At 42.1% G+C, this 72,089-nt stretch overlaps 2 protein-coding genes across 3 annotated transcripts; both read right to left on the bottom strand.

Moving 5' to 3' along the window:
- Positions 1–59,061: 59,061 nt before the first annotated feature.
- RPL22L1 (ribosomal protein L22 like 1) lies at positions 59,062–61,476 on the bottom strand. Its single transcript, XM_081328515.1, has 4 exons — positions 61,412–61,476; positions 60,607–60,696; positions 59,884–60,005; positions 59,062–59,378 (listed from the first exon to the last, which is right to left on the bottom strand). The coding sequence occupies exons 1-4, from the start codon at positions 61,418–61,420 to the stop codon at positions 59,234–59,236; spliced, it is 366 nt and encodes a 121-aa protein (XP_081184641.1). The 5' UTR covers positions 61,421–61,476; the 3' UTR covers positions 59,062–59,233.
- Positions 61,477–63,137: 1,661 nt separating this feature from the next.
- Positions 63,138–71,876, bottom strand: EIF5A2 (eukaryotic translation initiation factor 5A2). Of its 2 annotated transcripts, none has more exons than XM_081329062.1 (5): positions 71,655–71,876; positions 69,401–69,590; positions 68,177–68,281; positions 66,841–66,972; positions 63,138–66,091 (listed from the first exon to the last, which is right to left on the bottom strand). In XM_081329062.1, the coding sequence occupies exons 2-5, from the start codon at positions 69,563–69,565 to the stop codon at positions 66,032–66,034; spliced, it is 462 nt and encodes a 153-aa protein (XP_081185188.1). In that variant the 5' UTR covers positions 69,566–69,590; positions 71,655–71,876; the 3' UTR covers positions 63,138–66,031. The 2 variants fall into 2 exon arrangements, with proteins under 2 accessions (XP_081185188.1, XP_081185187.1); XM_081329061.1 differs by lacking the exon at positions 71,655–71,876 and adding an exon at positions 71,228–71,648.
- Between the last annotated feature and the right edge of the window lie 213 nt (positions 71,877–72,089).

Genomic DNA, 72,089 nt, shown 5'->3' with positions numbered 1-72,089 from the left:
CAGCCATGATTATGGTATAATCATGACTTAAATCAGACTAAATCTCATTGAAAGAGGGTAAAGCACCTTTAAACCTCTTGAAGAGAGCTTAGGAACAATTACACTTATCTATGGTATGTCTACCATGATCTTCAGGACAAATCCCATCCTCCCTCCACTTTGCTTGTAGGACGCTGATATAATATCAATATGCTGGCTCCATATATGGGAAAATTCAGCTTTACAGAATCACAAAATACCTAGAAAGGACAAAGATGAAAGGAAATCAGAAAGAAGGAAGCGATAAGAATAACCCTAGACTGTCAAATTCTATAATCATACTTTATACAATAGCCTAACTAACACTCCCCTGTCAGTCTTTTGCACATACTATTGAACAGTATTTTTACCTGCCCTGGTTTTATGTGGCTGACAAACAATTATTCATTATGTAAAAATCAAACACTGGCAGTTTTTTTTTTTGTTCCATGCCAGAGATCCTTGTTTCTCAGGTGGATTCAAGTGCTGTCTCTCCTCCCTCTGGAAATGTAAACAATACTGATCTTTTATATATTTTACATTTTTAATTAACTAGATGCTCTCATTTTAATCTGGTGAATCCCAGTAGGTGATAAAAGAGAATGTAGCTATGGAAACTAAATCTGAAAGAGAAGTTATCAGTTGCAGGAAAACAGAAAGTAGAATCTAGTTCAGGGGTGGTCAACTATGGCAACTTTATGACCTGTGGACCTTATTTTTTTATTTTTTTTATTTTAATTCCATTTATATCCCGCCCTTCTCCGAAGACTCAGGGCGGCTTACAAGCTTAGCCCTGAGCCTTGCTTAAGAATTCTGGGAATTGAAGTCCACGGGTTGTAAAGTTGCTATAGTTGCCCACCCCTGATCTAGTCTGAACATAGAGCATGATTTATCATTGACAATTTTGGCCCATGCAATGTCACGTGGTCGCACAGAGAGACGGACACTTGAGCTGGGTGTTGTTGTTAGTTGCGAAGTCGTGTCCGACCCATTGCGACCCTATGGACAATGTTCCTCCAGGCTTTCCTGTCCTCTACCATTTTCTGGAGTCCATTTAAGCTCACGCCTACTGCTTCAGTGACTCCATCCAGCCACCTCATTCTCTGTCGTCCCCTTCTTCTATTGCCCTCAATCTTTCCCAGCATTAGGCTCTTCTCCAGTGAGTCCTTCCTCCTCATTAGGTGGCCAAAGTATTTGAGTTTTAGCTTCAGGATCTGGCCTTCTAAAGAGCAGTCAGGGTTGATCTCCTCTAGGACTGACCGGTTTGATCGCCTTGCAGTCCAAGGGACTCGCAGGAGTCTTCTCCAGCACCAGAGTTCAAAGGCCTCAATTCTTTTGCGCTCAGCCTTTCTTATGGTCCAACTTTCACTGCCATACATTGCAACTGGGAAGACCATAGCCTTGACTATACGCACTTTTGTTGACAGGGTGAGCTGGGTAGTACTTCTTTATTTGATCAGGAATGAAGCTGAGGCAAAGGGGTTACCTGGTGTCTCTTTATACCTTCCCAGGTGAATCGCAGCCAATAGATTCAAACCTGGGCTTCCCGTCAGTGCAGGTGGCCAATGGATTTAAACCCTGGCTTCCCGCCAGAGCTGACCATGCCCTGGGGCTGTCAACGACTAGCTCTATTCAGGCTTTCCCGCCAAAAGCGGTTATAGCCTGGAGCTGTCCAGCCCCCTGCCTGTGCTGACATTCCGTGTATGCTTTAAGAGCATACACTACAGCCCACTCAACCAATCTTTCATCAGTCTGGTTTTTTGTTTCTTTAATAATAGATTTGCTTGTTTGTTTGCAGAGGAGCTCCAAATATCTTTGTCTAAAATAAGATATTTGGAGCTTATATTTGAACAAATTTGTCAAGCTCGTTTCATATATAGACTTGGGTAACAAAAGCTTTATTACATGCTAGTGTTAAGCAATGTCTAACTGGTTTAGAGAAATGGTCATCTTATTCAGGAAAAGGAGAAGAAGAAATGGATGGAGGAAGTTCAGTAAAAACCATGCATTTATGTCAGAATAAAAAGAAGGTATAACACATTTTCCCAGGAAAATACATTTTGCAAATTCTGTGTTTACACCTAACCTTAAATGGATTATAGAAATTGAAATATTCACATGTGAGTTAACTCTGCTATGGAAGGTTTATATGAGCTGCATAAAATGCATGCCTCTTCAGCTGTCTTATTTATAAGCTACTTGAATTTATCTGCAGATCTTGGCAACATATAACACAGGGAAGAAGTCATGTCAGAATTTGCCAAGTAGCGTAGACCAATTCACATTGATGTTTTCCTTCTCTTGGCTAAAGTGTGTATGTCTAAAGTGTGTGTGTCTCTCTGTGTGTTTGTGCCTGTGTATTTATTTTGCTATTTTGTGCCTTCAAGACTGTGGTCACTTTTGGCAACTGCCTGGACTAGTCCATGCAGTTTTTCTCAGCAAAGTTTTTCAGAAGTAGCTTGCCATTGCCTCCTTCCTAGAACTAAGAGCTAAGAACAGGCCAATGGTCTCCCAGTTTCTAGCCAGATGCTTCAAGCACATCAAACTGGTTCTCACATGTGTCTATATGAATATGGATAGTGAAGTCACATGACTGCCTGATACAGAAGATTCTGTATCTGGCAGCCATGTATTTGGCTTCATTATCTACATCCATGTCAATATAAACACTATATAGATACATATTGCTGAGCATATTGATTTGTGCTTTAGATTGTAAGCCGCCCTGAGTCTTCGGAGAAGGGCGGGATATAAATGGGATTAAAAAAAATATGAGAGCCAATAGGCTTCTTGCAAACCTTCTCCAAGATGTTGACCAACAGACTTGTTGGGTTTCAGCTCTCATCATTCCTATTCAATGTTGAGTTAAGGGAAATGTCATCTAAATTTTTGGAGGTCTCCAATTGTGGGGTGGATTATTTACTTGCACTATTCACACCTTATTCATATACACCTATTGGATATGTGGGGTATAACCATGGAGAAAAGGAGTCCATACAATGTGTCTGATGGTGCTATTTGAAGCAGTTTTCTAAGCAAGAGGATTCATGCAGATAAATTTTGTAAGCCACCGTCTGCTTCTTTTCTCCTAAAGCTCTTGTTCTGTTGTGAGCAAATCACACTTTCTGAATACTCAAGGCACAATATTTTGTCCTTTCAAACCTTCCCACAGATATGATGCTTACTTCCCACAGTACTTGTTATCTGTTTGTTGCTTGTTTATGATAGCTGCTCAACTCTTTTTGTTCCTTGACATCTCTCCTTTTAAAAAAACCACACACATATAATTAAAGCACAGGCAATTAGACAGATGTACAAAAAGACAATTATTACCGAACAGATTGAATTATACCAATCAATTGCAAATGTGAGATTTCTGCTTCTTTCACTGGTGACATTCTAGCTCCAAAACTGTTTCTGCTTATTTCCACTCAAGTTGATGCCAGGTGGAAGAGCTAGCAGGCACATCCATCAAAACCAAGAGTTTCTTCTGTCTACTAGTTGTCCTGCTGAGAAAAGATTTTTTGCTCTTACCAAGGCAAAAGACTAGATGAAATACATTTTCTTTTTTATGGTAGTTTCATTGCTCCATGTACACTTGGATCTCTGAATTTGGCAGGCTTGAGGATAGGAATCCTTGGCCATAGTTCCCCTTAAGCCTATTTTTTTTTCACCTGAAGTGCTCTGGTTGGTCTTTCATAGGCATAAAGCAGTTTGGGGTGATGCTCAACTGAGAGAAAGTGCTAAGGAAAAGATTCTGCTTCTTCTGATCAGGCTGGATTGAATCTCATTCCTTGTCCCAGCCTACTATTTAAAAGGAAAAGGAGCAGTTAGATCTCTGCCATGTTTAGCTTTGGGATAAAAGAGCTAAAGCAGAGTTACGACTTATTCTTATATTAGATGAAATGGTATAGGGTTTCCTGCCTGAGCAGTGGACTAGAAGACTTCCAAAGTCCCTTCCAATTCCATCACTATTATTATTATTTTCCCCCCTTATATCTGAATACCTGATGGATCTGTTCTCAAGACTTGTCAACATAAGAAATTATTTCTCAGTTCTGTTTCATAATACTATTTGTCTCACCCTGATTCTCCTTCTTTATCACTACCACCATCATTTTGGGGCTAATTCCTATTTTTTAAATGTATTTATATCTTGCCTTTATTATTTTTACAAATAATTCAAGGCAGTGAACATATCCAAAGACAATTTCTTCCTACTATTTTCTCCACAACAACCCTGTGAGGTGGATTGGGCTGAGAAGTCACCCAGTTGACTTTCATGGCTAAGGTGGGACTTGAACTCACAGTCTCCTGCTTTCTAGCCTCGTGTCTTAGCCACTACTAGACCAAACTAGTGCAGCTAGACCACAGGTCTGCAACCTGCGGCTCCGGAGCCGCATGTGGCTCTTTCAGCCGTCTCCTGCGGCTCCCAGTCCTCTGCCATGTGCAGTCCAAAAAAAAAAGTGGGACTAAAAAAGTTCAACCAATCAATTCAAATATGCAGGGTAGGTGCATATCTCGCTTTGGCTCCACTCTTCAGTCAAACCCTGTTCTGTGCATGCGCGCATGTACGCACATGCGCACACATTTTTTGCGGCTCCCAGTTTTTCCTTTTGTGAGGGAGCCGGTTCCGAGTGGCTCTTTCACTGTTTCAGGTTGCTGACCCCTGAGCTAGACCAAACAGACTCTACGTATAGTTTTAATATTCCCTGAGAACACAGATTTTATTTTGGAATCAGTAACATTTTTAGTTACAGCAACCACATTCAGCTTCTGCCTTAAATATTACTTTTTTCAGTTGGAAATGATGCTACCAGATTCCTGATTTTTTGTAAGCTTTCCAGATAAATAGTGAACCATAAGTAAAATGTCCCTTGTTTCTCTCCCTTAATAAAATGCACTGTTTAATGGGAAAATGCACTGCTTAACATTATAAGAAATATAATCTGTGATTAATGGATGAGCTTATTCATTGCAAGGAGTTCTACTGGTGCACTGCAAAGACAGAAAACCATTTGGGACAGTTTGCATTTGGGAAGCTTTGAAATGAAAGAAGGTAAAAAAGTAGGAAAAGAACAATAAAATGAATGTTAATGATATAAGTTAAATAATATCTCAAAGGAGCCATTGCCAAGGCCCTTGCTTAAGGAACCATTTTAGTCTATCCAACTACAGGCTAAAATCTAATATGCAGCATTTAGGCCAGCTGATAGAGAAGATGGAGTCGTTATAGCAAGTACTTTTAGATCTTTTCCAATCTGATACTAGATCAAAATTTTCTATTCTTTCGCAGGGATTGTCCAGCTGGGACCAATATATAAAGGGAACTCTTTAAATTATTTACAAATGACCTCAAAGCAGCAATCATACAGATCTCGGAGAAAGAGATCAGATTTTATACAGGAACAGTACAATGAAAGCTTGTCAATGGAAGGAAAAATAACCATCATTTAGGAAATAGCATTCAATGGGAAAAGTTAAATAATTTGAAGAAAGAGTATTGGAGCCTGAAAAAATTTATTTTTAACTCACCTCGCAGAGAATATTTCTCCAGAAATCTGGAAGGTCATCCAAATGCTTCTTGGCTGAATATTACTGTTCTTCTTCTTAAAGAAGCCAAATACTTCTTTACTCTTTTCCTACAAATCTCACTTTTACCTAATGTTTCTCTGATGGTTGCATCATAAACAATCAGATAAATCTGCAGTTTATTCCCCTGAGAACTTTAAATTTTTAACCTATTGTAATTGGGTTTTTAAATTAGAGTTAAGGGTTTTAGATTTCAGTTAAGGATAATTTATTTTATTTTAATTTGTTATTAACTTTTGTATTGTAATATTGTTTTAATCGCCTTGTGAACCGCCCTGGGGCCTACGGGAGAAGGGCGGTATATAAGTTTAATAAATAAATAAATAAATAAATAAATTTTAGCTAAAGTAGTAGAGATCTACAGATCCCTGGATGGGGGTTTTTTTGGTGTTCTGTGCAATTTCCTCCTTTTTCATGCTTGGACTGATTTTGACAGAGCAGACACTTTTGAAGAGATTCTCTATTAGCCCAAATTTTCTCTATAGATTTTGGGAAACCACACAACTTTAGCAAACAGCTTGTGAGCTTTTCCATAGTGGTAGAAATCAATGACTTTTTAAATAAAATTTCTTCTGAGTGAAACACGGTACATGTTTAGACTTTGTGTAGCAAAAACTTCACTGTGAGGAGAGGAGCCAGTGTTTGTGGGCGTATATGGAATATATGGAAGGGCTGTCCAAAATCAGCCATGATTGTTTAATGTACTAACACAACCGTCCCTAATTATCTCTCTGCCTGAATTGATTGAACTATGGGGTGATTTCTTTTTCACCCTGCCAAAATAGATTTAGATGACTTCATTCTGAAATAAACAAGCACCTAGTCTTGATTTTATTTGTTCACCGAGACCATATTAGTAAGTCCCGTGAGATGACATTTTGCTGAATTTGGAGAAGGTCTACTATTCTGGATCTTCTGATATGCCATGGTTCCATTAAGCTGGTACTTGTAGATGATGGCAATCAGCCCAACCTCATTTAATTTATATAAAATAAAAATAAGTGGCTTTTTTGGCAGCTATGCTGAGGCTGGCAGAGTCAAGCACATCATGAGAATATGTCTTTGCAGCAAGTACTGGAAAAGGATGTTTTTGATTTTCTGACCTCTAAAAGAAACTCTCCTAAGGGAACTTGTTGGGCATTGATGTGTGAGTTAAGGAATCCATTGTTCTATCACTGACAATGAAACAAAGCAGGGACTGAATAAGGAATCTGAAGAATTAAAAGCTAAAAGATTTTATGGTCTCCATGCATGCTGCATAACCCATATCAGGAATACAGAAGACATAGATTTCAACTATATTTTTACAAATACATATGCAGGACTACAATTGTGAATTTTAACTAAACCATTAAAAAGATTTGGTTTATTCTCTTTCTTTCTCTCTCTCTCTAATATCTTTGACTTCCTTACTAGCCCATTAAATAATTTTTCTCTTGGTATACCATGCCAAAATTTCTCTTATTTTCTCTGCGTCATTTTGACCCCAGCATTTCATTAAAGAGAGTGTTCTATTGATGTGACTTAATTAAAAGTGTCTCCTAGTGTGACTTGATTTCAGCTCCACCTATTACCTTTCCCAGGAAGGCGTTTTCTATGCAATTAGCTCCTTGCAGGGGGAGTTGTGGAAATGGGAAAAGCAGGTCAAAAGAGCAGAATGTACCTCTTCATCAGATTGGAAAGCCAGCTGTAGCCTAGACCATTTTACTGCTCTAATATTTATTCAGTCCTAGTGTTTAATGTGGTTTTTCATTCTGTAATGCAGCAGCTGAGAATGCAGAGGGACACATTAGCTAGAAATGAGCCAACAGGAAAATATGGATGCTATTGCTGTTTACTTTCTTTGAAAGTTCTTGAACAGTCTCTTTGATTCCTTCTTGAACAAGCAAGAGATATATCCATTTCAGATTTTTAATTCTGCTTTTTGCTGGTCCGTGACAGATTTACAAAAGTAGATCAAAATACTAGCTTGAGAAATGATATCTGGAGGAAGAAAGGAGAATGTGTGGAGATGAAAGTGATTTATATAGAATTGTTAGACTACAATATGCAGAACATCAATGGCAGGTAGGACCAAAACATGTAGTGACTACATCCAGAACCAAACATGTACTATTTGTCCTGCTTCTCTTCCAGACCTGGCTTGGGTGATTTTTGGCATGCTGGTAACTGGACTGATTGACCAATAGATTTATTGATTTGATATTTTCTTTTTCCATCATCAACAATTAGCATCATTTTACCAGGGTCTTTTCTGTCAAGTGATTGTGGAATAATTGCAATCTTAAGTCTAATAAAATGTTTAGGTACAATTATGCATTCAGGAGCAAATAATGCAAAAAACCCAAGAAGTACTCAAATAAAAATCTTAAGCACAATCAACAAATATGAACAATGAGTAAGTAGATGGCAACATTTAGAAGTCAAAGTTCTTTTAAATAGCTCTGTTGTTAATTATTTCCCAAAGTTTAACAAGATAAAAAGGTAAAGGTAAAGGTTCTCCCGCACATGCGTGCTAGTCGTTTCCAATTCTAGGGGCCGGTGCTCATCTCCGTTTCAAAGCCGAAGAGCCAGCGCTTGTCCGAGGACATCTATGTGGTCATGTGGCCGGCATGACTAGATACCAAAGGCGCACGGAACGCTGTTACCTTCCCACCGTAGTGGTCCCTATTTTTCTACTTGCATTTTTATGTGCTTTTGAACTGCTAGGTTGGCAGAAGCTGGGACAAGTAACAGGCGCTCACTCTGCTACGCGGCACTCGGGATTTGACCCGCCAAACTGCCGACCTTCTGTTTAACAAGCTCAGTGAACTATCTTGAGAGACGACAGCGAGACAGCAGGCAGGTTCAAACCAACAGCGTTTATTTGGGCAGAGGTCCCGGGCGACACAATGCCGGGAATCTCTCTTATTTATAGTAAACTGGGATGGCAACAATAACTCTCAAAACCAATAAACAGGCAAGAAACTCCCGCCAGAATAGGACGCCCAATAAGCAGGGGGCCGGCTGCGGCTGAGGCGGCTTGTTGCCGGGGCCAGCTGGCAGTTTTTGACAGCTCCGGCCGAACTGCGCATGCGTGGCTCTGTGGAGTTTGACAGCTGTCAGTGTACTGCGCATGCGCGGCAGTTTGACAGCTGTCAGAGTCGGCCGGTTTGACAGCTGTCATTGCACTGCGCATGCGCGGCAGTTTGACAGCTGTCAGAATCGGCTGCTCGCCGCGTGTGTGGGGGGGAATGCCGCGGCAGCCATTTGACGGCTGTCAAACGGCTGCCGGGGATTCCTTATGAATGTGAGGGGTTGTTTGTGTCTGAATATATAACACCCCTTCCCCCCTTGCCCCTGGAAGTTTATGTGGGGTCAGTTCCTTTAGTCCTGCTGCCGGCCCATTCATAGTCCGCCAAGTACAAGGGAGCCTTCCGTGTTCTGGTGGAGCGACGGAGGTTTGGGCTGGGCTGACTTGTGCAGGGCTGGTCTTCCCTTTCCCCGGTGGGGGGAATTTCGGAGTCAGTAGGCTGGGGGTCGTCGGCGGCGTCAGGGACGAGCGGCAATGGGCTGGGTGGCGTTGGTGGTGCTGGTGGAAAAAGTGAAGTGCCCGGTTGGGCTCGGGAACTGTGGTTCTGCGGTGTGCGGTTCCTCAGTTGGTCAGCGTGTCTCCGGATGAGCCTTCCGTCTCCTAGGTCGACGAGGTAGGAGACTGGGCCAGTTTGGTCGGTGATCACGCCTTGCAGCCACTTGTCGCCGGCCCAGAAGTTCTTTGCCCAGATGGGCTGGCCGGGAGGGAAGACCTTTGTGGACGGTGCAATGGTTTGTTCGGCGGCTGCCCTGTCGGGATGTAATCGGTCCAATTTTGTGACTAGGCGGCGCCCCCAACGGAGTTCTGCCAGAGACTTGCCGGTGGTGGTACATGGTGTGGAGTGCTGGGCCAGGAGGTATTTTGCCAGTCTGCAGTGCCAGTCGCCGGAGATGATTTTTCTTAAGGCATCTTTGGTCGCCTTTACCATGGCCTCTGCGAGGCCGTTCGAGGAGGGGTGAAAAGGCGCGGAGGTGGCGTGCCTAATCAAGTTGGCCTTGATGAAAACCTGGAAGTCAGTGGAAGTGAATTGGGGGCCGTTGTCAGATACGATGACATCAGGCAACCCGTGGGTGGCAAATACCCTCCTCAAACCCCTAATTGTGGCTGCTGAGGTCGTGCTGGTGACCGGGATGACCTCGAGCCACTTTGAAAAACTATCTACAATTATTAGGAAATTTTGTCCCTGGAAGGGGCCGGCGTAATCGATATGTATTCGGGACCAGGGGTTTTTTGTCACCTCCCACTTATGGACAGGGGCGTGAGGGAGCGGTGGCCTGGTCTGTTGGCACATGTTGCAGGTTGCGACAAAGTGTTCGATGTCTGCATCGAGTCCTGGCCACAAGTAGCTGCGGGCGAGGGATTTCATCTTGACCACCCCTGGGTGGCCTTCGTGAAGGGAGGCTAGGACTTGTTGCCTGTGTGGGGTGGGTACAATGACCCTGCTACCCCAAAGGATGCAGCCGAGGTGGGCTGACAGTTCCAGGCGCCTCTGGAAAAAAGGCTGAAATTCTGGCCCCGGGGATGTGGATTGCCAGCCGCTTTGGACCCAGGTCAGAACCCTGCCTAGGATTTTGTCCTTAGAAGTTTCTGTAGCTATCTCTTTGGCTGAAATAGGATGGTCAGGCAATTCTTGGATGGCCATGATTCGGCCGGCGGGTGCAGGGTCTGGGTCGAGGATGGGCAGGGGCAGCCTGCTGAGGCCGTCTGCGTGGCCCATTTCCTTGCCTGGTTTGTGCTCAATTTTGAAGGAGTATGCTGCTAGGAATGTTGTCCAGCGGAGCATTCTAGGGGATAGAATTTGCGGGGTCAATTTGTCCCAGGTGAAGAGCCCTAGCAGGGGTTTGTGGTCCGTGAAGATTGTAAAGTGGCGGCCGTATAAGTAATCGTGAAATTTCTTCACGCTCGCCACCAGTGCTAGGGCTTCCTTGTCAATTTGTGCGTAATTGCGCTCGGCTTTGGACAGGGTCCTGGAATAATATGCGATGGGCGACTGAGTCCCATCGCTGTGGAGATGGCTGAGGACAGCGCCTATGCCATAGGGGGAAGCGTCGCAGGCGACACAGAGAGGCATTTTGTCTTTGTAATGAGTGACAGTGGACTTGCTAGAAAGAAGTTGTTTTAATTTATTGAAACTATCTTCGTGGGCTTGAGTCCAGAGCCACTGGGCTCCTTTGTCTAAGAGCCTGTGGAGCGGCTCTGCTATGGAGGCTTTGTGGGGGAGGAAAGCATGATAGAAATTTATTAATCCCAAAAAGGCTTGTAATTCAGCCTTATTTTTGGGGGGTGGTGCTGCCCTGATAGCCTTGACCTTGGAATCCGTGGGGTGGATTCCATTAGCATCAATTTTGTACCCCAGGAATTCCATAGAAGGAACTCCGATGGAGCACTTTTCTTTTTTTAGTTTGAGGCCGGCGGTGCGAAATCTTTGAAGCACCTCTCGCAGCCTGTCAGCTAGTATGTCTTCCGATTCCCCTGCGATGAGCACATCATCGAAATAGGGGCAAACCCCCGGAATTCCCTTAAGAGTCCGCTCCATGGTTTCCTGGAATATTCCAGGTGCTACAGCTATTCCGAACTGCAGGCGGTTCACTTTGAACGCTCCGCGGTGGGTGACTATGGTTTGGGCAATGGCGGTTTGATCTGTGACTGGCAGCTGCAAGAATGCATGGGCCAGGTCCAGTTTGGCAAATATAGTTCCTGCCTGAATGGAGGAAAGTACGTCCCTGACAGCTGGGACTGGGTATGCGTGGGGGTTTAAAGCCCGATTCAGGGTGGCTTTATAGTCCGCGCAGAGGCGGACCTCCCCATTTGGCTTGACGGGGGTGACTATGGGGGTTTCCCAAGTGCCCCCATCTGTTGGTTCGATGACCCCTAGCCCGATTAGTCTGTCTAATTCTGCGTCAATTTTGGGTTTGAGGGCAAAGGGAACTTTCCTAGCCTTAATCCTAATGGGCAGGACTTCAGGATTTAATTTTAAATCAATGGGGGGGCCGTTGAATTTCCCCAGTGACCCGTCGAACACGTATGCGAATTGTTGGCAGACGGCCTGTAAATGGCGAGGTTGGAAGTGGTTTATGCCCGAAATTTTTATGCCTAGGGGCTCGAACCAGTCGAGCCCAATGAGACTGGCTCGTTTCCCTGTTGCAATTTGGGCTGTTAATTCCCCCTGGAAATGCTGATAACTAATAGAGAGCCTCGTTTCCCCTTTTAGTTTGATAGGGGCGCCCTGGAAGTCAGCTAAGAGAATTTTTGAGGGGGTAATAGGGAAACGGCGCCTGCATTGGCGTGCGATCCCTTGCAGGGTGTCCCAGGACAAAATGGAGACTGAGGAGCCAGAGTCCACCTCCAGTTCGCAGGGGATCCCTTGGATCCGGACCTGGATTTTAATTTTAGGGCGGATAAAGCTGGTAGTCAGGGTCCCCTGGGTCGTATTGGTGGTCATGATGGATGACCGGAGGGCATTCCCTGGCAATTTGGGGGAGGTCATATTACCTTCCTGGGCCGCCTCCAGGTCGTGAAGGGTCTCGCGGCCGGAGCTGCGGCAGGCGGAGCGAATGTGGCCAGTTTTGCCACAGCCATGGCACTTGGCGTTACGAAACTTGCAAGATGCCCTGGCATGATTGCCGCCGCAGCTGGCACACTTGGAGCGGTTGGTGGTCTGCCTTTGGCCTCCGGCCGGACGATCTGGCCCTTTTTCTCCCTCCCGACGAGTTTGGAGGTTGGAGGGTCTCGGACGGATGGCGTCCACATCAGTCTTCTGCTCGGATGTTTCTGGGTCTGTGCTTCTAGGGCAGTCGTGGTGGACTGACCCCGTGAAGGGATTACCATGTGGCAGTGCGTCTTCCCGATGGCTGTCTTCGTAAGCCATAATTTCTATGGTTAGTTCGGCCAGGTCCATCGTCGGCTTTGTGACGAGCTTTTTCTGAAGCTTCAGGTTCCTCAGACCGACGATGACCTGGTCCCTTATGCGGTCCTCGAGGTCCGGGAACCGACAACGTTGAGCCGCTTGTCGGACCGTGGCTATGAACGCCTTGGCCGACTCGCCTGGTCGCTGATACTGGCGGGCGAAGTACAAACGCCAGTACAGCTCGGACCGTCTCGGAGCGAAATGGCGGTTGAGGCGGTCGACCAGTTCGGCATAGGGCACAGAAGCCACCGGAGCAGGGTCGCAGAGCCCTACGGCGACATCGTAGACCGCCGGGCCGCTGAGGCAAAGGAGCGCCGCGGCTTTGGGGCGATCCTCGACAATGTTGTTGACGAGGAGGTACCCCTCCACTTGCCCGAGATGTGATTCCCAGCCCTCGGGCTGGGAGACATCAAATTCTCGGACGTGCGCAAGGTTTGACATGCTGTCAGGTCCACGGGTCTGCTTAGGACGGAGTGCGTGGAGGGCTCTCCCGACCAGCAAGTGACTTCAGCGGTGTCGGCTGGTGGGACGGCTTCCCTCCTTCACTTGTGGCTTCAGCTAGTGACTTCAGCTAACAAGCAGACCCGTATCCCATCCTCGTCGCCAGGTGAACTATCTTGAGAGACGACAGCGAGACAGCAGGCAGGTTCAAACCAACAGCGTTCTCTCTTATTTATAGTAAACTGGGATGGCAACAATAACTCTCAAAACCAATAAACAGGCAAGAAACTCCCGCCAGAATAGGACGCCCAATAAGCAGGGGGCCGGCTGTGGCTGAGGCGGCTTGTTGCCGGGGCCAGCTGGCAGTTTTTGACAGCTTCGGCCGAACTGCGCATGCGCGGCTCTGTGGAGTTTGACAGCTGTCAGTGTACTGCGCATGCGCGGCAGTTTGACAGCTGTCAGAGTCGGCCGGTTTGACAGCTGTCATTGCACTGCGCATGCGCGGCAGTTTGACAGCTGTCAGAATCGGCCGCTCGCCGCGTGTGTGGGGGGGAATGCCGCGGCAGCCATTTGACGGCTGTCAAATGGCTGCTGGGGATTCCTTATGAATGTGAGGGGTTGTTTGTGTCTGAATATATAACAGCATCAAATTTCACGGGGCAAATATTCCAAAGCACGGGTGCAGCCACAGGAAAAAAAAACATCTTTGGGTCTTCATCGTCCTCACCCCACAAAGTAAAATATGTTAGTAATTGAATAATTGGATAAGATTAGTAAGATACCGAAAAGCAGATTCCAGATGAATATTGGGGATGGAGAGAAAGCGGAAACCTTGCTAATGGTTAGATTAATTTGGTAATGGAACTATTGGGAGAGATTGTGAGTTTCTTTCCTAGTTAATTTCAAGTTGAGAATTTAGATTCCTGCACTGATATAAGCCTAGACCTGTGGGCTAATTTGCCCCTTCCAATTCTATTTCCATCACTCCTGTTCCAGTTCAAAGCACCCTTATTTATAGCATAGAATACCAACAATTTGAACACCTTGGGTGATATTTCACTTCTTAACCAAGACAATAACTATATTGTATAGCTTTCCCCAGAAGGGACAACTGTTGAAATTTTTTGCTGTTCAGTTGCTATGTCATGTCCGACTCTTTGCGACACCATGGACTATAGCATGCTAGGTCTCCCTGTCCTCCCCTTTCCCCCAAGTTTGCCCACATTCATGTTCATTGTGTCAAGGACACTATCTAGCTATCTCATCCTCTGCCATACCCTTCTCCTTTTGCCTTCAGTCTTCCCCAACACCATTTTCCAATGAGTCGTCTCTTCCCATTTGGTGGCCAAACTATTTGAGCTTCAGATTCAGTATCTGTCTTTCCAAAGAACAGAGCTGATTTCTTTTAGGATTGACTGATTTGAACTCCATGTAATCTAAGGATAATCAAGAGTGTGTTGGAAAATTACAGCCTGCAATTTCCATTTTAGTTTACACCTAACACACTCCCAATCAACCTCCCTGTCCAGATCAAAGCACATACGGTCCCAGATCAACTAATGTATCTGTGCAAACATCAAAAACTGTTAACTGGCAAAACAGGATAAAAGGCAAAAGCAACAACAGGCAAGAATTTACATGATATCGCTCCATCGAAAGGACACAGAACTTTCCAAGCTAGTGGAAACAATACCATGCATAACTAGCATAGACAGTCCCAAAGGACTCCACCCCAATGCAAGGGATTATAGGGTCATTAAAAGAAAAAAAATTCTTTATGGCTACACAAAGAATTTGTCTCTGGTGCATAAACTCCCAGTGTACATACAAACAACAAAATGATAAATCATAAGATACCAATAGGAAAAGGTAATAAAAAAGATGAAAAGGATAGTAATAATACAGCCCTACTACACTGGTAAATATCTTTAGGCATAAGACAATGCTGTGGGAATTGGGTGTTTAGCAGAGTGATGGAACAAGGAAAAATACTGTCCAATTGTTTTGACATGCAATGCCCTATAGTGGCATCCTGAGAGGAGGAGTTGAAACAGTTTACATCCAGGATGTGAGGGGTCCATAGATATTTTCTTAGCCCTCTTTCTGGCTCATGTACTACACAGGTCCTCAATGGAAGGCAGGCTGGTTGCAGTTGTTTTTTCTGCAGTCCATTGGAGTCTATGCCTGTCCTGTTTGGTTGCTGTGCTAAATCAGACAGTTCTAGAAGTACAAATATCAACAACCTAAGATATGCAGATGATACCAATCTAATGGCAGAAAGTGAAGAGGAACTAAAGAGCCTCTTGTTGCGGGTGAAGAAGGAGAGTGCAAAAGTTGGCTTGAAACTTAACATTAAGAAAACCAAGATCATGACATTCAGCCCTATCAATTACTGGCAAATAGATGGGGAAGAAATGGAGGTAGTGACAGATTTTATTTTCCTGGGCTCCAAGATCACTGCAGATGGGGACTGCAGCCAAGAAATTAAAAGACGCTTGCTCCTGGGGAGGAAAGCCATGGCAAATCTACACAGCACACTAAAAAGCAGAGACATCACCCTGCCAACAAAAGTGCATATAGTCAAGGCTATGGTCTTCCCAGTTGCAATGTATGGCTGTGAAAGTTGAACCAAAAGAAAGGCTGAATGCCAAAGAATTGAGGCCTTTGAACTATGGTGCTGGAGAAGACTCCTGCGAGTCCCTTGGACTGCAAGGCAATCAAACCGGTCAGTCCTAGAGGAGATCAACCCTGACTGTTCTTTAGAAGGCCAGATCCTGAAGTTGAAACTCAAATACTTTGGCCATCTAATGAGAAGGAAGGAGTCACTGGAGAAGAGCCTAAAGCTGGGAAAGGTTGAGGGCAAGAGAAGAAAGGGACGACAGAGAATGAGGTGGCTGGATGGAGTCACTGAAGCAGTAGGTGTGTCACTACCTCCATTTCTTCCCCATCTATTTGCCAGGAATTGAGAGGGCCAGATGCCATGATCTTGGTTTTCTTAATGTTTAGTTTCAACCCAACTTTTGCACTCTCCTTCTTCACCTGCAACAAGAGGCTCTTTAGTTCCTCTTCATTTTCTGCCATTAGAGTGGTATCATCTGCATATGTTAGGTTGTTGATATTTCTTCCGGCAATCTTAATTCCAACTTTTGATTCATCTAGCCCTGCCTTTCTCATGATGTGCTCTGCATATAAGTTAAATAGGCAGGGCGACAGTATACAGCCTTGCCAGACTCCTTTTCCAATTTTGAACCAATCAGTGGTTCCGTGTCCAGTTCTCACTGTTGCTTCTTGGCCCACATATAGGTTTCGCAAGAGACAAATAAGATGGTCTGGTACGCCCATCTCTTTAAGAACTTGCCACAGTTTGTTATGATCCACACAATCAAAGGCTTTAGCATAGTCAATGAAGCAGAAGTAGATGTTTTTCTGGAACTCTCTAGCTTTCTCCATGATCCAGCGTATGTTGGCAATTTGATCTCTAGTTCCTCTGCCTCTTCGAAATCCTGCCTGTACTTCTGGTAGTTCTCGGTCCACATACTGCTGGAGTCTGGCTTGTAGGATTTTAAGCATAACTTTACTAGCATGAGAAATGAGTGCAATGGTGCGATAGTTTGAACATTCTTTGGCACTGGCTTTCTTTGGAATTGGAATGTAAACTGATCTTTTCCAATCCTGTGGCCACTGTTGAGTTTTCCAAATTTGCTGGCAAATTGAGTGTAGCACTTTTACTGCATCGTCTTTTAAGATTTTGAATAGCTCAGCTGGAATACTGTCACCTCCACTAGCTTTGTTGTTACTCAGCTTTTCTAAGGCCCACTTCACATTCTAGGATGTCTGGCTCGAGGTCAGTGACCACCTCATTGTGATTATCAGGGACGTTAAGCTCATTCTTGTATAGTTCTTCTGTGTAATTTTGCCACGTCTTCTTAATCTCTTCTGCCTCTGTTAGGTCCCTGCCATTTTGGTCCTTTATGATGCCCATTTTTGCATGAAACGTTCCCTTCATCTCTCCAATTTTCTTGAAAAGATCTCTGGTCCTCCCTATTCTATTGTTTTCTTCTATTTCTTTGCACTGTTCATTTAAGAAGGCATTCTTATCTCTTCTAGCTATTCTCTGGAATTTTGCATTCAATTGGGCATATCTTTCTTTTTCTCCCTGGCCTTTCGCTTCCCTCCTTTCCTCAGCTATTTGCAAAGCTTCCTCAGACAGCCATTTTGCTTTCTTGCATTTCTTTTTCTTTGGGATGGTTTTGGTTGCTACCTGTTGTACAATGTTGTGAACCTCTGTCCATAGTTCTTCAGGCACTCTGTCTATCAGATCTAATTCCTTAAATCTATTTGTCACCTCTACTGTATATTCAACAGGGATAAGTTTTAATTCATACCTGAGTGGCCTAGTGCTTTTCCCTACTTTCTTCAGTTTAAGCTTAAACTTTGCAATGAGAAGCTCATGGTCTGAGCCACAGTCAGCTCCTGGTCTTGTTTTTACTGACTATATAGAGCTTCTCCATCTTTGGCTGCAGAGCACATAGTCAATCTGATTTCTGTGTTGACCGTCTGGTGATGTCCACATGTAGAGCCGTCTCTTGGGTTGTTGGAAAAGATTGTTTGCAATGACCATCGTATTCTTTTGACAAAATTCTATCAGCCTGTGCCCTGCTTCATTTTGTACTCCAAGGCCAAACTTGCCTGTTATTCCAGTTATCTTTTGGCTTCCTACTTTAGCATTCCAATCCCCCATGATGATAAGGACATCATTTTTTGTGTTAGTTCTATAAGGTGCTATAGGGCTTCATAGAACCGGTCAATTTCATCCTCTTCAGCACTGGTGGTTGGGGCATAGACTTGGACTACTGTGATATTGAATGGTTTGCTTTGGATTTGAAATGAGATCATTCTGTCATTTTGAGGATTGTATCCCAGTATTGCTTTTCCTACTCTTTTATTGACTATGAAGGCTACTCCATTTCTTCTGAGGGATTCTTGCCTGCAGTAGTATACCTGATGGTCATCTGAATTAAATTCACCCATTCCTGTCCATTTTAGTTTTCTGATACCTAAGATATCGATGTTCAGTCTTGTCATCTCTTGTTTGACCACGTCCAGCTTTCCTTGATTCATGGATCTTACATTCCAGGTTCCTATGGAGAAAAAATCTTTACAGCATCGGACTTTCCTTTCACCACCAGATACATCCACAGCTGAGCGTCCTTTCGGCTTTGGCCCAGTCGCTTCATTCTTTCTGGCGCTACTAGTACTAGCCCTTGCTCTTCCCCAGTAGCATATTGGACGCCTTCCGACCTGAGGGGCTCATCTTCCAGCGTCATATCGTTTTGCCTTTTGGTACTGTCCATAGGGTTTTCATGGCAAAGATACTGGAGTGGGTTGCCATTTCCTTCTTCAGTGGATCATGTTTTGTCAGAACTCTCTGCTATGACCTTTCCATCTTGGGTGGCCCTGCACGGCATAGCTCATAGCTTCATTGAATTATGCAAGCCCCTTCACCACGACAAGGCAGTAATCCATGAAGGGGAATAAACAGTATGAAAGAGGTTTATTGGCAAGGTTGTGGTTGCAAAGAAGAAATGAAGGAGGATCAAATTATAAAACAAACAGAGGGAAGAAAAGTGAATGGGTTAGGAGGAAATGAAAGATGGAGAAACTAGATAGAATTGATCCTCAAAACAAGAATGTTTTCTGAGAGTTGAAGTCCAGACATCTTAACATTACTAAGAAATGCTGCTCAAATTGAATAGATGTTACACCGTCTATCCTCCAGGAGCTGTAGATGGCTTCTCTTGAAGTCACCCTGTGAGCCAGGCTAGACTATGAGAAAGTGGTTACTTAATGAGGTTTTTATGGCTGAGGTTGGAATTGAACCCGAACAGCTCAACTATACCACCCAGGAATAGCAGTCATTTGTAGCTGTGGTGAATTGTCTTCTTTTCGGCCTGAAGGAAATCACACATTTGCTAATGCATCAGGTAACAGTGTCCTGAACATTTGGGTTCTTAACCAGCAATTTGCTTGACAAAAGTGATAACCTAGTTGGTACTCATACAGATTAAAAAGCAAAACTAAAAACCCTCCTGTTGTTCAGTTCCATAAAGCAGAATCCATAAATTCTATGAAAGTCAAAAGCATACAAGGATCTGTCAGTTCACGGACAGGCAAAGCTATTATTTTGTCATTGTTTTAATGGTAAAAATCAAAAGGTAAATAAGCATTTGCCTAGATAGATTGCTCCATCCATGAGATGGGCCCAGCCCCCGTTAAGTGTTACATTTAGCAGTATTTCCAGAAGGAGAAAGTGATTTCTGATAACTAAAAGCTGCTTCAGTAAAGCTGCCAACCCCAGCAGAAAAAGGGAAAAAGAAATGGCTGTCAATGTTTCTTCAGCCTTAAAGCAGACAAGGATTACAGCTGCTACCTCCATCTAGGGTCGATGGCAGCTTTTTCAAAGACTTCTCTCCCCTTTTTTCAGTTATTTATGATTGGAGGACCAGGCAACTCAAATCCTACCTTTGATGGTTTCACAGCTAGGTTGTTGGCATGATCCATCACTGGGCTGATCAAATTGAGCAAGATGGCGAGACTGCAACCATCCATGATTTAAGTCCCATTATCGGTTCTTCACACAGTCAGCCAGCTGTTCAGGCTGGATTTGGCATTTTTGTCCACCTATTGAGTCCTTCCCAAGGCAGATGTGGATGTTTGATGGTGATACAGGTATCATTGCAGGATTAAGCTGTTCCAAATAAAGCTGCCTTTTGCAATTGACTGATGGTGAATGTGTCAATGCCAATATTGTTCAAGTGGTGCTCCAGTTATTTTGAGTTTGTACCCAAGGAGCCTAAGCCTATTGGTACTACCTTTGCTTTCTTTTACCACTGTTGCTCCATTTCTATTTTCAGGGATTTGCATTTTGCTATCTTCTCTAGCTCTTTTTCTATTATTATTACTATTACTATGATGATGATGATGATGATGATGATGATGATGATTATGACTATTATGATTATTATGATGATTATGATTATGATTATGATTATTATGATTATTATTATGATTATGATTATTATTATTATTATGATTATTATTACATGTATCATACAGTATGCATAACATGGATAAAAGTGGGTGGAGCTTCAAGTATATGCTCATGGCCACCATTTTGGTTTTTTGACCCACTCCATGGATAGCCCTGCAGCAGATCATCTCTACTATAAAAAAAAACCTAAGCTGGATTAGATCTGATATGTACTTGAAAACAGTTAAAAAACATCACTGCTCTGAGAAGTTGACAAAAACCTCCTGGAATAAGCAATGATAAACTATTTCCATATTGTTGCCAGGAAAGTGACATGGATATATCCATAATGCCACCTTGAAAAAGATTTTACTTATCCATGGTGCTGACCTTGCTTGAGCACATGACCTAGTTTATGAATTTTTGCCTTGCCTGCTGCTTTCAGGGTCACCACACACCTGCTTTTTTTTCTTAATAAGCTCTGGGGGAAAAATTACAGTGTTTTTATATTTTCAGATGGATATATTTCTGTGACCAGACCAACCTTCACTGTCACTGACTGACTAGCCTTGATTGTCATTGATTGACTGTCATCAGCCACCCAGAGCCACTTTATAGGAGAGATGGGTGGCATAAATATGTAACAATAAATCATAAATTGTTAAATTCAGAGACATGAGAGAGTTTCTTGCACATTTGAGGAGTAGATGGAATAGACACCCATTGGCTGCCAGTTATCCAATAAGCGCCCTCAAAATAGCCACCTACCCAACTACTTTGCACACAACATATCAGCCCTCAAATACAATATTTAACCAAGTTAATAAAAGCCTTTGTAGCTCATGTACATTATATGCTAAACTTGGTTAGTGTTAAGCTTCTTTATATTTAAGCCTTTTAAGCTTTTTTTTTAGCTTTTAGTGTTATATAAGCCCAGGCTATTTGGTTTGTTCACGGTTCAAGGAACGGGGAAAATTTAAAAGATCGAGTTCCTCAGAAATAAAGTAAATGTTATTGTGTAAAGATAGTCATAATTCAAGTAGGAGATTAAGATAATTTATTGTCATGTTATCAGAGCATTAGACTAGCAGTGGTGGCCTAATGTGAAGGTGCTCACCTCCCACTCAGAAGGTTGAGAATTCAATCTTACAGTAGGTGGTGGCAGATATTTCTCTCCTAGGGCACAAAGAAAAAATATCTGCTGCAAACTCCACGTGGCATCAGGAAGGGCATCCAGCCAGTAAATGCTCAACTCCATGCAATTCAACCCTGAATTAAGGGTCATTAAAAGGGATTAGAGCACTATACTGTCATAGCAAGGAAACTGGGCACCCAAGGTTGTGGGAAGAGGACAATTAATACTAACTGCATCATGCTGGCATTATGTATCTGACACCCATTGTGTAATTTTCATCCAACACCTTGCAACTAAAATAAATAGCCCCAGTCACGTCATTGTCACAATGACATCATGACAGACGTGTTGTCCTTATGGTTTACAGCAAGGAGTTTGATCTGCTAAAGCCTGCCACTGCAGAAAGGCCTCAAGACTCTGTTGGGTTGAATTAAAAATAGCAGGAAGAACAGACAGAAATATCTGTATTGCACCAAATTTGGCCCTGAAAACACACAATGACTGGAAGAAACAGAATCTATCAGTTGGATGGAAATGGAGAGTTTTACTTAGCTAATTAGACTCATAGCATTAGATTCTGACTCAGAAAATTTGTCTAAGGAACATTGCCAGGAAATGTCATCTTCCCCCCCACAAACACATACTGTCCTCAAGTTCAGGAGCTGTAATCCATAACAACAATAAGGAGGCTGAGTCAGAGCATGATGCAAATGCTAACTCAGATGTGTCTTGCATCCAGCAACCTGCAATAACATTGCCTCTAATGGGTACACGAGCAACAAGTCCATTTGGACCAATCCTTTTCTGACAGAGGGCATTCCACTTCTCACAGGTTAAATGTCATGATTCACACAGGGTTGAATGGGTGATTTATGGATTTTCTGATTTACAAAGGGTTGCCTGGGGCAAGAAGGGAAATATGTAATTTAAAATATTGGTTTGGTGAAGATTGGTTCGCTTGGTAACTGCTATAAGAGAAGATTTGGAGTTGCTTCTTTATATGTTTTCCTTTTCTTGTTGCTAATTGTGGTCTTTCTTTTATACCTTTCTTATTTTCTCACTTCCGTTTTTTTCTTTCTTTCCTTTTCTGAAACTTCACTTTATATTCCTTTTTGTTTATCTTTTATATCTCAGAAAAATTTTAATTAAAAAATATCATTTTTTAAAAAAAGAAAATAATTGTGATATAAAGATAGATCCAGATGCAGAATTCAATGACTTCTAAAACTTGTTTTCAGGACAAGCTTCCTTCAAAGTTGTTGCTTTTGTGTGTGTGTGTGTGTGTGTGTGTGTGTATGTACACACACACACATACATACACAGAGAGAGAGAGACTTTTAGTGATCTTACTTGAAATTTCCTCTGAGATGGTACAGAACCATTTTTGAGCGTTTTCCAGGTACTGCTGTTGAGTTGCATATCCTTCAGACTGCAGTACCATTTAGATCATGTTTAATAATCTTGTCCATTAGAATATTTTCTGACATATTGCCAAATAGTCTACTGAGATCAAGTTATAACACATCACAGCATTCCACTGATCTACAAAATTAGTCATTTCATCATAAAAAGAGATAAGGTTTGTCTGACATTATTTCCTCTTGGCAAACCCATGCTGAAATTTGGTATGTAGATGTGCTCTTTAAAATTTATAAACTAATTTGTCTATAATTTTTACAGGTTTCCCCCCCCTCACTCCACCATATACGCATGCACGCACGCACACATGTGTGTGTGCGCGCGCACACACATACACTTACCCTATTTGAATATAGGAATCAGGTTTGCGCTTCTGCAATCATTTACATACATTAAGTTATATGATCTGACATTACATCTCCTAGTACCATCCTTCAGTACCTGAAATGCGATTATAATCTGGCCTGGGGACTTGAATTAGAACATAGAACAACAGAGTTAGAAGGCACCTTGGAGGTCATCTAGTCCAACCCCCTGCTCAAGCAGGAGACGCTATACCATTCCATACAAGTGACTGTCCAGTTTCTTCTTGAAAGCCTCCAGTGTTGGAGCACCCACAACTTCTGAAGGCAAGCAATTTCACCACTTAATTGTTCTCACTGTTAGGAATTTTCTCCTTGATTAGTTTCCATCCATTGTTTCTTGTTGCTCTGTACCAGCCTGCTACCGGCCCTGCAGAAAAGGCAACCCCTTTATAAATGGCAAGAGGCTGGAATGACGTCTGCCAAATTTATTACTACAAAAAACAAACAAGACACGAACCAAGATACAGGAGCTTTGAAACACTATCTGAGCGGTTGCTTTCAGCAAACCAGCCCTCCCCACACATTCCCTTTATAAAGAGTTCAGGGCGTGGCCTCTCTCTGCCTCCTTCCGAGAAGCCCCACAGCCTTCCTCTGTTTACTCCTACTTGACTGCCTCCTGCGTCGGGCGTCCTTGAACAGGGCCAGCTGTGGGTCATCTTCATCCACACTGTCAGGCTCACACAGCTGGGTCTCCATGGTGACCAAGTGGGAGGGGCCTGCCTGAGGGCTATCATCAGCAAGATCTTCAACCCCCTCAGCAAGGTCTTCAACACCCCCCTCCTCCTCTGAGTCGTCCGACCCAACTGCCGAACCCACAGGCTGACCCTGAATCACAACACTTGTCTTCCCTACTGTTGGTTTGGAGAATAGGTTGAAACCCCCCCCCTTCCTTGTGGCAGCCCCTCAAATATTGAAACACTGCTAACATATTCCTCTTTTCTTTTTTCTTTTCTTTTTTAAAAATTAATTTTAATTAATTAAAAAATAATTTAAAGTGGCTCGGTGGATGCTTAGTTGATCAGTCCTTCATGTTCTTCAGTCATGTCATAAGGGAATTTCTTCCACAGTATTAAGTATCTGGGGGTGCAGATAACTAACAATCTTAGTGAATGTTTCAAATCGGCGTCTGCATTTTCTGTGTTGGATGAGGAGAGCACATCTTTCTCCTTCTGTCCTAGCCACTTTTTACAGAGGCACAATTGAAAGTATTTTAACAAACACTGTCTGGTTTTGTGGCAGCGGTGCCTCAGATAGAAAGTCCATACAGAGAGTGGTAAGGACAGCTGAGAAGATCATAGGAAGCTCACTTCCTGGTATCTGGGATGCTGCTTATAAGCACTATGTGCTCAGAGCTCAGAGCATCGTTAGAGACCCCCCACACACACCCACTTCACAGTCTGTTTCTGTTGCTCCCCTCTGGGAGGAGGTTTTGAAGTATTTCTAGCAGGACTACCAGATTCTGTAACAGCTTTGTTCCCTATGCCATCCGTCTGGTACACTCGCAAGATTCATTTTTCTCGCCATCCACATGTATACATAACCTGAACTAGACTGTGTTGTTTCTCTGTGTCATATAATATACAGTATGTGGTTATATACATAATTCTGTATTTATTTATTTTTGTCATATTTATGTAGTATATATTGGAGATGGTGACCCTTTGAGAGCTGTATGCAATGAAATTTCATTTTAATGTATGCCGATTAGTGTACATTCAAAGTGACAATAAAGTTATTATTGTTATTGTTATATTATTATTCTGAAAAAAGAGAGACACGAAACAGGCATTAAGCAGTTCTTGCCTTCTCCCGATTCTCCATTATTATTTCCTTACAAGGGAGACTAATAGCTTTGCATTATATTTCATAGTGCCTGGTTGTTGTTGTTAGTTGGGAAGTCATGTCCGACCCATTGCGACCCCATGGACAATGTTCATCCAGGCCTTTCCTGTCCTCTGCCATCTTCTGGAGTCCATTTAGGCTCACGCCTACTGCTTCAGTGACTCCATCCAGCCATCTCATTCTCTGTCATCTCCTTCTTCTCTTGCCCTTGACCTTTCCCAGCATTAGGCTCTTCTCCAGTGAGTCCTTCCTTCTCATTAGATGGCCAAAGTATTTGAGTTTCAACTTCAGGATCTGGCCTTCTAAAGGGTTGATCTCCTCTAGGACTGACCAGTTTGATTGCTTTGCAGTCCAAGGGACTCACAGGAGTCTTCTCCAGCACCATAGTTCAAAGGCCTCAATTCTTTGGCGCTCGGCCTTTCTTATGGTCCAACTTTCACAGCCATACATTGCAATTGGGAAGACCATAGCCTTGACTATACAATAGTGCCTGTAGTTTTATCCTATTCTGAACTTCAGTTTCCTGGATGCTGGCCTTCAGGTTTATAGTCATCCTTGGTTATCAGCTCCTACTTCTATTTTCTACATTTTTTTTTTTACTTACCAGTTATTTGGTGGTAAACCTCTTAAATCTTTCCCCATAATTCTTGCTTAGGGGAATAGTGATTGTTCCTTCAGGATCTTCCTTCCTTTTTCATCTTGTCTATCTAGACTTTTATAGGCTCACCTGTCACTTGAAACGTGCCTTCCTGATTTCCAAAATATATGACTATCTTCTGGACCTACAGTAAATAAAAAAAAATCCCTTTTTACAATCCCATAGTCCCTTAATTTGAAGTAGAGCTCCATCCAGTCACCCCGATTCTACCTACAGTAAATAGAAATAAATCTATTTCAGATATTGGCTTAACCCTTTTATTGTTTCTCCAGGCTAATAATCACTTTTTATTGCCAGATATGAAAGACTTCTGAAAAGGAATTGTTCCCTTTTTAACCTTTCATTAAGTAATATGTACAGTCCTGCTCTATGATTGGGCAAGGAAAACTGCACAAAATGCAGAAATGTGTTCACCTAGCACTACAATTCATGCTTGATTAACCATGCCACCTTGAAGTTGCTGAACTTCTGGACTGCATGGGAAATGGGATAGGTGGATTGTTACAACTCTAATACATTTCACTCCTGGCTTTAAAGAGCAGAGTTCCACTCCAACAGATTTAGGTTCTATGCTTAATCAAATAGCTACTCTTAAATGAATGCATCTGCTAATGCAGGGGTCCCCAATCTCCAGGCTGCACCCCTCTACCAGCTATGGCCTATTCACAACTGGGCTGCACACATGCACACATGCCGCTCAACTTATGAAACCAGCAGACGGGCAGGCTTGCACATGCACATCACCTCCACTTGTAGTCAAGCTGCTTGTGTATGCCCATGCGCACTGGTCCACCACTTGCGCGAGTTGAGCTACAGGCGTACATGCATGCCAGCCTGTTGTTCATGTGGCCCAGTTCTCCTCCCCCCCCCCAGTCAGGCCACCAAGCTGCAAAGTTTGGGTACTCCTGTGCTAAAGGGCAGAGGAGGATTGTACTTACTTTTTAAAAGCTAAAGGCTTCTAGTTCCTCCCTAGCCCCCATTCCATCCTTCTTTTCCCAACAGAGAAATGAGGGTCTGAGTAGAAGTTGCAGCTTCACTGTGGCATTTATACAAGGCTCACTGATGAGACCTCAACTGTGATGACAATTCCCAGAAACATGACTTGGCACAGCTGGATGATGCTCCCTGGCTAGATGACTGTAGTGTATGCTGTTAAGCACACACGGAAATGTCAGCACAGCAGGGGGCTGGACAGCTCCAGGCTATAACCACTTTGGCGGGAAAGCCTGAATAGAGCGAGTCATTGACAGCCCCACGGCATGGTCAGCTCTGGCGGGAAGCCAGGGTTTAAATCCATTGACCACCTGCACTGGCGGGAAGCCCAGGTTCAAATCTATTGGTCACCATTCACCTGGGCAGGTATAAGAGACGCCAGGTAAACTCCTTTGCCCCAGCTTCATTCACGATCCAAATAAAGAACTACTACCCAGCTTAAGTGTCCGTCTCTCTGTGCGACCATGCGACATTGCAATGACTATGGAGAGTCTCAGTCATCCAGGTCATGTAATCGCTTCCAAGATTGGTTGCCCTTTGTCAACACAACACTGCCATTCCTTCTTATACCAACTGTAGTTTAATTCCACAGTTGCCTTCTTTTGTCCTTCCCATGGTGTAACAGACCTTTTGACTTCCACTTTTAGCCTTGAAGATGAGCAACTGTAGGTTATTGATTTAATGATAAATTTATATGGTCCCTGACTCCCAATAATAATAATAATAATAATAATAATAATAATAATAATAATAATAATAATAATAATAATAATAATAATAATAATAATAATAATAATTTGATTTCTATACCGCCCTTCTCCCAAAGGACTCAAAAATTAAATACAAAAATTAAAAAGTCATTAAACATCATGCCCATAAAATCAATACATATTAAAGTTAAAACTAGTTTTAAAAACCCAACCCCATCCCGTCAGACCAGGCCAGCTTGTTCGAAAAAGAATGTTTTGAGATCGCGCCGGAAGGAGCGAAGGTCGGGGGCCATCCGGAGCTCAACCGGTAAGCGGTTCCAAAGGTCTGGCGCGCCCACAGAGAACGCTCTCCCCCTGGGGGGTCACCAATCGGCATTCTTTGATCGGCGGCACCCTGAGGATGCCCTCTCTGTGGGAGCGGACTGGACGGAGGGAAGTTGACGCCGGCCGCAGGTGTTGCCGTAGGTAACCCGGCCCCATGCCATGAAGGGCTTTGTAAGTCATAACTAACACCTTGAACCTCACCCGGAGAGCAACCGGTAGCCAATGCAGCTCGCGGAGCAAAGGTGTAACATGGGAGTATCGGGAAACATTTGTTACAGTTGACAATGACTGTAAGAGACTAACAGTTGTTCATAATAGGCTGTTCAAAAATGTGAAAAATAAATCATTAAAACATTTAAAAACAAAGGACACACATAAATACAAAAACAGCATGAGACAGAATGCTAACCCAAGGCTACAACTCTTGCCTCGAGAAGCTCTGGATTGCAATGTAATCATCACAACTTCTTGAAGTGATTGTGTCACCCTACTATGTTTAATGGCCACATAATCTTCCAAACGATAGAGCACTGAAAAGGGGTATTGGTTTCTGCTGAGGATGCTGTATTAACTGTAACTATGCAGAACCCCTTTCTGTGTTAAAAAAAAAGGAAAAGAATCGGGTATGTCCGCTTTCTAATATAATTTTATCGGCACACTAGTTGGAATGTCCCAATATATCTGGAAGGTCCCTGATTTGGAGGAGGCTAAGATAGATGTAGAAATCTCTCATAAATAATTTGCAACAAGCAGTTTACTCCTTCTGTAATGTTTCCAGGGTGTCATCAAGCAGCTGTGGACCTTGTGATTCAAATGTTCCCTCCTACTGCCCCAAGCTCTGCTCTTGACCTCAACCAGATGAGTTCTTAGTAATGTTTCATTTTGTGTGTCACCTTGACAAGTTGCCCTTAGTCATTATTTATCTAACAAGTATTACATTAACTGTAACAATCAGGAATAAAACCTTCTGAAATCTCCAGCCTACGCAGTGCAACTCCTGGGAAAACTGTATGCTCCCTGATTAGAACATCCCGTTATGAGAAATCTGAGATTTAATTACTTCAAGCATATCACCTCCTACAAGCTAATGTCTTGTTTTCCTTAAAATAGGCTATCAATGGGTTCTTTGATGATAAGAAACAGTAACTATTTCTTATGGCTGTTATATTTAGGTCTGGAATTGCCTCCCTATAGATGATAACTTGCTTGAAAAATATTTGGGGTTTTTGCCTTCTTTTCATCCTTAAGATTGGATTTGTAAAGATGAGTTGGAAATGGGCTCCAGGCTGAATAACCACCACATGAAATAACAAGTACTCCAACTTGGATGCACTGCCCCTGTAGAAATCTGTGGGACACGATGGCTATAAAGGTAAAATTGGACAAGAGATTTCATGAAGTCAACATTTTAAGGCTAAAGACATACTAGAAAATGAGTGACATGAGAAGTCAGGTTCATTGAAAGGGTCAAGCTGCCCTTGAGCTAAACTCAACTCCTGATGATTGCACGGAGGTGTTTTGATATGTTTTCTTAGCAGCCCTGTGGGAGTGGATTACCTCTGACTTTTGCTGAGATGTTTTTCATCTTCCCAGTCTAGCCTACTCTCTTGGATGTCCTGATGCATGAAGGACTTCATGGAAAAGAATAGTTTTTAGAAAAATTAGCATACTTTCATTTACTACCTTAGGTATATAAGTCTGATGGGATTTGCTAAAAACATTCCAACGTACAATTTATTACGGAGATCATTCTTCATGCAATGAGTTGCAATTATTCAAGAGCCAGGGGTAGGCAACCTTGGCTCTTTTATGACTCGTGGACTTGGCTCAGGAATTCTGGGAGTTGAAGTCCACGAGTCATAAAAGAGCCAAGGTTGCCTACCCCTGTATCAAGACAGAACCGAGATTTTGCAATCATCTGCCTGATTTGCAGAATTTTGCAGATGGACACAGTTGCACCCCATTGTAACCAAATTCTCTTATCAGAAGAAGCCTCTAAGAAATAAAAACCCAAAGCAATGTGTGATGGCTTTCTTCTGAGCATGCCAGAAGCCCTACATCTGGAAGCACTGCAAGAAGCTTAGAATGTATGCAACAAATCAGTAAGGAAGCAGCAAAATGATCCACAGTCTTTGTGCTCTCATAGTAAGATTCACTGATCCTTTTGAGAAAGTTGTTAGCCACTAACACAAGCTGCTCTCCATTCCTGTCACAAGAGGGGTATGCAGAATATTAAACTTGAAACATTCCTAGTTTGAATTTGAAACATTACTGGAATGATTAAGAGAACTCAGAATATTCTGCACACCTCCTTTGTCTGCCCCAGACAAAGACTTGGTCTCCATATTTGATGCATTTTCTTGCAAGCGGATGCACCTATGTTTATGCTCAAAAGAGCTGTAAAAGCAAAATAAAGCTGCAGAATAACTGCATTCGTGTTTAAAATTTTTAAGAAATAGAAAAGCAAAGCTGTTCGCAGCTATATTTATCCATACTAATCTGAAAGTTTAAGTAGAGGCCTTTTAAACTTTCTTTAAAAAGTAGGGTCAATCCAGCCCATACGTCTATACCGGGTGAATATCATGATTCAGGCTGGACCAGAACACTGAAAAATACAAGCTGTCTATGTAAAATGAAAATGTATAAATAAAACCATTCTGGAGAAAGCAGAGGTATATCATCAGATATTGGTGAACCCTTGTCCTCATGTAAGATGTCTGATTTGATACCTTTTTTGGGCACCAAAATGTAAATGTAAACAGCAGACACATTTCAGAAGTTTGTGGACTCCAGTGAGTTTTTGTCTGAAATGGTATAGGGTTTCCTGCCTGAGCAAGGGGGGGGGGATTGGACTTGAAGACCTCCAAGGCTCTATTCTATTCTATTCTATTCTATTCTATTCTATTCTATTCTATTCTATTCTATTCTATTCTATTCTATTCTATTCTATTCTATTCTATTCTATTCTATTCTATTCTATTCTATTCTATTCTATTATCTCCAAATAGCTCCTGCTTCCTAGATTAAGAAATCTAGCTTTAAAAAGAGCAGAACAGCAAGGGCCAGTTAAAACAATGAAAGCATCTCTGGATAGATGTGATTTAACAAGGCTGAACTGCTACAGCTTGAAAAAAGCTTTCCAGATTGATTAAAACCAGAGGGGAGTTTCGTAAGAAAATTGCAAGAATATCCTATGTGGATTTGCTACATCCCACAAATTTGTAATCAACTGCATTTTAGTAAAATTAATTCTAAAGCTTTTGGACTGTCTTAGAAAGTTCTGTTGAATCATGGTGATTAGGAGCTTGAATCCTAAGATTTGGTACATTTTTTTTCAGATCCATGTCAGCCCATTTCTGCAGCAGCTCTTGTTAGGATGTGCAACTTTAGTGCCTCCCTGTTCTGAACCAGCCTGCTACCGGCCTTGCAATAAGGCAAACCCCTGTTCAAACAGTAGAGACTGGAGAGCGTCTAAGGCTGGAAAGCGTCTGCCAAGATTTATTACTCAAACAAGAAACAAAAACACTGGAACTTGAATCCTCAAACGAAAGAGTTGCTTTCAGCAACCAGCCCTTCCCCAAACACTCCTTTTATTTAGAGATCAGGGCGTGGCCTCCCTGTGCCTCCTCCCGAGGAGTCCCACAGCCTTTCTCTGTTTGGTCCTGCTCGACTACCTCCTGCGTCGGGCGTCCTTGAACAGGGCCAGCTGTGGGTCATCATCCTCCGCACTATCGGGCTCACGCAGCTGAGAAGAGGGCCCCGGCTGGGGGCTCTGCGAAGCCTCCAAACCATCATCAGCCGGTTCGTCTTCCACACACTCCTCCTCCCCCTCATCTGAGTCATCCGAGACATCTGAGCCGGCTGCCGGACCCACAGGCTGGCCCTGAGTCACAACACTCCCCTTGTCAATCACAACTGCCTTTATCACCCAACTTTTTCAATATTTTTATAAGTTTTCTGATCTCGACAGGTCCTCCAGTGGCTAATCTAATCCTTTTGGTAGTAGATCAAGGCAACACAGCCAATTAATGACCAATAATATTCTTTAAAGTATTTAAATTACATGTTCAGTTTATCACCCAGATTCCTACAAGCCCATTATATTTCAGTTAGGGTCAGTGAAATTCACTGTGAAATCACTACATACTGAAGGTAATAAAAATAGATAAAAGGAAGTCAGGTATCAACAGCTGTTATCCCTGACAATTGAATACTGCCGGTATTTCCACATTACCTCACTGAATGTGGGTTAGGACGCTGAGCTTGTCGATCAGAAGGTCGGCAGTTTGGCGGGTCGAATCCCGAGTGCCGCGTAACAGAGTGAGCGCCTGTTACTCATCCCAGCTTCTGCCAACCTAGCAGTTTGAAAGCACATAAAAATGCAAGTAGAAAAATAGGGACCACTACGGTGGGAAGGTAACAGCGTTCCGTGCGCCTTTGGCATCTAGTCATGCCGGCCACATGACCACGGAGATGTCCTTGGACAAGCACTGGCTCTTTGGCTTTGAAACGGAGATGAGCACTGGCCCCTAGAGTTGGAAACGACTAGCACGCATGTGCGGGGGAACCTTTACCTCACTGAATGTGAGATCCTGAGGTAAAAAACATTAAAAGAGCAGAGTATTTCATTTTCTAAAGATCAAAATTATGCAGACTGTGATATTCCCTGTGACACTCTATGGAAGCAAAAATTGGAATTTAAAGAAGCAGGATAGGAAACATATTGAGATTTTTGAACTTTGGTGATGGAAAAGTCTTTGGAAAATACTGTGAACAATGAAGAAAGCAAATCAGTGGAACATTGAATGAAATAAACTCAAATAATCACTTGAGGCACTTAATGCCCAGGCTCAAATTATTCTACTTGGATACAAACCCAGCTCTAATGCTGGAAAAGGTGAGAAGAAAGAGAAGATAACCAGCAGCATCTTTCAAGACCTGAAAGACCAGGTTAGAATTCAGAACTTATTTCATTTAAAAAATGGCAATACTTTCCTGATTTGATAAGGGTTCCTGAAAAATTCTCCTAATAATTTCTTCTCTTGGGATACAATTTAAGAGAGAGGAATGTGCGATAAAATCAGACTCTCATACCATTCTGAACTACATGATGAAGATGCCAGAATTATGCTCTATGTCTGGGAAGGAACGTATACATCAAATAAGATGAACTTTTAATCCAGTACTAATTTAAACTGAATATACACTGTATGTGTCAACACTGCTAACATCAGATGTTAGCTTCAAATATCCAGCTCCCCAAATATGCTTCTTCCTCAGAAGCAATTAGAGTTCATCCTAAAGTCTAGTTTTTGAACTATGAAGCACCTACATCTTCTTGGCCTTAAGGGAAAGCAAGAAGCTTTGGAAGAAATTGGATACAGCGTTGCTAAGCAACAACTAACCACACACTTCTACATGCATGTTTTATTAGATAGTACTTTCTTTGCATAGTGATCAGACAGCCAAGCTTCATCCTACACAAGTAGCATATGAACTCAGATAAAATATAAATTGTTAACACTCAGCTGTTGAAGTCTTTTGGGAGAAATGTATGAATAGTTCTTAATGCACCTGGAAAGGATGCATACTCAAGATCATGTAATTTCCAAAATTAGGAATCACTTCACACTATCCTGACATGGTCCCATTTAAATAGAAACGTTCATCTTTGTTTACCTCTGAAATCAAGTCTTTTCATGATACTATAGGTCTACGCGGAAAAAAACCCGAATAACCAAAGATCCATATATATATATATATATATATATATATATATATATATATATATATATATATATATATGTAAAGGTTAAGGTTCCCCCGCACATGCGTGCTAGTCGTTTCCGACTCTAGGGGCCGGTGCTCATCTCCGTTTCAAAGCCGAAGAGCCAGCGCTTGTCCGAGGACGTCTCCGTGGTCATGTGGCCGGCATGACTAGACGCCAAAGGCGCACGGAACGCTGTTACCTTCCCACCGTAGTGGTCCCTATTTTTCTACTTGCATTTTTATGTGCTTTCGAACTGCTAGGTTGGCAGAAATATATATATATATATATATATATATATATATATATATATATATATATATATATATATATATATATATATATATATATATATATATATATATATATATATATATATATATATATATATATATAAGATTTTAGATACTACATTTGAATTTGGCAAAAGCAAAGACCTGTGCCTTAAACCAGTCTTAAAGAATACTTGACTTGTTAGTTCAAAGTGTTTTGCATTATGATAGATCTAGTTAGTTATATATTGACCCTTATTTTTATATATTTATTTAATATTTTATCCCTTTTTATAGGGTTTAAAACATTTTTTAGATTTTTGTATATAGATAGATGATAGAGATTAGATAGATAGATAGAAATATATAGAGAGATGAGAGAGATAGAGATAGAGATGAGAGAGATAGAGATAGAGATAGAATGGAATGGAATGGAATGGAATGGAATAGAGATGGAAGGGACCTTTGAGGTCTTCTAATCCAACCCCCTGCTCAAGCAGAAAAACCTATACCAACTCAGACAAGTGACTGTCCAATCTCTTCTTAAAACCCTTCAATGATGGAGCACTCATGCTTTCTGAAGGCAACTTCTGTTCCATTAGTTAACTGTCCTCACTGTTAGGAAGTTTTTCCTTAATTCCAGGTTGCTTCTCTCTTTGATCAGTTTCCAACCATTGTTTCTTGTCCTTCCCTCTGGTGCTCTGGTGAACAACCTGACCCCTTCTGCCTTGTGGCAGCCCCTCAAATACTGGAATAGTGCTATCATGTCACTCCTGTTTCTTCTTTTCTTTAGACTAGCCAAAACCAAGTCCTGCAGATAGATATATAGATAGATAGATAGATAGATAGATGATAGATAGATAGATAGATAGATAGATAGATAGATAGATAGATAGATAGATAGATAATTTTTTAATTAGTGTTTGTATTCCATCCTTCTTATGCTGGCCTATGACCATAATAAAGATTTGATTGATTTATATAAAATTATAATGATTTTCAGTCTATTATCAATAAAAAAATGGGAGACATTTTCCAGACAGTATACTTATTCTTCAAGTTCCATAAGCTGTGATACCATCAGGATTAGATATTGGAGCATAAGCCCCCAAGGAACCACATAGGGCTCATTAGCAAAAGATTCCACAGTCCAGCAATTTGGCTTAGCATATTTTCAAGTAAGTGGAGTAATGTATCCTACCAACTAAATGGGCATCACAACTATTACGTTCAGTCTAAAATTATGCAAGTGTGCCAGCACCCACATCAGATAATGTCATCATATTTGCATGTATCTGTCTCATAGCAGTGATGCTGTCATTAGCAGAAAATGTCAGATGCTCATATGGTCTACAAGGAGAACAAGACTTTCATCGTATCACCATCTCCATTTATCCCAGTGATTAGTATTTCAGAGTTAGCTGCCCTTCATACGTTCTATTAGGATACAATTAGTCTAACAGAAATGATGGATAACTTCATCCTCTACAAATGGGTCTAACCACTCTTCCGAGCCATAAAAATCGATGATCATTACTACATTTGCAAAAATGTATTCCTGGGTTTAAAGCATGAAGGACTTCCTTTAATCACTCCTAAGTTTTTCAGTCACCTTCCCTGAATGAGGCTACCGATTCTAATATTTCTCAAAGTATCTCCAGGTTTATCTATGTACCAGCACCACCATTCTAATAACAACAAAAAAATTGCACCACATTAAAGACTGATGGAGTTTTCATAGTGTAAACCAGTGGTTCTCAACCCTGGGGGGGGGAAAGAGTGATGTCATCACAGGTGGTCCGTGAAGCCTTGAAAAAAATGTTATGAGTTAAATCTTGAGTTAAATCTTGGGCGGTCCGTGGCCATGGTCCATGACCACAAAAGTTATTTAAAGGGGGTCCATGGTGTAAACTGTTGTGGACTGCCATGCTCTTCACCAGATGAGTAAGGAATATAAATTTGAGTGAGGAACGCCCAACTCAATACCTTCAAGGCAGGGTTAGCAGCACTGACATGTCCAGATGGGCTAGCAACCCATGTGAAACTGGAAGTTGGCTTTGATGGCACATCCTAGCAATCCTTCAGAAGGAATTTAAAGCTGAGCTTGGAGAACTCATGGGAGAGTTGTTAAGCAGGGACTAGCAAAAGAAGATTACAATCCTGAGTCAGAGACAGTGTGAGAAAGAAACTCAAAATGATCTGCCTTGATTCTTTTTTCTTTTTGTTTACTCTAGGATGGGAAGAGAGAAAAACTTACATTCAGGATTCTGATATTCTACCTTATTACAATAAAAAGTCATCTTAGGCTCCCTGCCATGCCTATTGTTTGACTTGGCCTATTTCAAAGGACTGACGTTTTATTTATTTCACCTACTTGATTCTGAGTAGCATAAAAGCTGGAAACATAAAAACAACAAATTAAAAATGCAACAAATAACAATAATTTAAATAGAACAAAAAAATGGTAAAAACAGTAAAACTGTTTAAATCATAAAATACGATTTGCAGAGAACACAATGATTTTTCCCTAACAAAGTAACAGTGACAACGTAAGAGGTGCTGTCCTCTTCCTGAATGTGAATGGAATGTGTCCTTCTTGTCAAATCTTTTTTATTGAAAAGTTTTACAGTACATTTTAAACATAAATTGACCCCACCTAAAACCCACCCTTCCCTCCCCCTCCCCCCACCTCCCCATAAAGCCCACCCTTCCCTCCCCCTCCCCCCCCCCGACTTCCCAGAGTTGAATGCAGGGTATTGCCTCTAACAAACTTAAACTAGGGTATGCTAACTATAGGGACACGGTGGCTCAGTGGGTTAGGACACTGAGCTTGTCGATCAGAAGGTCGGCAGTTTGGTGGATCAAATCCCGAGTGCCGCGTAACAGAGTGAGCGCCTGTTACTCGTCCCAGCTTCTGCCCACCTAGCAGTTCGAAAGCACGTAAAAATGCAAGTAGAAAAATAGGGACCACTACGGTGGGAAGGTAACAGCGTTCCGTGCGCCTTTGGCGTCTAGTCATGCCGGCCACATGACCACGGAGACGTCCTCGGACAAGCACTGGCTCTTCGGCTTTGAAACGGAGATGAGCACCGGCCCCTAGAGTTGGAAACGACTAGCACGCATGTGCGGGGGAACCTTTACCTTTACCTTTACCTATGCTAACTATCTATGAATACACTTTAAATCCTATCACACTTTAACTCCCATTAAACATTGCTAAATAATAATGCATCTTATTAAATTCTAATACTCATTCATATGCTAAATGAAACTTTTTAGTCCCATATTTATTCTGAATGTAAATATGCTGAAATTTTTGCCATTTCTGCTAGGTTTGAAACTTTTAGAGTCCACTCTTCTATAGTAGGCAGATCCTCCTTCTTCCAATATTGCGATACCAAAAGTCTTGCTGCCGTTATTAAATTCAACATCAATTTAGTTTCTATAACAGTACAATCTGTAATAATACCCAACAGAAAGAACTGCGGAGAAAACCTTATCTTTTTCTTAAATATCTTCTGCATATTCCACCAAATTTTAATCCAAAATCCTTCTTGTCAAATCTGATGGGACAAGTAGATATAATCTTCAATCCCTCAAATAACCTGGTCCCCTGCCATATAAGGGCTTATAGATCGTAACCTACACCTTGAATTAAACCTAGAAGCAAAATGGCAACTAATGCAATGGGGCAGAAGTGTAATGTGCATTGATCTAGCTGTGCACATAACTGCTCATGCATTTTACACCAGCAGAAGCTTCCAGATGTTCTTCAAGGGCAACCTATGTAGAGCACATTACGGTAATCCAAGACAGCCAATCTTGAAAGGCTGCAAGTTTCTCTCTGTCCCATCTTATACTTTCTTATACTAAAGAAACTCAAGGTGGGTTTACTTTGAGTTTCTTTCTCACATCTACCTCTCCAAACCTGAAACTGAGTATCTTCATAAAGGACCAGCCTTAACATTTGCAGTAGAACTGCCTAGTTGAAAGGAAGGACATAAATACAGTTCTCTCTCTTTTTTTTTAAGTTTACAGCTGAGGTCAACAGCCGAGGGGGGAAAATATGCAAACTAATTTGGTGAAATGGTGCTACGGTTACAGAACTGTAGCATTCGCATCTGGAAACTAGCTGGACAATTAACTTTTCTTCACAATATTATGCTCTTTTCTGGCTTATTTTAATTATTGATAAATTAGACTGTACGATTTTATTTTTTCAAAACAGAAGAGGAGATGAAAACCATCCTGTTGTGTGCTGGAACCAAATTTAATGATCCCTTCTACTCATTTTCCAATTACAAGCTTGAGTGTGCAGGCATTACTCATGGGAAAGCAGAAAACTATTCAGTTAAACCCAAGTCAGTTCAAAAGTAAACCTACTTAGCATATGTGAGATTCATTGCCAGGTACCTAGCATGTTGTGGTGTTTTTAGGCAGGGAAGTATCATAAAATGGGTGGATGGGAGAAGCAGATCCATCTCCTATGCAATTATTTCCAAATGGAGAGAATTGGGCAAACCTACTCCAAAACACATATATTTTAAACATGTATACATGTTACAGAAACCTCTATGTCAGGAGTAGGCAATCTTGGCTCTTTTATGATTCGTGGACTTCAACTCCCAGAATTCCTGAGCCATCTGGGAGTTGAAGTCCGCGAGTCATAAAAGAGCCAAGGTTACCTACCCCTGCTCTAAGTGGACATGTACTATATAATTTTTCAATATTTAGCTCTTCCTATTCCTAATGCAGCATCCTAACTTTTATTCTACTGATGCGTGTGTGTGTGTGTGTGTGTGTGTATTTGTCTCTGTGTGTAAACACACATGATAATCTCATAGATGTGCTGAACTCTCTGCTGCCTGGGAGGGGATATGGAAACAGGATGGGTGGATTCACTTTACAATCCAGCATCCTAAATGAATTATGCCTTCCTATAGTTTAAACAAAAACCTGAAGTCAGTTGATTGCTCAGAATTATTACAATTTGCCCCTCTGTATCAATTGTGTCTTTTCTTTTTGATGTTGCAAACAATGAGTGTATTCCACTGGACAACATAACTTAGAACATACAATAACTTCTGTCAAGAGAATAGAATGCAGATTAATGGAAAAATCTGGATTATTTTTTTTAAAAAGAAAGGCTCTTTTACTATACCATGCTGAATATTGCCTTTAATTATTGCTTGGATTATGTTGATTTTACTAATAAATTGTTTAGTAATAAATTGAATGAATTTATTCACATGATGTATACTGTATTTAATGTGTGCAACCGAACAATTGCCTTAAATTTTTTTATTTTTTAATGTTTATAAATCTCTTTTATATTTAATTTTGGGGTTTTCTACATTTTTCACTGTTTTTTCCCCTTGATTGTGTTTTCAAACATTTAATTGAAAAACCACCAAAAATAGGGATCTAAGGATGGAATTAAATAAGGATTACTTCCCTGATATATGGGTTGATCTTTGTTATTCCCCAGTTTGGTGGATTCTGATGTCACTGAATTACAAAAGCCAGATTCCTCAACCTGCTTTTGTATTGGAATGCATGGGAAATGTACTATGGTACACCATCTTGGGCACTCTTCAGATTTGGAAAACCAAGCGATAGGCTTCCCTCTTTAAATGCAGGCTACATCCCTTGAAAAATTCTGTATGCAGATGGCTGTCACAGCAGGGTGAATCTTAGAGCGTTCTTTCTTGACATGTTAACTTTCCATAGATTTGGGTAATGTTAGGCTGTGGCTTTTTTAAAAAAATGTCTGATCACACTGAAGCTTGGAACAATTTGTCCTTACATTATCCTGTTTGGAAGAGTTCATTGCTGTTGTACAAGTTTTGTCAGACTTGAAAACTGTGTTAATTAGTCTTTAACATTTGCATATCTTGTTGACATTATGCCCAGTCATGTCACAATGTTGTTTCAAGGAGCAAGGAGCAACCTACATTCAAAAGAGCTTGTTCTCCCTCTTCTAAGTAGGTAGGAGCACCATACTAACAAAAAAAATAGAGTCTCTAAATTACTCACTCTAATCATTACATGCTGAGAGCAATATCACATTAAGCCTTCCCTGGGAATTTACTTGAGCCAGCATACTTCTCTACAGGTTTAAGAGACTAATAAAGTTGGGTGCTTTTCAGATATACAGATTTCCTCTCTCAGAATGTGTCAGGCAGCAGGTCCAGTGCTGAGAATTCTGGGAGTTGAAGTTCAAATATCCAGAGGGCAGCAGCTGGATTACAGGAAATATCAAAGGACAGCACACCTTTGTGGGCCTCATGATTGTTTGTCTATTCAACTGCCCTCCATTTCCACCACAGTTCTCAAAACAAAATTGCCAAGGTTATTTTTGAGACAGAATTGCTGTTTTGGAGGTTTGTTTTTAGGACGGGCTGTTCTTTCAAAGTCAAGCTTTCATTAGGAACTTTGAGGTCGCCCATTTTGTGTTTAAGTTTAATTTTGGCATGCCCAAGGACTTTATCATGATGTTTTTCCTATGGAATATCATTGCTGATGTGGTAATGTGGTGAGTAGTGACCAGAAAGCCCAGTTCAATCTCATTCAATTTTGGCAATTTCCAGAAGTTCTAGATAAATGGTTTGGCCCAAAGCATCATAGATTATATCTCACAGCCAGGTTAATTTGGAAAATGTGCTCAAGAACATTCATAAGAAATCAGCACTATTATAATAAACTAATATAATAAATAAATTGGACTAGAGCACCCAAAAAAGATGGCATACTCAGACTTTTCTACATAATTATTTTCACCTGCTTTCAGTTATGTTTGGCTAAAAGAGAGAGAGAATAAATTTCAGATCTTTTTCACCATGTTATTATACTTCAATCTTTCAATTAGTTTAAAATGCTGACACATCTCTTCATTACAGTTTGTAAACATGTCATAAGCCTCAGTCTAAACTTTGCATCAGAGCGTTAGCTCGCAGAAGAGAAAGGCTTGCTTTGCCACCAATGTTACAAGTATTCATGCATAAAGTTGCCAGTCCTCAGTGGACTGGCAAACCATTCCTTATTTTTGTTGACATAAAAGTAGAAATTATGTAGACGTTGTTTCAAAAGGCAAGACAAGAAACAATGGATGGAAACTAACCAAGGAGAGAAGCAAACTAGAACTAAGGAGAAAATGCCTAATGGTGAGAGCAATCAATCAATGGAATGGCTTGCCTTCAGAAGTTGTGGGTGCTCCATCACTGGAGATCTATGGAGATTCTAAGCCATCCAGATCAAAGTTATCCCAAAGGTGCTTTTTCATGAGGCAACTGGACTCACTGAAGACTTTAAAAAAAAAAGTCCAGACAGCCATTTATCTGAAATGGCATAGAATCTCCTGCTTGAGCAAGGAGTTGGACGAGAAGACCTCCAAAGTCTCTTCCAACTCTATTGTTCTATGTTCTATGTTCTCAACTTAGAACCATTTATGTAGCAACTTTTTAAATTAACAATGATACTGGAAAAAAATAACTTATAACCAGTCCTCGCAGTTAAACCAGGTCCAGGTCCCTTGAGGGACCATCTCACCTCGCTGGGATTGGCCTGTACCACTCGTGCCGGCAGAGGAGGTATGCTGTGGGTCCCATCAGTCCAATTATTCCAGTTGGTGAGGTCCAGGAGGCGGGCCTTGCTTCTGCCCTCTGGAACATCCCCTGCCTGATGTGAAGTTGGCCCCAACACTTCTATCTTTTCGTAAGGCTTAAAGATGTGGCTTTGCCAGTTGGCTTGGGGCCCCATTGAGGGAACAGCACAATGGAAGTGGTTGTTTGAGTAATAACAAATACCACCTCCCCCCACCTCATCCTCCTTGTGCGTCTTTGGTTTCAATGTTTGTTTTTAACTTTTTATGTTTTAGCTTAGATGTAACTGTTAGCCACCCAGAGTTAGCCTATGGTAAGATGGGCAGCCAATAAATGTTATAAATACATAAACAAATACATTTTAGAACCAACTGGACATCAATGTCATTATGCTAAAGATCCTGAGATACCCACATGTGGCTATTCCACCAATGGATATCAATCGTATCAAAACTCAGTCTTTGCTGGTGCAGAACTGCATCTTGCCATGGAATCAATGCATTTTGCTGCTTCTGACCAACGAAGCTACAGGATCACGTGGATAGGAACCCACCCCAAAGTAGCACAAATGTCAAATGTGAGCAACCCCAGAAAAGTACACACCATATAACGTAATACCACAAAAGGTAGAAATAAACTAAAGACCGTGACAAAATCAAAGAATCATGCTTACCTCATCACCTCTCTGGTTCTTCCAACATCAGCCTGGTTAAGGATGATGGGATTGTGACTTAGCACAATGTGGAGGGAAAATTGGCTCACAGCATCAGCTTCCCTGATATTGTCAGACACCCTTAACAACCCCTTTGATTGATCTGGTCTTGTTTAAATGCTAATTGAGCCATGGACTCTTCCTTCTGTTCTGCTCATCAGTTGTTTTGTTTTTTTATCCTTGAGAACTTAAACTGGAAGTGGTGTTCCTGATTCTGGACTCAGAATGCACATCCAGATCTCTGGCATGACCTTTAGGGATGTGGGGAAAGGACTCTGTTTTTCGTAAGTTTAAATCACAACTTATTAAAAGTATCTGAAGCCCCAAAGAATCTAACGTGGTTCTCACAACCCTTCCAAAATTAACATCAAGCTGCCATTCATAATGTTTTCAAGGGAGGAAACATATTAAATGCATGGAGGAATTCATGTTGATTGCTTTTAAGTAATGTAAATGAGATCACATTTTATTTTTTTGTCATTGTTGTGATTCAGTGTCAGCCTGTGCTCCCAGCAGCTGAGTTTGAGAATCTGAGGAGGAGGAGGAGGGGTTTGGAGAGCCTTCGGTGTTAGAGGAAGGCTCTGATGCACTGCAGGACTCTCAGCCTGGCCCCTCCAGTCGTGTTCCTCATGAGGCTCAGCTGTGTGAGGAGGAGGTGTCAGACTCAGAGGAGTCACAGCTGAATCTGTTCAGAGATGCTAGAAGCAGAAGGCAATCCAGCAGAGCAGAGCAGAGAAAATCAATGAGGCAACTCAGTGAAAGGAGGAGAAGGCATTGAGAAGCCACACCTAGGGACAGATAATTAAAGGGGAAGGTGTGGGCAGTGCTGGTTGCTGAAGGCAACTGTTTGGAGACATTCAAAGAGAGTCCTGGTCTGTTCTTGCTAATCTGTTTGACTCTTATTTGACTCTTGTTGGATGTTTTGAATCATGTATTTTTGGTTGAAGAAAATATTCTGCTGCTTTTTTGTTTGAAATACTTTATTATTTGAAACTGTAAATAATTTTGGGTTGGGTTTTTTCCAGCCTATTGATTGTTAAAAGGAAAAAGGGGTTGTCCCTGACACACAAACAGGCTGGAACAGAACAGTCATGACCCCACCTATTTCTTTGTCCTGGCTCCACCTGATTTTTCAGATCAAAGGGGTTTGAATACCATGCCATTCAAATTCAAGTATGGTTCTTGTCCCCCACTAATGTTCTGGTCCCAGTTTCATCTTTGTTCAGGCCAATGGAATTTCACAATAAAGCTATTGCAATCAAGTATCCAAGTACAACAATCCAATCACAGCCGAGTTTATAAACTTTTGCTTAGATTCTGTTTTTCAACCCTTTGTCTTCTTCCAAAACCCAGCGCTTCCAAATGCTGTAGTTTTCCAGCATGAGGTTAATTGCTGGCTACATAATTGTAGATATTATGTTGTCAGTGGCAGGCCCTTGTAGAAATAAAATAAACACTGTTCCCTTCATCCCACTCCTTCATCCTTATCATGCTGGCAAGGCAAAACTTTAATGAAAACTGTACTAATCAAGCTTGACTCATTTGATTTTAACATGTTAATATTCCAAAACCTACGTCATGGTCTGTTGGTGTTGCCTGGCAAAGAAAAGACTTATCCAAGGAAGAAACTTTTACTTGACCTTCTCTGCTAAAAAAAACCCAAACAAACCCAAAATTTTCATCTGATTTCAGTTCTGCTTCTTTATGCACCTGTTTATGATTGAATTCCTGGCTTCTTCTGGTTTTGTGTATATTTATATATTTATTTATGAGAAATTGCTGATCCAGATATTGCTGATCCAGATATCTAGATTGCTTACAAGTTCAGGCAACCCCTTCTAATGGTTAAAAATAATATAATTTGGAGGGTGGGGGGACAGCTGCTGCCTGGGCTAACGAATGCCCTCCAAATATACTGAATTTCAGATCTCATAAATCTCAGCCAGCGTGCCTTTGGCCTTATGAGGTGGCTCCGTGCTTTGGGGAGAACACTTGAAGTAGAGATAATGGGGTAAATCAAAGCACCATTGCCTTAAAAAGAAGATTAAATTAGTTTTAACAAATTGTACAGGTAGTCCTTGATTTATAACTCCAGTTGACCCCACTATTTCTGCTGCTAGGCAAAACAGTTAAGTGAACTTTGCCCCATTTTATGACCTTACTTGCCAGAGTTGTTAAGTGGAACACTGTAGTTGTTAGTAATGCGGTTGTTAAGTGAATCTGGCTTCCTCTTTGACTTTGCTTGTCAGATGGTCACTGTTATGTATTGGGCTTAATTGTAACACCACGTGGTAAACTGGAGCTAGCTAACGGCTCCCAGCAACTCAGACACCCCGTCTCCAGTGCTGCTATTGGCTGCCCCTAGGCGGCAATGGGTTGCTTTAAACCTATTGGCTGCCGCCTAGGGGCCAGGCTATAAATTGCTGCCGGCTGCAGCTCAGTTCCTCAGTTCAGATCCTGCAAGCAAATAAACATGACCATTGCTGAACTCACTCGCCTCATCTTCATTCCTGCGCAACGAACTCACTACACAACAGTCACAAAAGGGGATCACGTGACCCCCAGGACACTGCAACTGTCATAAATATGAATCAGTTGCCAGGCATCTGAAATTTGATCACATGACCATGGGGATTGTTACGTCCGGAATGACGAGCGTAGACAGCGAGGTTGAACAAGAGAACGTTTATTGAATGCACATGGGTCAACTGGCAAGCAGCCAGTGAGCCCTATCTTTTATACTAAGGTTCCTTTAAACATAACCAATCCCCGGCCCAGAATCTCCCGCCGAGAATGTAACAACCAATAACTGCACCAGGTTTTCCCGCCTAGGGAAACCACTCCCATTACCTATGGACACAACACCCCTTCCCCCCCAGATAAATGTTAATTACTTAACATAGTCTTTTAGATAACTTGGTGGCTTATGATTTCTGGTTGGGTATCTGCCCGCTGTGCCGACAACTGGGGTGCCTACTGTTCTGCTATACGTTTCTGCGTCAGGCCCTGTGGGTTGTGGCACTGACTCAGGCAATGCCACACTTATGGGTTATTGTTGGGGTTCACTGGACTGTCCAGGGGACTCTGTCCCGGGGAACAAGGTTCAGTTTCTGCTGTGCTACTTTGGGGAGTTGCTTCAGCTGCACTGATTTGTATTCCCATTCCCTCACCCCCTGGTGCTGCCCTTAACTGGTTGTGATTGAATGCATTGTTTGGTGTGGTGATGCTCTTGTCATTGTTGGCCTGTACAATTTCTGGGGACCTTTTCCTTAGCTGATCGATGTGTCTCCTGATCAGCTGATTCCCTTCCCCCTCAATCAAGTAAGATAACGGACCCGTTGTATCAATGACTACCCCTTGTGACCATTTGTCCCCCTGTCCATAGTTCCTTGCCCAGACTGCGTCTCCAATATTTAGAGACCGGGTCGGGATGTCCAGTTCAGGTTCCACAGGTAGCCTGTCAGGGTGTAATCTGTCCAATTTGGTAGTTAGACGTCTGCCCCACCTCATTTCAGCTGGGCTTTTTCCTGTGGCCGTGCAAGGTGTCGTGTGTTGAGCCAACAGGAACTGAGCCAGTCTCTGATGCCAATTTCCCTGGATGATCCTTCTTAAGGCGTCTTTGGTTGTCCTGACGTTTCGTTCAGCCAATCCGTTGGAGGAGGGGTGGAAAGGTGCCGATGTCGCGTGCCTAATCCAGTTGGCCTTGAGGAAGTCCTGAAATTCATTGGATGTGAATTGGGGCCCATTGTCAGAAACAATCACGTCAGGTAACCCATGGGTGGCAAAGAGTCCCCGCAAGACCTGTATGGTTTTGGCTGAAGTCATGGACTTTACAGGCACGACCTCCAACCACCAGGAGTAGCTATCCACAACAACTAGGAATGTGAGGCCCTGGAATGGGCCTGCAAAATCAATATGAATGCGAGACCAAGGGTTCCTAGCCACTTCCCACTTATGTACAGGTGTGTGCGCTTGTTCTGGCCTGGACCGTTGACACTGATAGCACCCGGCTACTCTGTCCTCAATTGCTGTGTCTAACCCCGGGCACCATAAATGACTCCTTGCTAGGGCTTTCATCCGAACAATCCCTGGATGCCCCTCATGCAATTCCCCCATCACTGCGTCCCTATGGCCCTCTGGAATGACAACCCTATTTCCCCACAGTATACAACCCAGGTGTGATGACAATTCATCCTTCCTTCTAAAGTACGGCGTGAATTTGGGGTCAGGATTTTTGTTAGGCCACCCCCCTTGTACCCACGCTACTATTCTGCTAAGGATGTGGTCTTTCCCGGTAGCTGCTGCAATGTCTTTGGCTGTCAGTGGGCATTCTGAGAGTTCCTGTAGAGACAGGATTTGGCCCACAGGTGCTGGGTCTGCGCCAGTATCCGCTAATGGCAATCTGCTAAGGGCATCTGCATGCCCCATCTCTTTGCCAGGCCTGTGCTGAATAGAGAACGTGTAAGCTGACAGGAAAATGGACCATCTCAGCATCCTAGGGGACATGATCTGGGGTGTTTGTTTATCTGTGGTGAATAGTCCTAGGAGGGGTTTATGGTCTGTGTATATTGTAAAGTTCCTACCGTACAGGTAATCGTGGAACTTTTTTACACCAGCCACGATGGCCAAGGCTTCCCTGTCAATTTGTGCATAATTCCGTTCTGCTTTAGTCAGGGTCCTGGAATAATATGCAATAGGCCTCTGTTGACCCTGGTCGTCCATGTGGCTTATGACTGCCCCAACTCCATAGGGGGAGGCGTCACATGCTAGGAAGATTGGTTTGTTTTCAATGAAGTGGGTGACTGTGGAGTTACTGGACAGTATGTCCTTCAAAGTTTGGAAACTGCTTCTGTGTTTTTCCTGCCACTGCCAAGGGGTCTTTCTATCTAACAGCCTGTGTAAAGGTTCAGCAATGGCTGCTTTGTGAGGCAAGAAGGTGTGGTAGAAATTTATTAAGCCTAGGAAGGCTTGTAGTTCTGCCTTATTTTTGGGTTCAGGTGCTAATTTGATTGCCTTAATTTTCCCTTCAGTGGGGTGTATGCCCTGGGCATCAATTCTAAATCCTAAAAATTCAGTTGATTTTACACCTATGCAACACTTGTCCTTTTTTAATTTAAGCCCTGCATCCCTAAATTTCCCCAGTACCTGTTCCAGCCTGTCTGCTAAGATGTCCTCAGTTTTTCCAGCGATTAGGACATCATCGAAGTAAGGGCATACACCTGGAATGCCCTTCAGGGTCCTCTCCATCACCTCTTGGAAGATGCCTGGAGCTGCTGCTATTCCAAATTGAAGTCTGTGAACGCGGAACGCCCCCTTGTGGGTAACTATCGTTTGAGCCTCGGCGGCTTCCTTAGACACAGTGAGTTGCAAGTACGCCTGCGCCAAGTCGAGCTTGGCGAAAATGGCACCGTCCTGTATCGTCGCGAGGACCTGCTTCACCGTCGGGACCGGGTAAGCATGTTTTTTCATCGCTAAGTTTAGGGTGGCTTTATAGTCGGCACAAATCCTCACATCCCCGTTCGGTTTAAGGGGTGTGACGATTGGTGTCTCCCAGAGGCCTCCCTCTACGGGTTCTAGGACGCCCTGGCCTACTAGCTTATCTAGTTCGGCCTCGATTTTTTGTTTAAGGGCGAAAGGCACCCTCCGGGCCTTAAGCCTGATGGGCCTAACAGCGGGGTCTAAATTAAAAGTAATGGGGGGTCCTTTGTATCTCCCTAACGACCCATCGAACACGTCTGCGAAGTTATCGCAGACAGTCTTAAGGGTCTTACTGGTGATTGTGTTAATTCCCCCTACCCAGATCCCCAGGACCGGGAACCAATTGAGGCCTACTAGGCTGGTTCTCTGGCCCTCGGTGACTAAGAGGTCTAAAAATCCATTAAACCCCTTATATTTTACTTTAATGGTGGCCTTGCCTTTTAGTTCTATGGGGGTTTTTTGAAAATCGGCTAACTGTAGTTTGGTGGGTTTTAGGGGAATTCTACGGCCGCTTTTATTCTCAATGTATTTGAGGGTGTCACTGGAGATTATAGATACTGAGGCCCCCGAGTCCACTTCCATCTTGCAGGGAATGCGCTGCAGTTGGACTCCAATTTTTAATTTAGGCCTCAGAATGTGATTGATTCTAGGGGTGTATTTAACTCTAGGGGTTCCCACGTGGTTGATCCACACCCCCTCCCCAGGGTTGGAAGTGCGTGCCTTGGGTCTTGGGGTCTCTCCGCCACTCCCTTCGGGGGTTACCTCACCTGAGGCCCATGCGTCGAGCTCGTGGAGACGGTTGTCGCGCGGTCGGCTTCTGCAAATGGCCTGGATGTGGCCCGTTTTTCCGCACCCTCGGCATTTCGCGGTTCGGAATCTGCAAGTTGCTCGGAGGTGGTTTCCGCCGCAGCTGCCGCACCTCGCGTCGGGGTCGCGAGGCCTGGTTTGGTTGTCCCTCTGGGGTCGTTGTGGTTCCGGAGGCTGCTGTCTTCTCCCTTGGTCGGGTCCGTCTGAGCGTGAGGGTCTCCGCCGCCATCTTTCCGAACCTTCGGGCAATTTCTGCGACGTCGGCTTCCCACTGGTAGTCTACCTCCCCACCGTCCACATGGCTCTCGAGGTTGATTTCGGCCGAGGCAGCCATGCTGTTGTAGGGGGGGTCGCGTCTGCCTGTAGACTCGTACGTGAGTAACTCGTCTAAGACTTCTTGCAGTGTACCCGTGGGCTTTGCGATTATCCGGTTTTGTAAGTGTTCATCTTGCAGCCCCAAAACTACTCGGTCCCTGATTCGAATTTCGAGGTTATCGTATTTGCAACGCAGGGCCGCTTCTCTGACTGCCGCCACAAACTGTGTGATTGACTCGCCTGGCCGTTGGTTCCGTTTTTCGAATATTCTCCGCCAAAACAGTTCGGACCTCTTTGGAGTAAAGTGGACCTTAAGCTTGGCCAACAGGTCGGCGTACGACACGCTGGAGACCGGCAAGGGCTGGCACAGGCCGACGGCAACCCGGTAAACCGGCGTGCCGCTGATGGTGAGAAGAGCCGCTGCTTTCTTCCGGTCCTCCGTTATTCCGTTGACCAGCATGAACCCCTCGACTTGGCCAACATACTCCTCCCAGTCTTCGGGGTAGTTCGGGTCGAACTCCTTCAGGGATCCAACTTGCGCCATTCTGTGAGTTAGTTGCGGCAATAGTTCGGTTGACTGTGATTCAAATTTCCCGCTTTTCGCTCAGCTGGCTTCCGCGGCTCCTTCGCTGTTCCGCCATCGATCCCACCTTCGTCGCCACTGTTACGTCCGGAATGACGAGCGTAGACAGCGAGGTTGAACAAGAGAACGTTTATTGAATGCACATGGGTCAACTGGCAAGCAGCCGGTGAGCCCTATCTTTTATACTAAGGTTCCTTTAAACATAACCAATCCCCAGCCCAGAATCTCCCGCCGAGAATGTAACAACCAATAACTGCACCAGGTTTTCCCACCTAGGGAAACCACTCCCATTACCTATGGACACAACAGGGATGCTGCAACGAAGTGTAAAAAAACAGTCATAAGTCACTTTTTCCAGTGCCGTTGTAACTTTGAATGGTCACTAAATGACCAATTCATTTAGTGGGCTACCTGCATATTGTTTCACCCGATGAAAAGACAGAGCAGAAGAGGCCTTGTGGAAGGCTTACCGAAAATGAGATCTAAATTACTTCTTTTACCATCCTGGTTTGCCAGTTTAAAATTCTTAACACAATGGGTCCTGCCAGTAGAATCATTGGTTTTTAGGCCTCCAAACCAAGCAAGCTTGCTTATCCCTGGTTAATATATGCACTTTGATAACTGGGACAGGTGATGCTATATATGTCATAACATCATTTGCATAATGACATCATGACATGTGTGACTTTGTGGCTTCTTTCGCAGGTCTGTTGGAAGTAGCCATGGATTCACATGGATAATATACCAAAGAGGGAGATTGAAGTGGAAGGCTGGAATATTAATAATCTCTAGGCAATGCTTTTGACTGTCCTTTCTTGCTCACATCTACAGTAATGTCTTTTCTTGCCTGATTTTCATGCTGGTAGAAAGCAGAGAACCTGCTCTTTCATAACTGGAATTAGAACTGTTCTGGTTTGATTTAGAAATGTTTCCACCTGTTACCAAACATTCAGTTTAAAGTTCAATATAAATCTCATTGCTACCGGACAATGAAATAGTAATGAATAAACCTTTGCTGCCGGATAGAGGTAGTTCTCAACTTGCGACCACAATTGAGCCCAAAATTTCTGTTGCTAAATGGGACGGTTCAGTGAGGTTTGCCCCATTTTACGACCTTTCTTGCCACAAGCTGTTAAAAGAATCACTGCAGTTAAACTAGTAACCTGGTTGCGAAGTGTTAAGGTTGCAAAGGGTGATCACGAAACCCTGGGACGCCGCAAATAAATATGAGTCGTAAGTGTGAAAAAAAAAGTTCATAAGTCACTTTCTGCAGTGCCATTGTAACTTAGAACGGTCACTACACAAACTGTTGTAAGCCGAGAACCACCTGTAATCTGTTCTTATTGCCTTCCATTGAATTCAGCCTACTTTCATTGCTCCAGACTTAACTGTCAGATCAGGTAGAGAAAACCTGCAGCTATTTCCCCATTTGATAGAATGCAAAGAATATGATAAAGGTAAAACTCTCACAGTCTAACGTTATGCAACTTTCTTTAGAGATTCATATAACATTTGGTTAACGTGCCCCAATGAGCTATTTATTCTAGGCAGGGCTTTTTTTGTCATAGAACGCTCAGAACGGAGTTCCGGCACCTTTTTTTGGATGGAACCTTGTAGGGTAGGCAAGGCAGGTTGTATGACATGTGTGAGTTCCGGCACCTTTTTCTTTTACAAAAAAAGCACTGATTCTAGATAGAATTTCATAGCCTGATCTCTCTCTTTTTCTCTCTGTTGAACCAAGAATGGAAACCCATTTGGAACAGACCTGGTTAGGCAACTAGAGATAAGGGAGACTGTTTTTAGCCCTGATCATGAGAACATAAGAAAAATTCTGCAGGATCAGATCAAATATCTAGCATTCTATTCCCAAAATCTCAGGCGCCAATTAAAAACATCCAAGGGAGACGGTAGCATTCCTTCTCATGGTTCCCAACAGCTGGAAACAAAAGGCATATTTGCCCATGATAGAAGAATTTACATATCCAGTTGGATTTGTCTACCCCTTTTTTAAAGACACTCCTTCCCCAAGTTGGTAGCCATCACTGCAGCTTTTCTTCATTTCCTCAGATTCATCACTGTATGAAGCAATACTTTTGTGTGTTTGGAATAAGCCACCATTAACTTAATGTTCCTGGGTTCCAATATTAAAGGGGAAAAAAGAGGCAGATGCTTTCGTATGTTTTTAATGCCACGCATCACTTTATATTGCCATTTAAATTGTGTCTTCCCTTACTCAGTTTTTTTTTTACCTAAATAAAACATTTTCTCATAGAGGAATCCATCTAGTTACTTGAGCATTTGTGCTGGCCCCCGCTGCTTGTTCTTATGGACAAGCCCAGATGGAGCAAGGAAGCTATGAAGAGCTGAAGGATGATATTGTGTAGTGGGTTGCGGACCGCATGGCAATGAAAGGACAAATGAGTACTGCATGTCAGCTCTTTATTTGTGGTAGTGTTGTGATTCAGGATCAGCCTGTGGGTTCGGCAGTTGGGTCGGACGATTCAGAGGAGGAGGAGGGGGGTGTTGGAGAGCTTGCTGAGGGTGTTGGAGAGCTTGCTGATGATGGCCTTGAGGCTCTGCAGAGCCCTCAGCCAAGCCCCTCCCATCTGGTTACGACGCAGACCCAGCTGTGTGGGCCTGACAGCGTGGATGAAGATGACCCACAGCTGGCCCTGTTCAAGGACGCCCGATGCAGGAGGCAGTCAATCAGGAGTAAACAGAGGAAGGCAATGGGGCACCTCGGAAGGAGGCAGAGAGAAGCCACGCCCTGAACTGTTTAAAAGGGGAATGTGTGGGAGGGCTGGTTTGCTGAAGGCAACCGTTTGAATAGCTCCTGTTTCATGGTTCGTGTCTTGTTTTGCTCTGTTTTATGTTAAGAAATTTGGCAGGCTTAGTTCCAGCCTCTTGCCGTTTGTAAAGGGGTTGTCCCTGCCTTTTCTGCAGGGCCAGTAGTAGGCTGGTACAGAACAGGTAGGTGCGTACTGAACAAAGGCAGTTACCTGGACCCCTTATATACCTAGCCAGGTATCACTCTGGCCAATCCATCCATCCGAATCTCCCGCCGAAAACCCTTCAGCCAATCCAGCCACAGCACAGTGCCACCCAGTGGTTCTTGCAGAGCTGCTGCTCCTACCCCATACATAACAGATGAGACAGCCCTTCCATTCTGCAGGCTACTACCCTGAAAAAAAAGCTAAGTCTTGGCTCTTCCAGGTCCAGACCTGAAATCCAGAGTTCCAAATTTTGAACAGTAGCCCTTGCAAGCAGCAACAAGGCATGGATAGAGGAAAGGTTTCCTTCTATTGTACCATGTCAAACTTGCAGATAAAAATTTGCATTGTATTTCTTATACAAAGGATCGTGCGCTCCATTACCAGTGCAGAACAATGAGGACGCCCTTAGCTTTTATAAATTGAAACTTTCATATTTTGCATAGAAAGTGATTGCACAGAAAGCTACAGAACACCATGTGATAACAATGCAGCATTTAGGAATGAGTTGCATTCAATAAAGCATGATGTTTCTTTTACTTGTGAGTGTGTGTGATGTGAGGGAGAGGATGCCAAAAATATTCCTCAGCATCTTAAAGACATTGCTCCACCTACTGGGGAGAAAAGTCATTACACTTTATCTTCCTATTCCAGTCTTCTCCAATTGTATACCCTTTAATCCAGGGGTGTCAAACTGGCGGCCCGCAGACCAGATGTGTCATGCGCAGGCCACACGTACCCCAGCTCCACAAAGGCAAAAAAAGTCATGAAACATCATGTGACATGATCCAGTTTGACACCCGTGCTCTAATAAGTGTTTCCCGATCTTGACAGATTTAAGATGTGTGGACTTCAACTCCCAGAATTCCACAGTATAGTCACCAGCATGCTAGGGAATTCTGGGAGGTGAAGTCCACACATCTTAAATCTGTCAAGATTGGGAAACATTGCTCTAAATCAGGGGTTCTCAACCGGGGGTGTGAAAACTTGGGTTTTCAAAATTATAGCGTATTTGCATAATTCATTGCCGTTATTTTGAACTTTTGTAAGGGGTGCGAGAATATATCAGAAGCGTTCTAGGGGTGTGGAGTATAGTAAAGGTTGTAGTCGCTGCTCTAAATGTATAGTATCACTGACTCCTAAAAAACATTGAGGAATTTTGTGGCTGTGTGCATATAACATACTTAATCAGGGCAAATGTGGTCCTAAAAGATGCACTCATGCAACATGCTAAGCTTGGATAGTCTCATCTTCATAGTTTTTCTGACCATATTGGTGTGAATCCACATTTTTAGTTAGAGTTCAGTGTACTGTGCAAATCCAGAATGTAAGCTAATTAAGAAACCAAATCAATCATGTTGTGTGAACTTAGTCCACGTCTGGTAACCTGCAAGACATCTAGAGGCTACCCCTTGTAACAAATATGCCACAAACAGAGCTAAAGTTTCTCTCGTGTTTGACTGCTTTCTTGAGAGACAGGTCAAAGTCATCAATTTTCATAAGTCATGAGAAGTGTAAGCCAGACGTACATCAGTCAATGCATTGACACTTTGTACAAGTTGGAAAGTCTATCTTGCTGGCTCAAAGATTGCAAGACCCTCTCAAACGTGATGTTCATTTGTTCCTGGATCAAAATAGAGGCTGAATGCCATGAAGGTGAAATCAACCCATGAAAACCGTCTGACTCTCTGGGCCTGACTCTGGGCATCGGACTAACCATTTAAAATAATATAAAAATAAAACAAGTGAATTCAAATATGAAACCAAAGAAAAGCTATACAATAAAGTTATAGTTGAGGTGATCCCATCTATCTGGAACAGTCAATACAGCTGCTGCTTTCATAATTGGGGAAGTTTTTGCTTGCATGTGCCACCGGTACTGCTAACTTCAAAAATCCAGCTAAAGAGTTTGATGATTGGTATTCATCTGCTGATTTTCTTCCAAATCCACCTGGCAGTGCTAATCATTCCATCTGACACTATGTAAAACCGTCATGTATTCTGATGCCAGGATTTGAAAAATTCCACTCATTTATCTTTCTGGGCTCAGGGTGGACTCAGGAAACAATTAACGCTTCCTTTAGAATATTGCTTTAGGAACATTTAAAGCGGGAGACTCAAAAATTGGCAGCTTTGCAAATAAACCCTATCAGCAGAAGCAGGGATATACAGTATGCTTAAAACCACAATTCTCTGTGCCCTAGACAAATGTTGCTTGATGAGGACGTTGTTGTGGTTTGGAAAACAAAGCCTATTTTGTCCAAGTTGATAACTTGTTCAGGGAGTTTTCACCGGCTGGCTCAGTTTTGAACACACAGATTAGCTGAACATTGAAAAGGAGGTGTGCATGGGGAAGAGTGGAATTTCAGAAATAACACCCAACATTTCACAATGTGGAGCTCCCTACAAAGATAACAAAGCAGTTGGTTCTAGGGCTGGTAATTGTCATCTGGAAATCTGGGGGCTTTTAAAATCCCAATTGACCTTCTGAGAGTTCCCGAACCAGCTTTTTTTTTGGGGGGTGGTGAGCTGGCACTCTTGACTGAATCCAGCTGTTAATTTGATTTCCCCAAATTGAGCATGTCTGGAGCACTGTGTGAAAGCAAGAAAATGATTGCTGAGCAGATTGCGGCAATGATGCTTGAAGCAATGTCCTTGCTATCAGACCACTGGCAGAAAAAAGGCTCCCAGCATATGGAATTGCTCAGAGTCCTCACTTACAACTATTCATTTAGTGACCGTTGAAGGTTACAACAGGACTGAAAAAGTGACCTATGACCCTTTTTCACACTTACAACCCTTGCAGTATCCCCGCGGTTAAAATGATCAAAATTTAAGACAATTGGCAAATGGCATATGAGGACTGCAGCGTCCCGGGGGCATATGATCCCCTTTTGTGACCTTCTGACAAGCAAAGTCAATGGGGAAGCCAGATTCACTTAACAATTGTGTTACTAGTAGCCGTGATTCACTTAACAACTATGGCTAGAAAGGTCATAAAATGGGGCAAAACTCATTTAACTGCCTTGGTTAGCAACAGAAATTTTGGGCTCAGTTGTGATCGTAAGTCAAGGACTACCTGTATCCATCTGAAGATTATCTGCCACTTCCAGGGGACCCCTGTGGACCCCCCCCCCGCAGTTTCATTATCCAGCCTTCAGCTCTAGAAATACAAGTTTTCCCTCAAACAGCTAATCAAGCCTGAGCATAATTTCTAAATTCAATGTTGGCCCGGTGCTGCCACCTGCTGACAAATCCTGGTATGTTGAACCGCAATAGGCATACTCCAAGGAGGGTACTGATAGTCCTTGAGACTTACCACCACAGTTGGGAACAGAACTTCTGTAGCTAAGCAATGCAGTCATTAAATGAGTCATCATGGGGACTGTGATTAAGCAAATCACACAGTCACTAAGCAACTCCGGTTTTGCTTGCTGGGAGGCTGGCTTGGAAGGTTGCAAATGGTCGTAAGTGCGAAGTCTGATTAGAAGTCGCTTTCGTCAGTGCCGTCATAACTTCATATGGCCATAAGTTGAGGACTAGCTATATGCAACTATAAAAACGTAACAGACCACCGAAATGGGATGGAATTGTGGCTGACAACTGATAGATAGAAAACTGACACGGACTGGAAATAGCCCGATTCATTTATCTGTAGTATTTGTACTGCTGGTGCTTTTATGAGACCTCAGGAAACCTATTCACTACTGTTCTCTCCATTCTGTGTGGAAGTAAATCCAGCGGCTATTAAAAACAAACAGAAAATGCATTGCTGGCATTCCACGTGGCAGCTCATTTGCCTGCTTTAGGTCTCTACCATCATGTTACATTGCTATTTGCCTCTTCCTGCGCAGATTGTGTCAGATTGTTGTTATGTGCAACAGAGGTAATTAATGTGAAAATGTTTGCATCCTACTGAACCAATGTGCTAGATAAAAAATATAAAGAGTTGGTGAATAGCAGAAAAATCCCCAAACAAATAAAGAAGAACAACTAAAATGATCAAAGACTGGGAGACAAAAACATACAAAGAGCAGTTGCAGGAATTGGGTATGGCTAGTCTAAAGAAAATAAAAACTAGGGGGTAACATAATAACAGTACTGTACTATTTGAGGGGCTGCCACAAAGAAGAGGGTGTCAAATTATTTCCCAAAGCACCAAAGGGCAAGACAAGAATCAATGGATGGAAAGTACTCAGAGAGAAACAACCTGGAATTAAGGAGAAACTTCCTAATGGTGAGGACAATTAACCAGTGGAAGAGCTTGCCTTTAGTAGTTGTGGGTGCTTCATCACTGGACGTTTTTATGAAAAGATTGGACCTATCTGAAATGATATAGGGACTCCTGCTTGAGCAGGGGGTTGGACTAGAAGACCTCCAAGGTCCCTTCCAGTTCTATTCTGATTGATATAAAATGAATCAATTTGTAAATAGTAAGTGTTCAGCCACCATCAGTAAATGATGAATAGGCTGGTTGATTTAAGGGATCCAGCAATGCTGGCTAGAGAATTCTAGCAGCTGAAGTCCCCATATCTTAAATTGGCCAAGAATGAGAAATACCACTATAATTAATATTTGTGTATAGGTAGCCATCATTTTACTGACTTTTTATTGACAGGAATAGCAACTCTGTCACTGTGCTGACTTATAACATCAGTTCCAGCTGTGGCCATTAATCAAATCACCACAGGTAAATTAGAAGGGACGCGGTGGCTCAGTGGGTTAGGATGCTGAATTTGTCGATCAGAAGGTCGGCAGTTTGGCGGGTCGAATCCAGAGTGCCGCGTAACAGAGTGAGCGCCTGTTACTTGTCCCAGCTTCTGCCAACCTAGCAGTTCGAAAGCACGTAGAAAAATAGGGACCACTGCGGTGGGAAGGTAACAGCGTTCCATGTGCCTTTGGCGTCTAGTCATGCCGGCCACATGACCATGGAGACGTCCTCGGACAAGCGCTGACTCTTCGGCTTTGAAATGGAAATGAGCACTGGCCCCTAGAGTCGGAAACGACTAGCACACATGTGCGGGGGAACCTTTAACTTTACAGGTAAATTAATCATGTCATGTGACTGCAGCTTAAGACTTCCCACTGGCTATCACAAGCTAGCAGTGAAGGTTGCAAATGGCAATCATGTGATTTCAAATAGTTCCCAATAAGTGGATCGGTAAGCAGACTACTCAGCTACATTAATATGCAGTAGCATGATGTGGCCTGAAGCTCCTCCCTCTGGCTACAAATAGTATTGGATATTCATTAAACTGTCCTTCAGAACAGCTGATCTACCGTACTGACTTACTGCAAAGTCCTGGGGCCATCAGGAGGAGGAAGATTGGAGCAAGTGAGACCCAGTGCTTCAGTGCAAAGAGCTCTTGACCTGCCCCCTCCTCAAACTGGAAGGCTCAATGCTGCTGTAGGAAAAGGGGAGGTTAGGGTGGAAATAAGGCAGTTGTACCAAGTTGAAAGGCAAGGCAAAGGAAGTTCAGGAAAGGATACGCTGGGGCTGTGTAAGTTGAAACTATTGTGAGAACTTGGGAATGTTGGAGAACATTCTGCCAGGAAAGAAGTTAGGATGTGTACATACAGTATATTCAAGAAATGACAACACAATATCATGGGCTTGTAACACAGGGATGGGAAAGAGATCCATATACCTGGGAGTGATCCTTAATGTGATATATTAAATTCAGGGTCAAATGATATACTCTCACTAGTTTTGAAAATAGGTAACATCACTGACAGCACCCATCAGTTTCTTCAAATTTCAAGCATAGTCACCAGGTGAAAAAGGCCGGTGACTATTAATGTGGCTGAGACCCCTGAAATAGGAACGGTATTATAGTAACAGTTTACAAAAAATGGGAGCAAAAACTCAAAATAGCACATTCTGAAAAAATGTGTTATACCTACCCTTACATTTTGAAACTGTTAGCAAACTGCTTTCACAGTACATTACTTTAAGCAAATCCATTTTTCCTACATGTACACAACTTGCTTGAAAAATATGCTGACCAGTTTGTGATTCAGCGTGCCACCCAAAAATAATTAGCTTGAGCATGCTTTATTTCAGACTGCCTTTCTCATTTGCAGACCTCCTTGGTGGGTGAAGAGGGTATCATAAAATTGGGTATGTTACTCTGCTGCGGTTTTGTTTCCTTCCATTACGTAATGTTTTGTAGGAAAAAAAAATTGCAAGCACATTCACGCACACATATTAATGGAATAGAGGTGAAAAGGATTAAAATATGGGATATAGAAATATGGAACCAAAAGATTAGGTTCCTTAAGGGCCCTTTTGGACCAATCTAAAAACGGATTAGAGGATGCCTGGGTTTAAGCAAAATAATACAAAAGGATTAAGAAAAATAACTTTCACAGGATTAAAATTATCTTAAAATCTTGAGATGGCAAGCAAGGTGACTATAGTCCATTTTACGCTTAATCAGACATGCTTCTCTGATTATCAGATGTGGTTTAACAAAGCTGTCTATTGCCAAATAGCCCTTCATGTAATGTATTAAGACTATCACAGCTTCCTTAATCCCAAACCAGCATGAAGGTCATGTTGATCCCATTTCTATACACCAGGGGTCCCCAACCTGTTTGGAACCGGTTGCCCACAGCTCCACTTGCACAAATGGCTGCTCACAAAGCTCCATTTGCAGAAGCGGCAGGCACTTACACTCACGTGCAAAGTTCCATTTGTGCAAGCATGCATCCACTTGTGCGAATGGAGCTGTGTGTGCTTGCACGCACAGCTGCCACTGACATATAACCATCCCGTTCCTTCTTCTCCCCTCCCCCCCCAAGGTTGCAGACTGACGGTATACACAGGTTCTTCCTTTGCCATTAAAATGACATTCGGAGACACATCTCCTTAAAAAAAAAGAAAATTGGCAGTTTTACTTGGGGATTTAATTAGAAAATAGCCCATTATACACATTATTGAACGTTCCTATTATACGGTTCAAAAATAAGATTTTTCCAGATATGCCCAATGAAACACACACAACTCAGCCTTAGACAAAAAAAAAATAATCTCAGAATAGCCATTTAATGACACTTTTAAAATATATCTCAGAGATGACAGGAGATTTAAACTAGCATACAAGATCTGTTTGGTAATAAATTAATGCATGCTCATAAATAGTTGATTGTGTATATACTCTGTTCATTCAAGGAACATGATGCTCTATTTAAAAGTTCTTTATTCTTCACCTTCAGACCCTTCATCATCATGACTGATCTGGAAATAACGCAGCTCATAGGTCTCCTTGTCAGATGCGACCACTCGCAACCAGTCACGGAGATTGTGCTTCTTGAGGTACTTCTTTGTGAGATATTTAAGGTACCTTTAACCATATGGAGAAAGTGATTTAGGTACAATACTTCATTTGAGAATCTACTAATTAGAAAGCAAAAAAAAGCAGACAAAAATTTTGAGAAAGTAACCTTAGCAGTTCTGTCGAGTTCACTCTAATTTAATCAAGCCAAACAGGAAGACTGTGAAACTGAATTCAACTGTAAACTCATTTCAAGATATCAAAAATACACTCCAGCCCTTATTTACTTCTAACCTTGCAAGTGTTGTGGGATGGTTGGGAATGATACGAAGAACTTCCAAACTGCAATGCTATGTGCATAATTCCTCCCTACACTCCTCTTCCAACAAAAGAACAAGACCCAGTAGTAAGGATCTTATGTAGAAATATATCAGGTAAAATGGCAAGTCCAATTGTTACAGGGTCTTTCCATTAAACTTGCCATCTAATGCAACATATTTTGCAATATATTTAAAATTAATGATAATGCAAGGAGCTAAAGAAAAGTTGCAATACAACATTAAAGAAAACCAACCTTTTTGAGAACTGCTTTTCTGAAGTTACTGTGATTTTATTTTTAAAGCGTTCAATGTGAACTACATTTCCCAGGTTTCCTGTTTTTCCATTGACTTTAATTCTCTCATTCAGGAACTGTTCCTAATAAAAACAAAAGACAACACTAGGGAATGGTGCCCTAGGTGTGGGTCTAGGGAAGGAACCCTAGCCAGCCAACATTTGTTATTTACACTCACTGAAAATAATTATACCATACAAGCACCTCCCCATGAAGCATCTTTTATTAAAATTAATCCTACCCAAGAAACTTAACACAATACATGCTATTTCCATGTGCAAGATTTCTGATACCAAATTATACAGCTATGCAATATATCTGGTGGCTAAAGGACTAAACTAGATGAAAAATATATTTAATAACATGTTTTCAATTTCTGTATTTTGGGCATTTTGATATTTATGTCCCTGTTCACCGCCCTGAGTCCTTCGGGAGAAGGGCGGTATACAAATCAAATAAAATAAATAAATAAACACAGAATTAAACTTAATTATCTTTTCAGGGAAAGATTTCTCACAGCCAAAATTGTTTTCCACATTTGTTTGGCTGAAATTAAATATGCCTAATTTCTCTCTCTTAAAAGAAACTGCATGAAAATTGTCCACCTTCCTGAACACTTAAGCTTCACTACTACTCTACTATATATACAGCTCTTTAGATATGTAAGAATTAAGAACTACTTACAAAGTTTCCAGAGTCAAATATGCCATCTTCCACAGGATGGGTGAGATCAAGGTTATATTTGCAAGCTGTTTTTTTCAGCTTGTCTTTTTGCTGAAAGAAACCCGAACACATCCCTTAAGTTAGCACCTATTTTTATCTTGACAATTTCAAGGCCTAAATATTCTGTAAGAGGGCCTTTCCTAATCTGGAATCCTGCCATGGGCTGGATTGAGATGCACTGAAAACCAACACACAATGGATTGATCACAGGTTTTTATTTAATCTCTATCCACAGCTGGCTGGGCAATTCTGGGAATCAAAGCCCATCCACTGCAAGGGGACTGAAATTGAGAAACACTGATCTACAGGATCATTGGGATACCTCTTCCCCCCCCCCCAAAGCAACCATCATTAATCCATAGATACTTATTTCATCACTGCCTTGGCTATTGCCCCTCCGTTCCTTCCTCCCCAAGAAGGCCTAAGGCACGGGTCTTCAAACTTATATGACTTGTGGACTTCAACTCCCAGAATTCCTCAGACAGGCATGCTGGCTGAGGAATTCTGGGAGTTGAAGTCCACAAGTCATAAGAGGGCCACGTTTGAAGACCCCTGGCCTAAGGAAAGCCCTTCGCAAGGCAACCCACGCAGGAACAGGCTTAACCGTCCACTCTTTGCCAGTGCAGCCTCCCTCTCGGAGCAGCTTCTCCCCAACTCTCAACGAGAGCACGAAGGGCCGAGGCCACAGCCACCCCGCAAGGTTTCGAGGTCGGCCCCCTTCCCTTGAAACAACCCGCGCCGCCTCGCCCTGTCAACGACCGCTCACCGGCGCCATAGCGGCCAAACCTTCGGATTTCGGAAAGAGCGAGCGCTCAGCACGGCCCCTTCTTTTATACCCACCCGCCTGTGACGCAATCTACGTAAGGCGTGCCGCACGCGCCCAAGGGAAGACTGTGGGCGCATCTATAGAAAGCGCAGCTCCCTTTGATTCCGGTTGGGGCTTCCATAAGAAGCAAGGCATGCCGGGTAAGAGCTCTGTGCACACGTGTTGGGAGTGCAGTTTCCGGGGTTCTAAGATTACCAACCGGAGGCTGGTAATCGGCAAACTGGCGCTTCCCAAACATCTGCCTGACTTCAATTATTTCTTAACTCCACTCATTTGTTCTGTACAGAATGCTGTACAGAATGGTTTGAGCGTTTCCTACGACGACTGGTTCCCAGCTGAGCGCGAATGAGAAAATAACGTTTTGTGTCAAACAGAAGTGCAAAGACAGAAATGCACTACTGTTTTGTAATAAATATGCCAACAAGCTTTCTTTTTTTAAAAAAAATATTGAGAATTTAATATAAGGGGTGCGCAACTCTTGGCGGAGAGGCGCCAGCTCAGAATAGAGCCAGGAAAAAAAACCAAAACGGGAAGTAACAACCCCTTTACTCCAGGGGTCTTCAAACTTGGCCCTTTTATGACTTGTGGACTTCAACTCCCAGAATTCCTCAGCCAGGCATGCTGGCTGAGGAATTCTGGGAGTTGAAGTCCACAAGTCATAAAAGGGCCAAGTTTGAAGACCCCTGCCTTTACTCCATTCGTGGGATTTAAATTTGCATTTCAATACCTCCAAAGTTTCAAGGATTGGGGGAGCCGAGCACTCTGACATTCAACAGACAAATTAATTAGCAGCATTTTTGCAGTTTTAGCACTATGCCGCACTTACCCAGTTAAAGCAGGTTTGCTAAATTAATTTGAAAAGTCTCAGGAAACTTTCCATTCAGCTGCCTACTTTGGCACTTAAGGGAATGAGATATTTTAGATTTGGCCAAGGTGTACTGGTTGGACCAAGTCTAGAAGAACTATAATCCTGTGGCAATGAACCTACAATATGATTAAGCTATCTTAGTATGAGATTCTGGTTAAAAAAATTCCAATATCCAGGATACTGTTTTGTCTTGAGCCAAATTCACTCAACAGAAAAATTATGTGAAGCCATAGGATGAACCACTTAATGAGGTAATCAGCTAATCTAATCAAATACATGATAATCAGAACTTCAGTTTGACGAGCCTTCCCGTATAAAAACTACATGTTAAAATCGGCAATCTGCTCATCGTTTGTAGGAGGCAATCATGCCCCATTCAAAAGATATTTTTACAGAACTCGGAAAAGTTTTACTGAAACTCATGAGGTTGGGAAGGGCTGAAAAAACATTGCCAAAGACTTTGGTCACCATCTGGACATGGTCAAACAGATAGGATACAAATGGAGAAATTGCTGTGTCAGTTACTCATCCTAGGAGTAGGCATCCACCAAAAATATTTTCAAGTGGAGACCAACAGGGCAAAATAAAAACACTATCCCCTTCAAGATATGTAGGCATATCAAAGCTCCCGGCAGTATTTTTTCTTAAACCGTAGGCATGGAGATCATTGATGTTAAATAAAAGAACTATAGCACAGAAGCATTTGCTGAAGCGCAAGGAAATGAAATAGTCTCCTCTCCAATTTGCTGGAGAAGACATGACTATGGTGAACAGGAAATATAGAAGAGACAATAAAAATAGACTTTAAGTTTAAACTTTATTTTTTGTTACTGTGAGTCAAATAATTCAACCATTTTGTTAAAACAAGTCATTAAAAGCCAAGAACTCTTAAACATATGAATACTTCACTATTACAGAAATGCAGAAAAAGTACAAACCTTTCAAGTTTTGCTTTTAAAGTCAAGGGCACTCTTATATAATGAACTTTGCATACATTACTTGCCAGTAGGTATAATTGCATACTTATGGGAGCTTCCTATTGTGACAAATACAAAACCTCCCCCCATTTAATTTAAAACAATATGACTTTTTTAATGTAACAGTCACTGAATGTGAAAGCCCAGAATTCTACAAGTACAGTACCACAATCTATCTAAACACTACAAAGATCAATGTCTCTAATTATACTGTGAAAATTTTTAATAGTAAGACAAGAATCTTGCTGTTTACATAAAAAAAATTAACACAGCTTATTCCGTTAAAATTCCCAGATGTAGTCAGCATTCCAACATTTAAAGCTTACTGTTGTCAAACATGTCACCTAACTTACAGGGTAGATGGATCACAATGTTTGACTCCTTTAATTCAATATACTAAATTTTACTTGTGTCCTAGGCATGCTATAAATTTATGCAATACAAAACCCTGTTACAACTTTTAAGCAGCTTTGTTAAAATAATCAACTTAAGCTCTTTCACATCTTCACAAGAGCAGCCCTGAGAAGAATACACTCAAGTCATGGCTCAACTAGCAGTGGTTTCGTTGCACACAGATGCAAGACAACAAAGACATCAAGAGGTAAATTGGGGTTTTAACAAAAGAATCCCTAACATCTAAGGAAAAAAAAAATCTGCAGTCCAATGAACAAAAGATAATGGACCCCAAGCAAATAGCTTAGATCACAACAAACTGACAACAGGACTATTTCAGACTTAATTTTGGCCCTCAGCTTATAAGATTTTGACCCTGCTCTTGAAAATTAAATGTGATTGGTTTCAGCTGAAAAGTAAAAAAACAATCTAAACATGGATTCATAGAACATGATGGCCCTGAAATAGCTTAAAGAACCTGAAATATATAGCATTGTTTCAATAGCAAAGTTTATTGTAAACTTAGTGGGTTTGTAGACAATTAACCTCTACAAGAGAAATGGCTTTGCTATTAGCTTATTGGAAATACTGTAGTTTTACCGGTGTCCTACGTAAGATCTACCTAATAGATGTTGTATTTCTTCCTGATCTAACCTTATGTAACTTGTGGTTTCAGACTGCTAGGAATTAATTTGAAGTTTAAGTACCACCTTCAGGAGTAGGTACTTCTGGTAATAAATTCCTAAAAGATGATACCACTAGGGAGATACTAGCAGGACTCCTTAAAATTATGACTTCAGTATTCTCAGCTGCTCAGGCACAATAGATAACTGTTAGACAAATGATCATCACAAATGATACTAGCGAATGGAAATCCACATTTCAAACTGTGACTTCCATTCCTATTATGGATATTGACAATACAGTATTAAGGAACACTCACATGATTAAACTTTTAACAATACGCTAGAATCCTTCAGCTTCCTAGTAGCCCTAGATCTTGAAACATGTAGTTATTTACCATTATAAGACTGTGCTTTTTTTCAAGTGTTTATTGCCAAATTAAGTTGTATTGTGCCCGTTCTGCATAGATACCTGCTTAGTTAAATCTAGAGCTTATAAAGATCCAGATGCAGTTTATTTTCCTTCTACTCTAGCTGTACCGCTTAAGGGCAATTCTACTAACTTAAGCTCAAAATCCTATTTGCTATTCCCCTCCCCCCAAAAAACTGCCAATGAACTAAGCATGTTTTAAGAATCTAGTCACTAGTTCAAGTTAGTCATTTACCAAAATGTAAGGCAAATTTACCTAAGTAATTAGGTTTTCCCCAAATGCTAATCAAGCTGAAACATGATCTTGCAAGCAAAGATCATATGGATAATAGGTTGACTAGTAATCAGGCATTTGCCTACGCAGTGTAACCAATCCTTCTCAAGTAGACTTTGAATCAGGTCAGTTCTAGTATAATCCAGAGGTTCATGTATTTGACAGTGCGCTATTGTAGTTCTTTATAAACTCTACAAGACAATCCATGGCTCAAATTCTGTTCAGTGACACAGGGTTGAAATTTAGCCTTCAGGCCATTGATACGTGCAGGTTTGCCCCGATTCCTAAAAAAAAGTTTACTTCTGCCATAAACCTAAAAAGAGTTAAAAGCCAAATCAAATACTGTAACTCTTCAGGCATTGCCTTTTTTCAAAACTGGAAGTGGCTGAACTCTACATTGAAAACAAAGGCCTCTAGTGAATCTTTTCCTTTCTACCCTGCTCCAACATTTGTGCACTATTAACCAGAGTATGAAAGCATCCAGCGTTCTGGATGTTTACATCACAGGAAATTGTGACCAATTAAGAGCAAGCCAGCAAAACTACAGTTTGCTGCACACAGCCATCAGCACTGGCATTTTGATCACATGAGTTCCATTGTCTCTAGCTCAGTTATGCTTCACAATTCAGTGCAAGCCACATTTTACCATGTTTAAGGTTTTAAAACAAAATTACTTTCGTTTCTTTAAAATGTAAGTAAACTCAAACTGAGTACTACCTTGGTATTGGCACTGCTGTACAGTCTCATTTGAGCAAAGCATACTACTTTTGAATACCTCATGATCTAAAATGACAGTTTTGACTGCCTTGCCATTCCTGTAAGCACTTGAATTTCAGCAATTTTAATATTGCCAAACTGCTTGCAACATCAGTCAGCACTATTTTCAAACAAAGACACGAGGTTGCTAGTGAAGGTTATAGCTTTGGTGATAATCAGAACTAAAATACAAGATTTGCAGTTGCTGGTACTTTAGCAACTGTTTAATCCAGGTGGTCCTATTTGCAAGGTTTTATGGCTACAGCACATTCTTCACTCATTGCAGACATGACTGACACCTACAGAAATGAAAAAAAGAATTTTGTTAGGTTCTACAATTCCATTATATTATCATATCATTTAATACATCTATGGTAGTTTGCTATGTTATTAGTCTTGAAATTACTATTCCTACAGCTAATTGTTGGGCAAATCATTGGTTTCCCATAAATATAAGAAAAGCTAGGACAGCGCACTAAGCAAAAATGTGGTTTATTTATTTATGGACTATTGTATATGAATCCAAGCAGAGGAACTTATAAATCAGGGTTTATGATTTTGTGGATGTGAATCCAGCTAATTTCGCTTTGTTCATTAATGGTGCATTGAAATGTTTTCTTAATCATGGATAATCAAAATAATGTGGAAAAACAACAATAATGTATTTTAAGCATTCCTAGCTATAGTTAAAATTCATGTTCATTGTTAAGCATAGAGCACACATTGGCAACCTGCACTTAGAACATGAGTGCAAAGACAGAAACACACCTAACTCAAACCTAACAATATTTTTGACATTTTAATCTGTGTAGTTTTTAATGTTTTAATTATTTTACTTGTTTTATAACTTGTAAACTGCCCAGAGTCACCTTGTGGGGAGATGAATGGCATAAAAATTTAACAAATAAAAAATACACTTGGATTCTAGAAAGTACTTCCTTTGCTTTAGAGAGAGAAAAAAAACATTCATGAAGGAAAAGAAAAGGTATCAGAAACGCTCTTACAATAGTTGACGTCACTATCAAGAGAGTTAAATGGGCTTCCTTACCTGGAAATCTTCCCCTGCATTGTATTTTCCTTCTATTTCTTTGCCTAATTCACCTTCTGGGACTTTCAGATCTTCCCGAACTTCTCCGCTTTCTGTCAGCAAAGAAAGGTAGCCATCCTGTATACAGATTAGCTGCAAGTATAAAACATTTTATTCAATTACATTCTTAATTAAAATGGGGATTAATTATAGAACCACCGCTTTGAAAATAAAACTTGTATGTTTTTCCTTTTTAAGAATGCCTATCCTGAAGTTATCAGAATGACCTGTGAAGTTAAAATATCCTCACAACATATTTTTCAATGTTGCCATTTCTCAAACCAATTTTTAAGCCCATATATTTTAAAGAACTAAAGTATGGTTTCTATTTTCTCATAATTAATCATAGGTGTCAGAAAATCTTTTTAGAAGACTTTATCAGAAAAGGGAAGACAAAAAGAATGTATTCTTTATTGTTCATTTTTAAAACTATTAATGTTAATTCAAACCAAGATTTATCCAAAGGTTTTGGATTTTTAGGAATCTTGGTACCATCTGGCAATATTCTAAGATGGATAATACCATTCCACAATTGGAGAATTTTGGAATATTCCACTTCTCCAAATAATACCAATCTGGCTGGAACAGGTGGTTTTGTACACATTTACAACAGATATAAAGGGCAATGTGGTAGTATTATACCATGGATAATGCAACATAATTTTATTATTCAATGGTAACTGGAGACTGGAAAGAAATGAAATACTTATAATCAGCTAGGACCCAGCAAGAGGAAAGCCATTTGATTACTATTACTACTTACTCACATGTACAGGTAGTCCTCAATTTACAATGATTCATTTAGTGACCATTCAAAATTACAATGGCACTGAAAAAAGTGACTTATGACCATTTTCACGTTTAACCGTTGCAGCATCGCCATGGCAAGAAATGTTGTAAAACGGGATAAAAATCACTTAACAAATATCTCACTTAGCAACAGAAAATTTGGGCTCAATTATGGTCATGAATTGAGGATTATCCATATATCCTTTCTAGAAACATAGGAATCATACAATCCAGAATATGGCAACAAATGTAATGAGACCTTTTAGGATCCTGTAATGACAGATAATTGATACTACACAATATTAAACTCTGAATAACCCCATTAAGAATAAACTGTTGCAAATCTAGGTATCCATGAATCAGTTTAAGCACCACAAAGTAACAACTGGTCAGCCTAAGTATATGGAGGTCCATCTCAATTTAGACCAGGTTCCCCAAGGTGAGGCTTCCATTTTGTACACATCTAGACAGCAAGGTCCAAGGAAAGCCTAGATGCAGAGACATTTACCTGGTAATCATTCCTCTTGATATTTGGAACATCCATATTGTGAGTGGAAGGGCATATATCTTCATACTTTTTGCCAGTGAACACATCAATACCAACTAAATGAACCTATTTAGAAAACAGTCATAATCATGTAATTAGGTTACCAAGAATATTGTATTTCACATTTTCTTATATTTATTCAGATCCTCCCACATAACATCTCTTTTAAAAAATTGAGGGGAAACAAACTAGCTATGAACATGTGTTTCAATACAGATTCTGCAGTATTATGAATATAAGTAACACTTTTAAAGACCTGTTTCATAACTAATGTTATCATTAATTAAAATGTCATAAACTTGATGTTTTGTACTATGCATATTTTAGATCTGTTTTCCCAAAAGCTCAAAAATATTAGCAGGTGTTTGCATTATACATAACAGTTGTGTTAAAGTTTTGCATATAAGATAATGCTTAAGGTTCATCAAGTATTTAAATGCAAATTCATTGCAGGACCTTAGGCAACACAATGGGAGGGTAAGTGGGGTAATTTATGAAGAAGCAAGTTCCCAAGGTTAATTTAAATGTCAACTATCCAACCCTTAGCTACAAACTATTCTGTTAAGGTGCAATCTATCAGAAGATTGCAAATTCCAAAGGTAACATTCATTCAAGTTACTTGAAACTGACTTGTAAAATTAGATTCATTAATTCAATCTAGGTATATTTCAAATCTTAAGACTAATTTGTAGAAAGAAAACATGCTACAAACTGGCATTTGGATTTCTTCCACCCCTTCACTTCTTGTGCAAACAGATTCTCCCCATCATTTATTGGCATATAGGTTCAATTATTACAAAGCACAGAAAAGACCATGTTGACTAGCAATTCTGCAGGTTCTAGCCCCCAAACATTTAGAAAGTAACAGACCATGGAGAACTGGTTAAAAAAAACAATATGCAGAATTAGAATATGATGCTTAAATTAGTCCAATGTGCCATTTTGGAATTCGTTCACTTTAAATAGGTTCTATTTGGAGAAACAAGATAGTATGCAATTTTATTTGATGAATTGCATCACAATACTAGGGCACCCAGCACCCAGAGTGGTCAGAATCAATTTGTAAGGACAACCAACTACAAATGCAGTTTAAGCAAAAATGAAATAGTGGCAAATTGTTAATATTCACAAGAGACTATTTGTGCATCAAAGCAGTAAAACAGGTAAATTATACTCTGGGATTACCTTGGCATGACCATGCTTGCCAGTTTTGGAAGTTGACATTTCCACAATCTTGCAGGGACGTCCCTTCAGCACCACAAATCCATTCTTACGGAGTGCAGAACATTGCATTGGGTAAGTGGCAGAAGCACCAGCATCTCCAGTGGTGAAGTCAACTTCATCAGCCATAGTACAAAATGAATTCTAGAAAATACTGCAATTTCCAAGAGACAGTTCTCAGCCTCTTCATAAAGATATTATTAAAATTACTACTAATGCTTTAACCTAATGCATTATCTACATAGTGTTCTGCACCAAAGGATAAGCAGGGTTTATTCCTCTCTCCTTATAGATGTTAGCTAGTATCTAGTGTTTCACAAACTTTTTTGCTCAGTAGTATATTAGGTATACTATCCTCTATAAACATCCAATTCTTCACTATTTAGATAAGAGCTTAAATTAGAATTCTATACCTTTTAAATATGCATTATCTAGATGAGGGGGAAGAAAAGGGAAAGCTACAGAAAAAAGTTATGATTTCAAATCAGTGTGGAATTCCAATAGGGTACCAAAGAAGAGATGTGGTCACTGTTATATAATAGCTAGGATAACAAAGCTTTCCAATGCTCGGTAACTATTAATTATAAGAGTGTCTGGCAACAATACAGTTTGAGGTATCTTTCAAAGCTGCATTTTCAGATTATATCCTCTATGTAATTAAGAAACAAAACTATTTTGTCAGTTATTCACAGGCCACATTTGAAATGCTTGAGAAAAGTGGAGGGAAGGAAGCAGTTGGGTAACTAATATACTAAACTTATTTCAATTAATAATGATGGCTAAATCAGACCAGATTACAATTACTGCAATGGTTTTATTGAAGTCTGGCCACAACACTAGTGTTGAATGCGTTGCGATTCAGTTCTGGTAGCTTAAACAGAGCTATTTGTCATTATAACTGTCACAAAGAAACCTGATTCATCACCCTACAGAAGCTACAAGGGTGCGTGCTCTGTGTACGTGCAAGAAAGGAAGGCAGCAGCTGCAGCCAGATGCAAGAGACTGCATTTTGGCAGCAATCATTCTTGCCTGCTCCCCTTCCACGTATGGCAAAACGCCTCCTTTTTTTGGTGTCTTAATACCCAGACGAGCCTAAGCAGTTCCTAAGAGGAAGACCGAAAGACTCTTGTTGGAAGACAATATTAAAAAAATGCCAAGACCTAAGCAAGCCTTTTACGTTAGGAGGAATTAAACCACCAAACCTGAAATTCTGGGAAGGCCAACAAGGTGTGATCACCGCCCTCAGGACAACTTGCAAATTTCTAACAGGCATTTTGGGCACACCCTACGCTGGAAAAAATTATTGAATTGCAGATCTTCAGCAAGAGGAATGAACTTCTCAATCCAAAGCTCCAAGGTGAAAAGTAGGCGCCCTTGCTCCGCATTTACGTACGAGTGTTTTAATGGATTGATGATGATGATGATGAACGGGACAGGGGAGGGGCGAAGAGGGGGGGGGGAAACTGACGATTCAGCAGTATCAAACTGCCTTTTCTATCGATTCCCAAGGCCGCAGGCTATCAAGAGCCCCAACTTAAAAGTGAAAGAGGTTTTTGAAAGCACGTGGTTGCAGCCTTGCCGGGTGAAAGGGGCGGACAAGGCGGAGGGCAGAGAAGGCCCCGACCCCGTGGAGATCCTGGAGAGCTTCCCCAGCAGGCGGAGTCGTTCCTCGCCAGCGATAATAATAATAAAGTTGGAAGGGACCTTGGAGGTCATCTAGTCCAACCCCCTGCTCAGGCAGGAAACCTTTCAGGCAAATGGCTGTCCAGTCTCTTTTTGCGAGCTACCTACCTGGGTGGAGCCGCGCCAGCAGCTCGGGAGGAGAGCGTCGCGGGCGGGACTCGAGAGGCAGCTTCTCCGTTCCTTTCCCGGGCGAGAGAAAAGAAGAGCCTCGGGAGGAGGAGGAGGAGAAGAATCTCTGGCCACTCGGTGCTGCTGCCGCCACCGCCGCCGCCGCCGCTTCGCAGGCGCTACTCGAGCGAGGAAACCCGCCCTCCTCACCCGCAAGAAAGCCAGAGGGCCTCCGGGCTTCACTTTCCGCCCCCTTCATGGCTGGACTCCGAGCCGCAGGGAAGCGGAAAGGGGCCGCCAATGCGCGGCCGGCGCCCGAGAAGGGCCTCCGGGCTTCCCGCGCCCACCTCCCGCCAAAGGTCGGGCGGAAGACGGGAGCTGCCGCACGCGCTCGCCGTCCCGCCCGCGTCAGGCCACCAGCACTTACCTCACGCGGCGCAGCAAAAGACTGACGGAGCGTCGCAGCAACGCACATGCGCACAGCAGCCGGAAAGGGAAGCGGGAAGGCGCGTGGGTGAGCGGGGAGACGAGCTTTTGCGACCAAGGGCGTGTGCGGCACGTTTCTTGCGCTATCCGGAAGCCCTCAGCTCTCGCTCTCTCTCTCTCTCTCTCCCCCCCCCCACTTACTCCCACAAGCATCCTTCTCCGCCATTGGCTCCGTTTAATAATGGCCCCACCTTAGTGGGGCCGCCCGCCGGGACCTCTTCCAGTTTCTTTCTCGCCTCTCTTTCTGATGTTTCCTACCGAGTTTAATTATGCCTACCTCTGTTGTCGTCATCAGTCCGCGTCCACCTGCTTGAAACTAGCGCAGGGGTAGGCAACCTTGGCTCTTTTATGACTCGTGGACTTCAACTCCCAGAAT

The sequence above is a fragment of the Vipera berus genome (genome assembly GCF_964194415.1).
Source record: "Vipera berus genome assembly, chromosome: 5".
Classification (NCBI taxonomy): Eukaryota; Metazoa; Chordata; class Lepidosauria; order Squamata; family Viperidae; genus Vipera; species Vipera berus.
Note: the sequence above shows the minus strand (reverse complement) of the source record. Positions and strands in the feature narration are given on the sequence as shown.

What these genes read in the sequence shown, in the direction of transcription:
- RPL22L1 (XM_081328515.1), bottom strand. An exon ending in TATTTGACTCTGGAAACTTT is followed by an intron (nt 60,006 to 60,606) that starts GTAAGTAGTTCT and finishes TGTTTTTATTAG; the next exon opens with GAACAGTTCCTGAATGAGAG. An exon ending in GAAAAGCAGTTCTCAAAAAG is followed by an intron (nt 59,379 to 59,883) that starts GTTGGTTTTCTT and finishes ATATGGTTAAAG; the next exon opens with GTACCTTAAATATCTCACAA.
- EIF5A2 (XM_081329062.1), bottom strand. Translation starts at nt 69,565, where the DNA reads ATGGCTGATGAAGTTGACTTCACCACTGGAGATGCTGGTGCTTCTGCC. An exon ending in GCAAGCATGGTCATGCCAAG is followed by an intron (nt 68,282 to 69,400) that starts GTAATCCCAGAG and finishes TTTTCTAAATAG; the next exon opens with GTTCATTTAGTTGGTATTGA. An exon ending in ATGCAGGGGAAGATTTCCAG is followed by an intron (nt 66,092 to 66,840) that starts GTAAGGAAGCCC and finishes TCATTTCTGTAG; the next exon opens with GTGTCAGTCATGTCTGCAAT.